The 72,089-nt window shown below is 37.0% G+C and overlaps 1 protein-coding gene across 1 annotated transcript; it reads right to left on the bottom strand.

Moving 5' to 3' along the window:
• Window positions 1-24,393: 24,393 nt before the first annotated feature.
• TMEM65 (transmembrane protein 65) lies at window positions 24,394-69,435 on the bottom strand. Its single transcript, XM_029223126.1, has 7 exons — window positions 68,601-69,435; window positions 37,377-37,421; window positions 34,294-34,361; window positions 29,927-29,981; window positions 29,021-29,063; window positions 27,051-27,156; window positions 24,394-24,995 (listed from the first exon to the last, which is right to left on the bottom strand). The coding sequence occupies exons 1-7, from the start codon at window positions 68,884-68,886 to the stop codon at window positions 24,894-24,896; spliced, it is 705 nt and encodes a 234-aa protein (XP_029078959.1). The 5' UTR covers window positions 68,887-69,435; the 3' UTR covers window positions 24,394-24,893.
• Between the last annotated feature and the right edge of the window lie 2,654 nt (window positions 69,436-72,089).

Below are 72,089 nucleotides of genomic sequence, written 5' to 3'. Positions count from 1 at the left end.
GGTTCTTGGATTTACCTCTTTTTCCCCTTGGCCTGTTTAACTATAGGTTAAAAATCTCTTATCTACAATTCCAAAATGCAAAAACATCTGAAAAACAATATTTTTTTTTTAATTCATTTGGCTGCAATACGTTTTGTTTGTTTGGTTTGGTTTTTTCTGGTCACCCCTTGTGGCATGTGGGATCTTGTGCAGCACGTGGGATCTTAGTTCCCTGACCGGGGATCGAGTCCCTGCTCCCTGCATTGGGAGCACCGAGTCTTAACCACTGGACCACCAGGGAAGTCCCCTTGGCTGCAATACTTGAAATGAATTGATGTGAGTCTATTTGTAGACTTTGTCTCACTTACAGTGAATATTCATATGTTTTACTGCAGAAATAATAATGTGTTTGATTTCAGAGTACTGTTCCAGTTACCTCTGGGGGTGTCAAGTAACATAAGAGATACTCTGAATTCTGGAACACATCTGGCTCCAAGAGTTTGGCTTAAGGAATTATGGAATTATATTCTAGGAGTAGATCTTAAATTGTAGACATTTGTATGCCATTTTCATGCTTTTTGTCATATCCTTATTGTTTGCTTTATATATTTTAAATGACTCAATTTTAACTTATTTTTTTCAAATGAATCCTTAAAAATATATACAGTAAATTAAATATCTAATTATACATTTAAAGTGTTTGTCTATCCTGCAAATCATCCTGCATATCATAGTGAATGAACACACCCCGCACTTTAGGCAACAGAGATCTTGAAACAGCACAACCTGTCAGCTCTTAAATCGCCAGAAGACAAGGGATAAGGGTGACATCTGTACAGTTCAAACTCATCTTTGAAGTTCTCAATTATCATAAATATTCAGCAGTTCTATTCCACCAAGTGCTGGCTGGATCCCTGCTGTGAGCAGTAATTTTGATCACATCAGCTGTGAAGTTATGTTGAAAAACCACAAAACGACCAGCAAAGATGGCAGATGACACTTAACTTCCTAACAGCTTACACGTGGTAAGTTCTTTGTTTAGTTGATTACATTTTTTAATTAAAAATTTTTTTAATTTGTTCTATTAAGGTAATATTGATTTATAGCATTATATAAGTTTCATGTGTACATATTTCTATTTCTGTATACCCTACAGTGTGCTCACCACCAAAAATTTAGTTTCCATCTGTCACCAAACAGTTGATCCCCTTTACCCATTTTGCTCCCCCATCCCTCCCCCTCTTAGAAAAACCTAAGTGTCCATCAACAGATAAGTGGATAAAGAAGATGTGGTGTATATATACAAGATTACTCGGCCATAACAAAAGATGAAATTTTGCCATTTGTGACAACATGGATGAACCTTGAGGGTATCATGCTAAGTGAAATAAGTCAGAGGAAGAAAGACAAATACTGTATGATTTCACTCACATGTGGAATTTAAAAAACTAATAATCCAACAATAAATAAGTGAACAAGCCAAACCAAACCAAACCAAACCAAAACAAACACATACAGAGAAAAGAGTCGTGGTAAATTCTTTGACTGACATTCTTGTCCGATTCTCACCTCCACCAACAGCTTAGGTAATATTAGTGTAATTTAAAACAAAAAACCCAGATCCACACAGGTTGAGAGCTTTGCCTAAGTCTCACCAGTCACGGGCAGAGCTGAGAGTAAACGCAGGAGCCCCTGCTGATCTGGGGTCTCCTCTGCCACGTTGTAGGGTCTTGGTCACATCAAGCCACAGTCTTAGCTGCTCATGGCACTGCCTGTGCTGCTTTCTGCTTCTGGTTTATACATTAATATTCACAAAAGCTGCTGGGTTTTCATGAAACCAGCCTGCTCTCAGTCTAAAACACACCTGCCATGGTTTAGCTATTACCCTGTGCCAGTTATCTGTGAAAAGGCTCTGCAGTGGTTGAACGGGTTTAACAAGGCCTTCGGAGGTTTTGAGAATCTTCAGAATGGACCGAGAAGATCATGTGATGGTTTCAGCATTTCTACAAAGTTAGGGGAATAGCAGTTCGTGGAAACAGGGAAGGGCCCAGATCATCCGTTCCAAGTCCATATATAACAGTGTAATTTAGACTTTGGTAAGTATTTTTGTAAAACCACGATTTCCGGAGGAATCAAGACTTTCCCAAATTATCTAAGCAAGTAAAGGAAAATCAGTTTCTTTTCCTCTCTCTCTCTTTTTTTCTTAACCAGAATTAATTACTAATGGTCCTAGTTTTCCTATTTTTTTTTTCCCCCTCATATGTAAGGTCATGAAAAGGAAATTATGCTAGGGGTCAGGAGGCCTGGGTCCTAAATTCTACCCTGATATTAAATGGCCATGTGCCCCGGCATCAGTCTCCCATCTGTAACCTACGAAGGCACGCTCTAAGTAGCTGGCCTGCAGTGTAGTACAGAAATCTAGGTCCTGGGGTCAAGCAGACTATGTTTTAATCCTAGCTCTACCCCTTGAACCAGTTATTTAAATTTCTCTGGGCCCCACTTTCCTCATCTGTAAAACCTGTCTCAGAGGCATTAATGAGAATTAACAAAATGGATGTAAAACACTGAGCACACCCCTGGTACAAAGCAACAGGTAAATAAATGGTAGTTGTTGTAGTTACTGTCAGTTTAGATAATCTGGGCCTTTGAACTGGACAGTATGAACATATCTAATGAATAGCCCTTGCCTTCAATAATCATGGATTTATTGCCCAGACAGAATGATTCAGGAAACATCATGCAGCTGATAGATAAGCTCATCACAATTCAATTTTCAAATGCATGAATTTTTCTAGCTTTGAGGAGCTATTCACACAGTGCCTTAAAAAAAAAGAAAAAAAGTCAACCAGAACAGCTTTAAATAGGCCAGTTCTTGACTGTTAGTGGAAAAGGAAGTCAGGGCAAATGGGAATAAATAACATCAACAACTAATTATTATTTTAGTGTATGCCTTTGACTTTTAGGGTGGAACATTTTACCCAAATGTGTCCCCCTGATTTTTCACCAAATACCATCCCAGGCTCTTCCTTTGCTGCAGGGAAACTGCCCAGAGTTAAGTAGTAAGAGGCCAGAGGAGACGTGATGAACCCAGGCTGTAGTTTGTAAAATGGAGTCACCTGACCAATTACATCAGGGTCACCTGGGAGTTGTTAAAATGCAGATCCTCCAGCCCCAAATGAATGAGACTATCTTGGATTGGGGATTGAAAATAAGCATTTCTAACAAGCAACTTTTTAAAAAAATTAATTAATTAATTTTTGGCTGTGTTGGGTCTTTGTTGCTGTGCGCAGGCTTTCTGTAGTTGCGGTGAGTGGGGGCTACTCTTCCTTGCGGTGCGCGGGCTTCTCATTGTGGTGGCTTCTCTTGTTGCAGAGCACGGGCTCTAGGTGCATGGGCTTCAGTAGTTGTGGCACACGTGCTCAGCAGTTGTGGCTTGCGGGCTCTAGAGCGCAGGCTCAGTAGTTGTGGCGCACGGGCTTTGTTGCTCCGCAGCATGTGGGATCTTCCCAGACCAGGGCTCGAACCCGTGTCCCCTGCATTGGCAGGTGGATTCTTAACCACTGCATCACCAGGGAAGCCCTAACAAGCAACTTCGATGCAACCAGAACTTTGAAAACCACTGATCTTGGGCCAAGTTGTAATAGTGCAGTTATTGCCACATATTATTCATGTGTCATCTCAGTAGGATTTCTCCCTGTTTCCAGTAAAAATGCATGGTCTAGAAGGAGCAAAAGATAAGCAAACAAACCATCCTAGGAATTGTGTAGCCAAGTAATAGAGATAAAGACAAAGTATATGGCTTCCCTAGTGGTACAGTGGTTAAGAATCCACCTGCCAATGCAGGGGACACGGGTTCGAGCCCTGGTCCAGGAAGATCCCACATGCCGCAGAGCAACAAAGCCCGTGCACCACAACTACTGAGCCTGTGCTCTAGAGCCCGCGAGCCACAACTACTGAAGCCTGCGCACCTAGAGCCCGTGCTCCGCAATAAGAGAAGCCACCGTAATGAGAAGCCCGCACACCACAACGAAGACCCAACACAGCCAAAAATAAAATAAATACACTAAAAAACCAAACAAACAAAAAAAACAGAGTATGGTGGTGTCCCAAAGCGGGGAGTGGGGTGGAGGGCTGGGGGAGGGGCGGGTCAGCCTGCTTGGGGACACAGAAGGAGAGTTGTCAGGAAGTTCTTCCCTGAGTGGAAGCTTCACCTGCACATTTTCTAGGGGACTAAGTGGGTGGAATGTACCACCAGTAAAGAGATCATGACTTGCTGAAGGCTCAGATGATGGTTAGCATTTTAGCAATAAAGTATTTTTAATTAAGGTTTAAAAAAAAGTAAAAAAGAAACGCTGTGATAGATGGATCTGTGGCAGGACAAGAGGGAAATTTAGACTGAGAATTCAGGAAAGGCCTCTCTGAGGATCTGGGACTGAGGTCTGAATATTGAGAAGGGGCCACTCCTGCAAGCAACTTGAAGAGGCGTTTTCCACAGAGGAAACAGCATGACAAAGACCTTGAGGCAGAAAAGTCTGGTGAGTGTGAGACACAGAAAGAAGGCCAACGTGGCTGCAGCATCAAGAGAAAGGGGGAGAGTGGCACAAGATCATGTTGAAGAGGCAGCGAGGGGCAGGTCATGAAGCAGATGGTTTCTGAGTGTCTGGAAGAAAAAAACCAGAATCACAAGGAGTCAGCACATAGCATGAAGAACAAATTGTCAAGGACTCTACACCATCAAATCCTCTTCACTTAAAAGAAAGATGAAGATTCCATTTAAATGTAAGCCTTTATTTCTCTCTTCATTACCTACTTGCTTGTGTATGTGATAAATACCAAATTTATACTTTTAAAAAGTGGGTGGAGTGTGGAGGTTAATGGATGGATGGGGACAGGGTACAGAAGCAGGAGGAATAACACGAACAAAGAAGAGAGATGCGAGAGCCCCTGGCACGTGTGAGGGATTGCAACCATTCTTCACGCGGCTGGAAGGTGAGGAGTGAGGTTTGGAGGGAAGTGGAAACATGTTTTCTCAGCTGTGCAGAATTTCAAAGTATACCTTCCTCAGAGGAGGAAAGCCATCTCAAGTTTCTCGCATTAAAAAGCGTAAACAAATCTCTAGGCTCTACTAGGAGTTGATTTTCCCCCCTTTTCCTGATTTTAAAATGCACGCACCTCCTACACCAAATTCCCAGAAGACGCTGGATACAGTCAGCATTTTGAGCCTGCTTCATGTACTCTGCAGCGCCAGTCTTTTCAATTGTGATTTATGCTCAGACTGTGATTGAGTGAACTTAGTCAATTAACTTCACTCAAACCAAAGATTTATTTTCCATAAATATCTCCATTCTTATTTTTAGGAGGTAGTGTTATAACTATTTTAGTTCAAGTTGGTCCTATTTCATATATCTATTGCCATGTGACAAACGCTCCCCAAACTGAGTGGCTTAAAACAACAACCTTTGTATTCCACTATTCTGGAATCCAGACTGGGCTTAGCTGGACAAGCCCTCTGCTGATTTTGATGGTGGTCACTCATTGGCTGAATTCAGCTGTGGGCTGGCTGGGGGCTGGGCTCAGTTGATATGCTGGGATAGCAGGATTTCTCTCAGGCCACTTCACATACCCTCTGGCAGGGTTGTCACACTTCTTACATGGCAGTGCAGGCTGCCAAGAGCACCAAAGCAAAGCACGCTGCCACTTGTGCTACATTCCACTAGTTGAAGCTAGTCATAAGCCCAGCCCAGATTCATGGCAAAGGGCCTACACAAGGCTGTGAATGCCAAGATGCATTGTTTCCTGGGGCCACCAATAAAACAGACTGCAATAGTTTGCTCTCTGGTCCCAGATGGCTCACAATCGTCCCACATTCCAAGACCTCTAAGAGTCTCATCTTATTACAGCATCAGTCTCAGGCTCAGGGTCCAAGGTCTTTTCATCTAATTCAGTTTGAAGTGTAGGTGAGACTCCTCAGGTATATTTTCCTCTAGATCTGAAAACCCGTGAACTTGAGGCAAACTTTTTCCCCACATACTGGTGAGAAAGAGACAGGATAATCACAGTAGATACTCCCATTCACCATGGAAAGGAATGGAAGGCACACAGCAGTTGCTGGTCCGTAGCAATTCTGAAATCCAGCTGGGCCTATATTACCATTTCCCCCTGCTCCAGGGACAGTTCTGATTCCTGAGAGTTATATTTTTCATTGCTCATTTGTTTTCTACATGGATGTATCTCTAGACAGTTCTGGGTGGAAAATGTATTTGTTAGAGAGCTTCTTTTTTTCTTAACTCTAAAGTCTATACCCTAATTAATAATTGAACACATGCCAGGACAAAAAAAAAAATGGTGCAGTGTTATAATCACAAAAGTCTCTTGCGGAATGGTATTATATTCCAGCAACCATTAACGCATGTTGCTTGGCTGCTTAGGAAAAACTAATAGCCAAATAAGCAGACATCAGTGTGTACAAAGCATCGGACCCTCCAGGTGTCCTTCTCCTCTTTTCTGCCTCCCTGCCAGTCTAAGCTCCTTGCAGGCAGGTCAGTACTGTAGTCAAGAGTGTTCACTCTGCAGTCAGACTGAGTCCAAACACCAGCACTGCTACTTAGTAGATGTCTAAAGTTGGACTAATTTTTGAGCTCTTTAAGCTTCCTCTCAGATAAAATAGAATGGTGATAGTACCTACAGGGCTATTGTAAGGATTAAGTGGGGGTAATGCATATAGAGTGATTAGAACAGTGCCCAGTGGGCACTCCATGATCATTTGCTTTTGATACTTTCTCTCCTTTTGAGTATTCCTTGAGCACACCATACTATAAGTCAGGTACTGTAATGGGTACTAAAAATGCCCGGGGGAAGCACCTGACTCTACCCTTTCCCACAGAGTCAGGAAAGGTTTTGCTGACTCCTGAAATGAGACTTAAAAAGAATGAGCAGGAGTTTGTCAGGTGGGCAAGGAAAGGAAGGCTGCTCTATGCAGTGAGAATCTCAATCTCAATGAGGGGGTGTAGGGGCCAAGTGATGGCACCTTGGGACAACTGCAAGAGGACTCATAAAACTTGAGCACAAACAGCACAAGACTGAAGGAGTCAGGGGACAAGGGAGGCTTGTAGCCTGGAGGACATGACACAGGGGACCAGATCACAAAAGACCTAAGCATCATACCCTGGAGTTTGAACATTGTCTTGTAAGACCTACCTTCTTAAATTGGCATATGGTCATGTCCTAGTGAGTTTAAGAAGCTATAGCTTAAACACAGAGCGCTTTTTTTTCGAGTGTACATTTTACTCCAAGATTCTTGGAAAAGAAACATTTTAAATTAAGACATACCAGTTCTAACATTCTCTGATCCCAGTTTCCTGAAAAGAACATCAAGAGGAGGACAGAGTATGTTACCAACGCTACTTTCTCCTCCACGTGCTCCCTCCGTGTAACCAACGTGGCAGAAAGCCTGCGCGCCTAGAGCCCATGCTCCCCAATAAGAGAAGCCACCGCAATGAGAAGCCCACACACTACAACGAAGACCTAACACAGCCAAAAATAAAATAAATACACTAAAAAAACAAAACAAAAAAAAACAGAGTATGGTGGTGTCCCGAAGCGGGGAGTGGGGTGGAGGGCTGGGGGAGGGGCGGGTCAGCCTGCTTGAGGACACAGAAGGAGAGTTATCAGGAAGTTCTTCCCTGAGTGGAAGCTTCACCACCCTGAGAAGTGTATTAGGATCTTGTGAAGCACACTGGAATTCTGCCAACTCTCCATCCTTGTCCCCTAATATTAGTTGTCTCCCCCCGGAACAAAGGTTAGAAGCAAAGGGTAAAAACCGTGGTGTGGCCTCATGTGCCACATTTGGTTATAAGTTCATTAAGATATCAAGTCTTACCCCCTGTACAGTCCTCACTACAACACCCCTCCATCTTCACTGTCCTTTGAGGTTCTAAGTTTGTTTCCTAATTTAGCCTCAATCCATTGAATCACTCTCCTTGTTTGACCCCACTTCCATAGATCAGGCATTATCACGGTCACAATCCCTTCTGGTCCTGTCAGTGCTGAAAGTGGCCTGACTGCCCTGCATGCCAAGAACTTTCCCTGGGACCAAGCAATGGGTGTAACAACGTTATTTACCAACGTGCAGAGCCACAATTTTTGAAGTTGTGTGTATTCTTCTCTTTTTTCTAACACCTCCTTTTTCCTGATGTTTCCACCTTTCCTTTGCTATCATCTAGTCTACCCTTTGGTCTCCGAATACGTGCATCCCAACCTGGTATTCTTTTGTCTTTCACCTGCAGTACCAATTCTGCAGCATCTGGATGCTAGAGATTTCAATATCTATTCTTTTTTCTTCAGCTTCTGTGTAATTTTGAAAATTTTACTGAAAAATAAACTCTAGATAGCAGAGAGATGGGCTATTTTTATTTGAAGCAAAATCCGTTACTGGAACTGCTACCTGGAATAAAAAAAAAGACTTTTGGAAAGCAAGGCATTGAACTATTCCCATAGCAACAAGGGAATGAGGCTTTTCTACATGACCCAATAGATGTTTATAGAACCAACTCCTAGAGAGGGTTACAAAGCAAAGAGCACAGGATTCAGAGGCCAAAGACCTGGGTACCAGAGAACCACCTCTGTCATTCATTTTATGTGACCTTGAAGTTCTTAGAATTCAAGTTCCTTGCATATAAAATGGGGTACAGGATACCCGTGTCTTCAAGGTTATTGTGATGGTCAAATGAAATAATCTGTAAGAAATTTTTTGTCTAGAGAGATCTAGACAAATTATAATCCCTCTTTTTGAGCAGATAATGCTGAAGTTTAGAGGGGACAGCAACCAAAGATGAACAAGCAAGGCGCCCGCCCACACACACACACACACACACACACCAGTCTTCTGGAACATGTAAAGGGTGGGGCTTAATTCAGAGACAAAAGCCATAATAGGTGTGTAAACCCTTGTTTCCCAATGTATTCAAAGAGCACACAAGGATCTAGCAAGGCCGAACTTCAGTCTCTGGAAGAGAAAGCTCAGTCTTTGGGCTGTGGGGCTTTTAAGGTGCATGACTGAGAGAGTACAGGTCCTTCACATGATATGACCAAGGGCTAAGGTCCAAAACTTGTGATCTCAGCAACATGATGGGGCAGAACCTTGGCTCCATCCTTACGTCATAACCCCAGCGCTCATCAGTTGTGTCAAAATCAAGAGGTTGGAGTCAGATCTGGGGCGGGGTGGGGGGGGGGGGCGGTCACAGCTGCATAACATGGCAGAACTTCAGTATGAAGCCCAGGTCTGCTACCGTGGTATCTTGGTTGTGAGAGCACCAGTTCAACTAAACTGCCCCTCAAATTTCTGCCATACATTGGTTTGATTGTCTTAAGCTCTCAGCTGGAGCTAGTTTCTATGGCGTTTTTCAGAGGCTACCCTATGAGGAGTCAGTCTTGGATAAGTTAGCCCTTACTTTTCAGTGGAGTAATAAAGAATACTTCCTTTTCCGATTTAGTTCTTAACATTTTGAGAAACAAATAAGCCAGGCAGTTGAAGATAAAAATAGCAGCCTTGGGCTTCCCTGGTGGCGCAGTGGTTGAGAGTCCGCCTGCCGATGCAGGGGACACGGGCTCGTGCCCCGGTCCGGGAAGATCCCACATGCCGCGGAGCGGCTGGGCCCGCGAGCCTCGGCCGCTGAGCCAGCGCGTCCGGAGCCTGTGCTCCGCAACGGGAGCGACCACAACAGAGAGGCCCGCGTACCGAAAAAAAAAAAAAAAAAAAAAAAAGCAGCCTTATTGCTGATAAAGCCTAGGGTGGAAATATGGGTTAGGGATACAGAAACAATGGGTTCCATAATTCTGCACTCCAGAACTAGGCAGACCAGCTACCAAGTCATATGCATCTTTCGTAAACCATGGGCCTTTCTTGGCAGGAGCAAAATGTTTTCTAATAAAATTATCAAGTGGCCAATTTCTCTGCAGAGAGGCAGATCCAAAAGGGGACCCAGTAAGTGACAAGTTTCCCCCAGTCCAACCATCATAAGCAAAATATGGTAGATACATACAACCTAGGGGAGAGGAGGAGCCAGGTTAGTGATTGAGAAAGGCTAAAACTGTTAAAATAGACAGCCCATTAAGAATTTAGTGCTATGAGGGACTTCCTTGGCAGTCCAGTGGTTAAGACTCCGAGTTTCCACTGCAGGGGATGGGGGTTCGATCTTGGTCGGGGAACTAATAAGATCCCGCAGGTCGTGTGGCACCGCCAAAAAATAGAAGGGAAAAAAAAAAAGAATTTAGTGCTATGAGATTAAGTATCTACTTAGGAATCCAGTGTATTGTAGTGAGTCCTATTTCACATGAGAAAGGAGGTGTCTCTGAAGTATTCCATTAAATGGAGTCCCCATTTCACCCCCATGGATGTTTAGTATTAATACAACTTAAGAAAACAGTCATCCCAATGACAAAGCCATTCCCCATGTAATGTCTCATTCAGTCTTAAACCTGTGAGATAATAATAAGAGTGACTAGGACTGTTCTGCAGATGAGCTGAATGACTTGCTTAGGATCAAACAGCTAGTAAACAAAAGACCTGGAGACTTAGTTTTAAATATTATTTCAGTGAAACTATAGGAGTTTCATAGGACCTTACCAGCTTTCCACAACACACAAGAAAAATATTGGAAGGCTCCAAATCATTGCACTTCAGTGCAGTTATTTTAGGGGTAGCAGTGGCAAAATAACTTCAAAACATGTGCTTGATCTGGGTTATCTTTTGGTTGCTTAACTTTCACCAAGGATGTGTCTGATGGACAGAGATTTCAATACTTAAAGTCGCACTATAACTGCCCAAAGAGAAAGTGGAATTTTTCACTTTCCCATTATTTCTCAGCTCAAAAATATTCAACAGGTTCCATTTTTTTCCCAAATATTTGACCACCAAATTGAGACAGGAAGAGTCCTAAAAACTGCTATCTTTACTACAACCATTTACCAAGCACTTTCTATATGCCAAGCAGTTCACCAGGCATGATAAATATGTAATCACAATCCTGTAAGGAGGTATTACTGTCTCTATTTTATGAATGGGGACACTTTGAGAGTTCAGAGAGATTAGTCCTTGTGTGTAAGTTCCCACAGCTATGAACTGATTAGCTTAGAACTGTTGATTCCAAATGATCAATGCTATTAACATGACTTTAGAAAAGCAAAGGACTTCAGCTGTGAAAGATCTTGCTCGGGACTTCCCCAGTGGTAAAGAATCCACTTTCCAATGTAGGGGCTGCGGGTTCAATCCCTGGTTGGGGAACTAAGATCCCACACACCGCGGAGCAACTAAGCCTGCGTGCCACAATTACTGAGCTTGTGCACCTCAACTAGAGCCCGTGTGCCACAAACTACAGAGTCCACGAGCCCTGGAGCCTGCACGCCACAACTATAGAGAAGCCCACGCGCCACAATGAAGACCTGACGCAGCCAAAAATAAAGAAACAAAGAAAGAAAGAAAGATCTTCCTCTATAACCAGCTGCCAGCTCTATCAGCAGCAACCACTCCCCTCAGAGGCTCAGAGGCTGAAGGCTGAAAAAGAGCATTACAAATGGGTTTCAATCTATTCATGCATTTTTAATGAATTTGCAAGTCTCTTATCAAGACTTCAGAAGTTCAAAACTGATACTTAGGCTAATAAAAAAATATAGAAAGAAGGAAAACCTACAGTATGCTATCGTGATAAATACTAAGGACAGGAGAGTGAATTAGTTATAGCCTTGGCCTCAGTGTTGAGGCATCACACAACGGATGTGATTAATGGTATCCACAGGGAGCCATGGGATCATGGAGAATTTAACTAAATTGATGTCTTGCCCTCTAAGATTGCTATATTTCATTTATACTTTTCCTGAATTGGAATAATTCAATGTTTTTATTTAAATGGTTACATTAAGTCTTACTGCAGAGTAAAGATTAATATGAATAGTGTCAAAATGACTTTATTGCCCAATGTTTTGAATTATATAAAAACAAAAAAACTATAACATAATTCATTACAAGAACTTAACAGCAACACTGTGCACCATGTGGGTCACTCACTTAGAATCACAGAATTCTGGAGCTTGCAGACACCCAAAGACTGTTCATCTCTCTGATACCAGAGGATCCTCAAGGAAAGGGATTGGATCTCATGATTCTGTTGACCCACCTCCCTCATAACCTGGTTCCTTACTGGACACCAAACATATAATAATAGGAGTGAGTGCAGAAAATAGTTTTTTCTGAATTGCATTTTCAATTTCTAAATTTTACAGAGACAAGGAGAAAGGCTGAATCTTAAATTAGTTAAACTATTTATTAGCTGTCTGTGTGGGAAGAATATTGCAGGAAGATATAATTATAAAACCTAAATGTAGCCGGGATCCAGACTAGAGTCGTCAGCCTATTTACAAAACATGCCAAATATCAGATGGCATGCAAAGGGTAAATGTGTTAATAGCAGATACGCAAAACACTGGCTGCAATTTCTAGGGAAGACTAAAGAATTTGGACTCAGCTTTTGGCAGAGCTGCTCTGCAACATACTTCATCTCTTGTTTCTAATCTAAGTGCTTAGAAACAGAAAGGACTTGAAATAAATGAACAACGTTTATTTTAAGCACCTTAAGCATTGTTCTAAAATCTTTCATTTTCTACACAGAAAAATATAAATATGAAAAGCATGGTACTAACCACCAGAATGTTTTTTTCTGTAAATTTAAAATCCCAAAGTAATCCACCACTTTCTCCAATTGCCTAACATAATACAATACTATAAAATCTGAAGAAGAAAAAAAGCCTAGAATTTTGAATCAGAAGAGTTGTATTTAAATAAGGTCTAGCTATTAAAACAGTTTTGCAAGTCTTCTCATCTATAAAATTGAGGATCGTATCGCCCTAACCTATTTTGCTATAAAAATGCTGTGATTATTAAGATATTCTGATGGCTTATCAATAGCTGCTGTTGCTTTTGCTTTTTGCTATGGAAATTATTTTAAACACTTTGGGACCTTTTCCACCCTACTACGACAATGATACATTTTCAATTTTAGTTTTTTCTCACTTTCCTTTTACTTCTCATCATCCAGGAAACGAGGTCTGTGATAGTTGCAAAGGGAAATAAAAGATGAATAAGATACTACTTTCAAGGAACTTACAATAGAAGGGATATGGGTACCAAAAAAATGTCCATGATAAAGCATAATCTCAAAGGATAGATTATAATAATGGCTTCCAACAAGCAATGCCTCCCTGTGTCCATGCACCTTTGCAATAGGACACTGCTGCTCCTCACATCAAAAAGGGGAGTCAATTTCTCCATCCCCTTGAATTTGGGCTGGTTTTGTAACTTCTCTTGACCAAGGGAAGATGGCAGAAGTCACATTGTGTAAGGTCCAGAGTGTAGGCATTATGAGACCTCATGATTCCTACCTTTACTCTCTTGGGACCCAACTGCCACGCCAAGATTTGGCTAGACTACGAAATGGCACTACGCAGTGGTGAGAGAGATCCCAGCCTTCCATCTATCTATGCCAAAACCATCTTAAACCCTCCAGCTTCTGCCAACTCACCAGCTGGACTACAGTCACATGACTGAACCTAGGCAAAACTAGCAGAGTAATTGCATAGCCAACCCACAGAAATGTGACAGTAAATAATTGGTTTCATCCACTAAATTTTGGAATGATAAACAACTGAGACATCTGTTAAGTACTATAATGGAAGTAAAAAGTGATTTGGGAATAAAGAAGAGTTAGAAATTATTTCCTGCTCAGTGGATAGGGGCTGATGGTGGTAAAGAAAACTTTACAGTAGTAATGGCTTTTAATGCTTTTCCTGTTATTCTTTTTCTTTTGGGGGGGCTGTATTTTATACAGCTTCATTGCAAATATTTAAAGTGTAAAATGTGATGAGTCTTGGCATATGTATACACCTGTAAAGCATCATCACAATCAAGGCAATGTATGTGTTTCATCACCCCAAAAAGTTTTCTTGTGACCCCCTTTATAATCCTGCTTGCTGCTCTCTCGCTCCATCCTCAGACAACCAGATGTTTGCCATGACTATAGTTTGCATTTTCTAGGATTTTATATAAGTGGAATCATACAATGTGTACTCTTTTTGTCTTCTTTCTGTCAGCTTGATTATTTTGAGACCCACCCAAGTTGTTGCATGTATCAATAGTTCCTTTTCATTGCTAACGTGTATTACATTGTATGGATAGACCACAATTGGTTTATCCATTTTTTCTGTTGACGGACATTTGGGTTGCTTCTATTTTGGAGCTATTACAAATAAAGTTGCTATGTACTTTAGTACATATGTGTGGTCATATACATTTATTTCTCTTGCATAAATACCTCAGGATGGAATGGCTACGTAGTATGATAGGTATATGTTTAACTTTTTAAGAACCTGCTAAGTTGACTTCTACAGTGCTTGTACCATGTTAAAATCCTACCAGTAGGATTATGTTCCAGTTGTTCCACATCCTTGTCAATCCTTGGTATGGTGAGGTTTTTCAGTTTTAGCCATTCTCATGAGTGTGGTGTTAATTTGTATTTTCATGACTAGTGACGCTGAGCGTCTTTTCATGTGCTAATATGCCACCTATATATTTTCTTTGGTAAAGTGATTGTTCATATCTTTGGCATATCAACTGTACTCCAATAAAAATTTTTAAAAATCTTTGGTGTATTTTTATTTTTTACATTATTATTATTAGATATGAGATATAAGAGATTTTATGTATCCTAGATAGAAGTCCTTTCTTGGATATATGTTTTTTGAATATTTTCCCCCATTTTATAGTTTGCCTTTTCACTTGATAACAATATCTTTGGAAAAGTAAAAGTTTTTTAAATTTTATTTTGATGAAGTCCATTTTATTGATTTTTCTTTTTTAGTTCTTGCTTTTTGTATCCCAGCTAAGAAACAACTGACAAACCAATGTTGCTAAGATTTTCTCCTATGTTTTCTTCAAGATGTTTTATACATTTACCTCTTACATTTAGGTCTATAATTCATTTTGAATTTCCTTGTATATTAGTTTAAGGTAAGGGTTGATGTTCATTTGGATTCTTTGTTGTTTTGCTTTGGGGTTTTTTTGTGTGTGTGTGTGTGTGTGTGTATGGATATTGATTTGTTCCAGCATCATTTATTGTAAAAAACTACCATTTCCCCCACTGAATTGGCTTGGCACTTTTGCTGAAATCAATTGATTATATATACATGGGTCTATTTCTGGACAAATTCCATTGATCCATGTCTATCTTTCTTTTTCATGTGTCTATCTTTATATTGTCTTGATTACTGTAGCTTCATAGCAATATTAAAATCATTGCCTACAGGGAGAAAATATTTGCAAATGATATGATTGATAAGAGATTAATATCCAAAATATATAAACACCTCATACAACTTAATATTGAAAAAACCCAATTAAAAACTGGGCACAAGACCTGAATAGATATTTTTCCAAAGAAGACATACAGATGGCCATACAGGGACATGGAAAGATGCTCAACATTGCTAATCATCAGAGAAATGCAAATCAAAACCACAATGAGATACGATCTCACACTTGTCAGAATGGCCATCATCAAAAAGACCACAAATAACAAATGCTGGAGAGGATGTGGAGAAAAGGGAACCCTCTTGCACTGTTGGTGGGAACGCAAACTGGTGCAGCCACTATGGAGAACAGTATGGAGGTTCCTTAAAAAACTAAAAATAGAACTACCATATGACCCAGCAATTCCACCCCTGGGTATATATCCAAAGGAAACGAAAACACTAATTCAACAACTTTTTGCAACAACATGGATGGACCTGAAGAATATTATGCTTAGTGAAATAAGTCAGACAGACAAATACTGTATGTTATCACTTCTATGGGGAATCTAAAAATAAAACAAACTAGTGAGTATAACAAAAAAGAAACAGACTCACAGATACAGATAAGAAACTAGTGATTACCAGTTGGGAGAGGGGATTAAGAAGTATAAACTACTATGCAGAAAATAAGCTACAAGAATATATTGTATGGTACAGGGAATATAGCCAATATTTTATAACTATAAATAGAATATAATCTTTAAAAATTGTGAATCACTATCTTGTATACCTAAAACATACAATATTGTAAATCAACTATACCTCAATAAAATAAATAAAAGACAGGAAAATACCCAATACAATTGATTGTTGTATGTTGACCTTGTATCCTGCCACCTTAAGAAATTCATTTATTACTACTAGTAGCTTTTTGGTAGATTAATTAGGATTTCCGAATTGCAGATGATTGTCCTCTACAAATTAAGATGGTTTTATTTCTTTCTTTCTAATTTGAATGCCATTCATTCATTTAGCTTTGCTGCATGGGCTAGAACATCCAGTACAATTTGAATAGAAGTGGTAAGAATATATCCTTGCCTTGTTCCTGATCTTAGAGGAAAAGCATTTCAGTCTTTCACTTTAAGTATGATGTTAGCTGTGAGTTTTTCATAGATGCTCTTTATTAGGTTGAGGAAGTTCCCTTCTATTTGTAGTTTGCTGAGAATTTTTATCAAGTATGGATGTTTGTTCCATTGGATTTTTTCTTTCTTTTTTTGCATCTTTTGAGATGGTCATGTAGAGGAATTAAGTCCTTAAATACCAGTGATTGTTATCCTTACACCCACTCCCAGCCACCTTTAGAGTTCTGTCCTTGGACCTCCTCTCTTATGTTCTACAAAATGAAAAGACCTGTACATTATAATAGCTTTAACTAAATTCTGCGTGTAAATAACTTCCAAGCATATATGTTTCATCACAAATTCTCAACTGAAATTGAGACCAATATTTTCACCTTCTAAATGTACTTTATCTACCAGGTTATCCTCCACATACATCTATGAAGATAAATGAAGATAAATATGTGTAAGATAAAAATTCCATGTCTATTCTCTTCAGTTAACTGACATTGAATTAAATAGGATCCTTAATATGAATTTATACCTTTGTATACCAACAAATATCTTTTAAATGTAGGGAATTCTCTGGCAGTCCAGTGGTTAGGACTCCGCGCTTTCCCTGCCGAAGGCAGGGGTTCAATCCCTGGTCGGGGATCTAAGATCCCGCAAGCCGCTGGTGCGGCCAAAAAATAATTAATTAAAAAAAAAAGTCTTCATTAAAAAATATCTTTCAAATGTAAAATCAGAAAAAGTTAAGTCTGAAAAAATTTTTTAAAATACTAAAGCCAAAACATTATAACACAGGGTTTCTTAATCTTGGTACTATTGACATTTTGTGCTAGATGATTTCTTATTATGGGGGCTGCCCTGTGCATTGTAGATATTTATCAGCATCCTTGGCATCAAACCCCCTAAATGCCAGTAGCACCCGCTATCCACCCCTCAGTTATGATAGCCAGAAATGTCTCCAGATGTTACCAAATATCCCCTGGGGAGGCGGCAAAATCATTCCCAGTTTGAGAACTACTGATGGTAGTTACTTGCAACAGATCAATGCTTACATAGAGATCAACTAGAAGAACCATTTTTAAAATCTGCTTGAAGGCATTGGGGGGCCTCTAAGAAACTAGGATATGATGGGTCTCCACGGCCTTCAAATAAATAAGCTGGGTGATGTGGTGGTGGATTTAATAATTTATAGCAACCAGTGATAGCCGTGTTGCTCATTCTTTCCCTTTCTGAAAAGAAATTGTTATTGCATACTGGATGTATAAGGGCAGATACTTTTTTCACTTACAGGTTATCCGATACCAGAGTCAGTTTAAGACATTATAGAAAAAATGGCACATTCCCAGAGTTGAGTGCAGTCATTGCATGTAAACTTGAGCCCAATCCCTTGTGGTTGGGTGTCTTCCAAGATGCCCTCCCTTCTTCCAATTTTTGGCTATACACTTGGCCATATAGAATGGAGAGATTTACAAGTATCTCTTTCAGCTTAGTGTGTTCATGTAATAGAGGTCTGATAGATAAGTAGATGAGTCATGTGGTAACTTAAAGGTTGGTTAAGCCCTTCACCTTTCTTTTTAGTTCCTTCCTCCTGGGTAGAGTATGGATATGATAGCTGGGGCTGAAGCGGCCACTTCAGATCATGAAGTGACTTTGTGCATAAAAGCTACACATGATGAAGCAGGAGGATGTGAATCTAGGTCTCTAATTTGTGGAGCATAACCTTTATACTCACCCTGGGAAACATGCCACAATAACTTTATATAAGAGAAATAAATTTCCATCTCATTTCGGCTGCTGTTATTTTGGGGGTCTGTTACTTATAGCTAAACCTAATCTAAACTAACTAGAAAAGTTCAGGGCAGTGGTTCTCAAAGTATAGAAGTGTGGTCTGAAGGCTCCTGATTTTTTTAGGGAGTTCATGGGTAGAAGACAAACCACAAACCAATCAACTTGAAGCAAAATGTGTGAAGTTCAGAAGTGATACAGAATGTGACATAGGAAGTGATAGAGTTTTTATACAGTCCTGATACAGAATGGGTTGGGAGTCAAGCCAGAATTCAAATATCTAGAGGGAAGAGCACAGTGATGTGGGTAGTGATTCACTCTTTAAACAAATCTCTATTGTACATGTACCGTGTGTCAGGCACTGTACGGAGCATTAAGTATAGAGATGTAAGCAAGACAGATGAGATCCCATCCTCTGGGGCACTGACATTTAAAGCACAACTAGTCAGATCTTTTTCCTCTTATGAAATGTGGGCTCTTTACCTCAGTCGGTATGGAAGAAAGAACAGTTAAAGCTGTTAACAATTAAAGAATGAACTAAATTGAGATTTGTTCTTGTTCTCCCAAGTAGGGGTGGGGAAGAAAATGTTTGATTTATATGCTTTTAAAGTAACAGTGTGGGACATAAAATACATTCTAAAAACTGCACTTTCCGTTTCCATCAGTCTGAGGTTGAGGAAAAGAAGAGAAAATAGGGAAGAGAAAAAATACATTTGAGACATAAAGGAGACTGATAATGACACACTGCAGAATCGATACTGCAGAGCAAGAATGGTGGGGGAGGGGAGGTTGATATGCAAAAGGAAAAATCTTAATTTTAATTAAGGTGCCTAACAGCGTTCTTTGACTCAACTACCTCTGTTAAACTCCACTTATATCTTGCATCTGCATAAATATTTTATAAGTGGTAAAGCACTATATAAATGTATAGCCTTCATATTATTAGCAGATACCAAATCTTTACTGAATTTCACAGTTCTCACAGAAAATTCCTTTATAGTACAGTTTTTGAGGGTTCCCCCCATCTCCCCCTGAAAGTAGTTCCTTTGAGTTTAACTCTTCAGTCACCATTCTCACATTTTACTCATTTAAACAAAGGTTTGACTTGTAGTTGTGGAGAAATTATATAATCTACCATATGCTTACTCCATCTTTTTAATCTTTAAAAGTCAATAAAAAATTGCTGAAATTTCTTTCATTCATAAACTTATCAATAGCATTAACCTATGTATGACATTATAAAATTTCATATAAGTACCAATACAAAACACCATGTGCTTCATACGGCTGTCAGTATAAGATCAATAGATCCTGAAAGTTTGGAAGCTTCAAAATTAAAATGTTACAAGTTCCTGCTTTAATTACTACATCATTTCTAAATGTTAAAGGAGAGAAACTAATTTCAGTGTTACAACCCATATGTGAATAACATTCATTCCTTTGGTAAAAACAAGTGATCTGTTAGTAAGGTTTCATTATGAGCACACAACAAAACCCTAAATTATTTGCTGATAGGTTGGTTATCCACTGACTTTATGAATTCTAGGATAGCTTCCCCATGCTTCTGAGTCCTTTCTGTTTACTACTGTAATATGCAGGGGTATTAATCTTAATATTTAAATATTAATATTTAGGCTTAATTCAGAAAACATGAATAATCAAAACAAACAAGAAAACTTCTTACATGCAATCCCACTCCTGGGCATATATCCGGAGAGAACCATAATTCAAAAAGATACATGCACCCCAATATTCATTGCAGCACTATTTACAATAGCCAGGACATGGAAACAACCAATTGTCTATCAACAGACAAATGAATAAAGAAGATGTGGTATATTTCTACAATGGAATACTACTCAGCCATAAAAAAGAATGAAATAATGCCATTTGCAGCAATATGGATGCACCTAGAGATTATCATACTAAGTGAAGTAAGCCAGACAAATATCATATGATATGGCTTATATGTGGAATCTAAAAAAGGATACAGATGAACTTATATACAAAACAAACAGACCCACAGACGTAGAAAACAAACTTATGGTTACCAAAGTGGAAAGGAGGCAGGGAGTTTGGGATTAACATAAACACACTACTATATATAAAATAGATAACCAACAAGGACCTACTGAGAACTACACTCAATATTTTATAATAAACTATAAGGGAAAAGAATCTGAAAAAAAAAATAAAACTGAATCACTGTGCTGTACACCTGAAACTAACACAATGTTGTAAATCAACTATACTTCAGTAAAAAAAAAAAAAAAATCTTACAATGCATTCCAAACTGAAATATATTTCATATGGTGGGGATTTTCTTAACACCAACTTCCTAGAATGTAGCGTGATACCTTCTCTTCCCAGATATCTGTGTTGTGTATGTTTTCACTTCTTTCAGGTCTTCCCTGACCACCCTGTATAAAAATAAGCCCCCACATATGACCACCGGTACTTTCCACCCGCCTTGTTTCATTTATCTCTGCAGAACTTATCACCACTATTTAAGTGTACACTTGCTTTCCTATATTCTCCTCCCCAACTCATGCCCCCCACAGAATAACCTTCATGAGAATACAGATGTTCTGGCTGTTCATTCAGAGCCTTGAACAGTTCCTAGTACATAATATGCAACCAAAAACACAGGAGTTGTTAAATGGACTTGGAGATTTTGAGTACAATTCCCTTAAGTTGTAAGTGAGAAAATAACTCCATAAATATAGAGGCAGAAAGGAACCTGAACAGAGAACAGACATTACGGAGTCCATGCAACTGATGTCCCAACTGCATAGTAAGTAGTTCAGAACACAAACTTCACACTTGGACAAAACCAGACTCTAGTCCGCTTATGAATAGTGACACCCTGGGCAAACTACCCTTTCCATGTCTCAATTCACCCGATACGAAATAGGGATGATAACAGCACCAACTTAACATTGTTATTACAGTGATTAAATGTGATTATGTATGTAAAATACTACAGTACATAGCAACAAATAAGTACTTAATAAAAGGGAGCTAACATTATATTTACCATCATCATCACCATTGACAACATCATCATCTCACTCAGGCTCCACAGATTGTTTTCTAATATTTCCCAAATAATTTATGGCAAGACTGACTATCTAGCTTCTAAGAAGCAGAAAATTAAAGAAGCAGAAAATTAAAGAGAGAGAGAGAGCAATTGCCAGAAGTGACAGCAGGAAAAAAATGGGAGGAAAATGAAAAACTATAAAAACCAGATTCCCAAGGTACTGCATTACAGCACAATAACAATGTTCATAAAGATGACACTTAGCCACTAAGAAAAAGATTACATTATATTACATTTAATACACTCGTAAGATGGCAAGAAAATATAATTCTAAAATTAGGAAGACTTACTTCAAAATGGTTTACCTGAATTTTTGGTGTAAAAGATAAACTTTCATTACCTTCAAAATTCATCTTCTGGAAAAACAGAATAAAGTAAATGAGGTGTTATTATATAGAAGGCTTGGATATCTCTGCTGTAAATAAATACCCATCAGTGTAATTTTCGCCAATCTCTCTATCTAAAGCTTTTTTGACATCCTATTAAAGATCAAATTATCTCAATATGGGAATCATCCTTCTCTCATAATGTGTAATGTTGTATCTCAAGTGTGGACTTCAGGGAAATGGTAAATAGTTCCATTTTACTGTCTCAGTGTCATTGCTACAACCCTGTAACAAATCTGCATTTATTAATCCTGTTTCTTTTAAGCTACAGAATAACCAGGGTTTTCTGAGATTAAGAAGAAAATCAAATTTCAAAATCAAAACCACATTCCAAAATTTCTTAAAAGGTATTTTTCTTTGTTCAGTTCCTTTGTAAAAACATTGGTCACCATTTAACATACAGTGCCAACAAAATGCACTTAATTTACATGCATAAACAAGTCAATAAATCATAATACACAGACAATATGAATTTCAAACGAAGAGTACTGACACAGCTCATGTTGCATTTAACCATAGTTATAGTTGCTCCCAAAAAAGAAATAGCTAATATGAGAAATAAGAATTCCAGTTTCAATCTGAAATAAAATTCCTCGTGACAAGTAATATGAAACAATGATTATATGAAGTCATTACCTTAAAGGGAACCATTTTTCAGAAGTCACTTTGTGCAAAGCACCATACTAGTATATAGAATAAGATCTTGAAAAAAATGTGTACCTTAGGTTAAGGACAAAAGGGCTCCATTTTTTTTTAAACTAATTACCTGAATGATGCAAATTTTTATTGTATCCATAGATTAAAATACTTTTCAATATGAAGGTTATATATTCCATATTTTGACATTTTAAATAATTCTACAGACGCTCAGCTAAAAAGATTCTGTAGGACTGGGTTATTTTCACGAGCAAAAAAAATAAAAGCACTAATCAAAAGCCCTTTCTAAACTCACAGGCAAAGTTTCTGGATATGGGATTTAATTAATAAAAAGAAAATTTAAGCACCACAATAAAATATGTTTTTAGAGAACAGAAAGGACTGGCATTACAGTTAGGGACAAAAACACTTAAACATTTACCCAAAAAAAAAAAAAATTTTTTTTTTTAAATAATCACTCTAATCCTATCATCTGAAATAATAAAAAAAAATTTTGGTGTGTCTGTGGTATTATGTGGAAGATACAAACCACAGTTCTATTTAAAACGTTAAGTTTTATAATTCTAATTTGATCAAATGAGACTGTCATAGTATTTGTACATAATAAGAATGTTATATATTTATTTTTATTTTCTATGATTTATTTTTTCCCTCAAAAATCTATGATTAAAGGATACCATTAAAATCATTTTGAAGTACACAGAAGAGAATTTATGATAAATTGCCTTGTGAGAAAAAACAGCTCCTCTGAAAATAAAACCTCAAAGTAAATATGTGCAAATAAAACTTTAAAAATAAGATAGCTGTAAATAGAGCCATCTTTAAGTTTCCCTTCTTTTGCATCTATTTAGCAAAATAAATAATTTCAGTGGCCCAAATAGTAACTTTAATTTCTGTTTTTCTCCTCCATGATGTGTTCAACAACTCTCACAATTAAGAGTAATTTTTTAGCCTGTGTAACAGACCACATGCTAACAAACTTTAAGGTTCATAAAATTAAAATTTATGATTCACAAGTATAGATATGAATCCTATCTATGCCTAAATCAGATACACAAGACTGGACATAAGTAACTTCAATCTAAAATATGATTTAAACACCACAAAAAAAGAAAAGGGACCAAAAAAGGGAGCAAGAATTTCTCCTCATATGTCTTTTGACCACTAGGCTATATATAACAAAAAGCAAAATATAAAATATTTATTTTTCACCTCAAAAGAAGTTATCCAGAAATAAAATCTGCTAAAGAAGATATAACAATGTCAAAATTATGAGTACTCAAACTCATTCAATTCAGATGAGAAGACATTTGTGGGGGGAAAAGCCTTCCCAAACAGTATTATTTGTATTTTATTAACCTTACAAATATCACCTCAACTTCACCACTCATACCATAAACCTTCTTGACAGTTTCCATTTTATACTAATGTGAAAAAAAATTTTTTTAGCCTCTTAATTTTCCAAGTGTCATGTCAAACCCCTTAGTTCACACATTAATTCCACAATCCCCATTAAAAATACTCTAAAATGGGCTTCCCTGGTGGCGCAGTGGTTGGGAGTCCGCCTGCCGATGAGGGGGACACGGGTTCTTGCCCGGGTCCGGGAAGATCCCACATGCTGCGGAGCGGCTGGGCCCGTGAGCCATGGCCGCTGAGTCTGTGCGTCCGGAGCCCGTGCTCCGCAACGGGAGAGGCCACAACAGTGAGAGGCCCATGTACTGCAAAAACAACAAAAAAACCCAAAATACTCTAAAATAATGACTTTTCCTTAGGAGTCAGAAATCACTATGTAATTATTCAAAACTGAGAAATAAAATTGGTAAAAAAAACAATTCAAAATAATACACTTGTTAACATATATGGTTTTATGCAGTAGGGAGACCACATAATTGTTCATCCTGATTAATCTCCGGCTCTTGAGACAATAAGGTCTGAAAATTAAAATGAGTGATAGGTACTTAAAATACTTAAAGTCTCTGTCCATTTTGAATAGATGTGAGAGTTTTTTTTAAATGACTGAAATTATGATTGTAAATGTTTACTGTGAAACAGTACAAAATTGATGTTGCCAAAAAGAGTAAAAAAAATCTTTAGCTGATGTTAAACATCTTAAGTAATTTGGAAAAAATCTTAAGGTTGAATTGTAACTATAAGGGAACAACAACAGAAAATGCGTTCATGCATGTACACGTGGTAAGTAACAAATAGGCAAACCCCAAGTCAGCACAGCACGTCAATGACTGATACTTAAATGATATTTTGGTATATAAAGAAAGAAAAAGAAAAGGTAAAATGTTGACTGCCATTGATGAAAAAGCATTTCAACAATTTACACAAAATTTTTTTAAAAAAGATGTCCCAAGAAAACCAAGCCACAATAAGTTAGTGTTTTCCATAATACATGCTGAATTAGTTGATCCCATATCTATGCACTGTTACTGTCTTAATTCCTAAATGTTGTGACAGCATATTTAATAATTGAGGTACATTAGTTTACATCTTTTTATAGGTATCCTAAGAGAGTTAATTTTTCTTTTCCAGTTTTTCATCATCTTCACCTCCTCCAAAGAAAATCAAAGGAAACATTCCTAGAATGCAGCCAATAGTCACCCCAACAGCTTTGCCCTATGGAAACAAAAGAAAAGATTTTTTGACAGTTAACTTACCCCTGTAAGAGGAATCCTTGCTTAAGTATCTGATAAAAATTACTATGTACTAAAAAATTCAACTGTGACTGTATTTCTTCTGATCATAGTAACTTAAATATAATAATAATGTACAAAAGGTTCTAGAACAAATAATATGTAAAGCTCAAAGCAACAAGGAAAAAAAATTTTTTTTCAAATTGCCATAGAAATAACACTAGAGGGGCTTCCCTGGTGGTGCAGTGGTTAAGAATCCACCTGCCAATGCAGGGGACACGGGTTCAAGCTCTGGTCCGAGAAGATCCGACATGCTGCGGAGCAACTAAGCCCATGCGCCAACTACTGAGCCCGCATGCCACAACTACTGAAGCCCGCACACCTAGAGCCCGTGCTCCGCAACAAGAGAAGCCACTGCAATGAGAAGGCTGCGCACTGCAACAAAGAGTAGTCCCCGCTCACTGCAACTAGAGAAAACCCACGCACAGCAATGAAGACCCAATGCAGCCAAAAATAAATAAATAAATTTATTTTTAAAAATAAATTTATTTTAAAAAATAAATTAATAAATTTATTTTAAAAAATAAATTAACATTAAAGAAGTATTCAAGTAGAAAAACACTTTTTAAAAATGTCAGAGATAGGAAGAAAGGAAATATCTCACCAAGTACTCTCAATATATTTGGATTTGCTGCCCTTTGTATATATTCCTTTTCAATATTTATCCCCATGTACACCTAATTATATGTAGGTCTAATCATTATGTAAACACAGCTTTGTTTTCTGCCTTATTCCTTCCCCCCCACAGTCACACATGTTATAATAAACTCCTTTCCAAACTGTTTCATAAACTTAATAAAAAAACTTCTAAATTCCACTGAATTGATGGCCCTATAATCTACGTAAAGCTCTTTTTTTTTTTTCTCCCGGCCACAAGGCGTGGCTTGTGGGACCCTTGTTCCCTGAGCAGAGATTAAACCCGGGCCCCATGCAATGGAAGCACTGAGTCCTAACCGCTGGACCACCAGGGAATTCAAGCTATCCTTACCATTAAAAATCATTGCTACTTTTTCACGATTGCAAATGACAGAACAATAAACACATCTGTGTATAGTTCTTCCTCAATGATTTATTTAAAAATCAAATAATATGAATATTTGTGCATAACCATAGGATACTGCCATGCTATCTATTCTAGACAAAACTGCAAATATCTGTATACCCACTGCAATATATTTATATGTATACGTACACACAATTTTTCTGCGATCTCACCTACATTAAAATTTTTTTTTTAATTTTTATAAATGATTTTTAAATGATGCATTCCTATGATGACTATTAAGGTTATACACTTTTGAATTAAGTTTTATGTCTTCATACAGACATTTACTGAGAATCTACAAAATACCAAACTCTATGCTAGGTACCAGGGAGACAGACAGGGTCCAAGCAGATGCAGTCTGTCTCTCTCCGCTAGGAACTTCCAGTTAGTCATCATGCTTTTCTACTTGTTAGTCAATATACTTGGAATTCTCTCATTCACCTAGCAAATGTCTCATCAATAATTTCAAAATAAGCTTAGATCTAATACTCACCAAGAAATCTCCACACCAAAAGAAATTTCTCTCCACAAAGAGTTAATTCTTTTCCTGGTGCTTCTGCTATATCAGGTGCATAATTCTATTACTGAATATGTCACACTAAATTATAATTTATTTAATATGTCTGGTTCCTTACCTACACAATCCTTAAAAAGAACTATAGTCTATTACTCATTTTATGTCCTTCAGTCTCAGCACATAACTGATACTCCTCAACAGTAACTGAATCATATAAAGAATTTTTCAAAAATCAAGTATACCTACAAAAATAGTCAATAAAAAATTACTGCTTTTCTGAACCTGCCAAGGCTTGGACAGTTTCTGTTAAAAATTCCACTCAAATCAATTTTAGTCTCAAATTTCTCAAGGGACTGAACACAGTGCCTTGCTCTGGCTACCCAAATTCACCGTCATAAGCCATATAAAGTACTCACCAAATGTGTACTAACACGTGTTTGCCACATGTCAACTTGCTTTGGCGTGAGATCAGGAATTGATAGGCCTAACCTGGAAGCCAAAGCTTCAACGTAGCCTGCAAGTCTTTAAAAATACAAGAGGACAGAATATAAGTTTTTAAAGAGAAACACGATGTCCTCACATAGGAAAAACTAATTACTACAAAGATAAGATAATTCTATACCTGTAATTGGCACTCTAGAAATGGTATAAACATTCTTTTACAACTTTCATCTTCATTGTGTATAAATATATTTGGTTTAAAATTTTTCAGACTAACATATTTAATATACAGGTAAATTAATTAACTTAGAGTAATTATTCTCTACCATTACCTTAAAAAGAACAATTCAAGGTATATAAAAATTTGTACAACACTTATAATTTATACATTTATTCCAAATTCAAAGCAAAGCACTTTAACATATAAGTTAATAACTATCAGAAAACAAAAAGTTCCAAAATTTGTCAGATTGATATACTAAGAAAAACAGCCTACGATTTTCAGGGCAATTTCAAGTATTTATCAATTCTAAGTTGCCATTGCTTATTGGATACAATCTTACTTTAAGAACTGTAAGAAAGAAAAAAAATTGCCAATTAAGCTATGCATACGATCAATTATAAGATAGATCCCAATGTCAGATATGTTAAGTTCTAAAAACCTGTGCAACTAAGATTGATAAAACGTGGTATTTGTTACCTAATGCTATTTTTAAAAGGCAGTGAAGTAGTTCTTAAATATAAGACTCCCAACAAATCTTTATGTCTAATAAAAAAATAATTGTTTAATGATACAATCTAAAACCAAATGGTCTTAGAGATCTATTAGATCATTTCATTCTATTAAATATAGAAAGCTATCACAGTAGCTATATAATATTATCATTATTAACCTTAATGTTGGCAACTGGGAAATAGAATGTTTAAGGGGTAATATCATTATAGGTTTATGTCAGGAATTCCAGGAATATAAAATTTTTGCTTCGGCCCAGAACAAAGAAACTGTTTTTAACATTAGCTTTGGCCCCAAACTCCAGTGCAGAAGTCTAATATATAGAGTTAGGTCATATATAAAGCTGCTTTTCTCCAGATTATAGGGCTAAGTAGACCTCTACTAGACCCAGATCCAAATCTCAAAACTTACCATTCTAATGAACCAAAAAAGGAAGAAACAGAACCAAAGACTGAGCAAGAGAAAATATGTTTATCACAAAAATTAATGCCAACTTAGTCTAATTTATACTTCCCAGGCTTCCCCAAGCTCAGGAAGCAGCCCAGGCCATCTGCCGCTTAGAAGAGAGAATGTAAAAACAGAAATAGAGAAAGCTGGCCTTTTCCAAGTAGGCATCCTCAGTTTGTTTCATCATTCCTACCACATGGAATAAAAAGAGCAAAAACTAGCCGAGTCCCTGTATGTTTTGGCCATTATTCTCTGAAAATTCCTCTCTCTAGAAAACATGCCCAGTCAGTATCCTCACATTTGAGCCATATTTCTTATCTTTGGGTTTAGTGGGAGGAGGGTGGGGGTGAAATAACGATAGGGGTTCTTACTTTTAGTCCTATCTCACCCTTGGAAATGTTTATAAAATACATATAAACACTTCAGTAAATGAAAATTCAACTTACCTTATGGTAGTTTTAGAAAAAATTTTGCACATATCACAATTGCTTGAGAAGATTATTAAACACAAATGTCAGGGTCCCATCCCCAGAGACACTAATTCTGCATGACTGGGATGTGAGCGAGACATCTATATTTGATGCACACCAAAGATTTAAAGATTTAGTGCTATTGATTTAGAAACACTAAAGTTAAAAATTTAGTTATAAAACACACATGCAAAAATAAATGTCCCTTTTAAAAATCTTTCTCAATTAAAGGAGAATGGAGAAGAGAAAGAGAGCAAGTACACACATGCACAAATGAATAAATGAATGAACTTACCCAAGACCAGCTAAATCCGACACAAGGTTTCCCAAAGCAGCAGCTAAAAAAATGAAAAATGGACAAGTGAATTATTACATAGAAGTCAGAAAAATCAATAAAGCACGGGTCTGGAAGAGTTATCACATTTCTAAACTACAATGACAATATCCAAAGTAGTTCATTTGACAGCTCTGAATCTTGAGATCTCCAAAATAGAACACAATATTTCTGAGATTATAGTATTCTACCTCCATCAAGTAGTAGGTTTTTTCTAATGTGGCAGCCAGTTTCCATTTTGGTTTCAGTATTAAAACACCTGTACAATATTTTGTAGTTTAACTTTCAGATAATATTTAACGGAATTTGAATACTTGAAAGTTAAAGAGTGAAGCTATATGTGCAGCTATGACATTCAAGAAAATCAAGGAGAGGAAATGTCTCTTTCATTAATTCATCTACTTCACGTGTTCCATAGAATAAAACAACACAGAATCATTCCCAAATGTCACCATCATGAAGAGTACAGTGGTATTTGGGGGGAAAGAAGGAGACAGAACCAAATTAGATTTTCAATCTTGTATTTCCTTCCTTGACTTTTCTTCCCAACTTGAAAATAAATAATTTGATAGAGAAAAAGAGTAGGAAGGTTTTAGGGTAACACTGAATTAAGAGAAAAAAATTTTTAATATAGTCAATCTAGTAGATTATTGTTACCCATTAACTAACTTAAAGTACCTAAACTTTCTCAGAAAAATATCTGCTACATATACGAAATTAAAAATTAGAGGAATAGGATTACGTAGATAAACTAAGAGACATCTCAGTGAATAAACTCATTCAAATAAAGTATCCTCTTCTAAACGTAACCTACTAAAATGTTTCATAAATATACAATGGAATAATAACATTACTATTATTAAATACCTGCCATAGTTGAAATTCCCAAAATAATTCCAATAGATAACTCAATATGGGTTCCCTGAAAAATGATTACAAAGAAATTAATCTTAAAAATTAAAACTGAAGTGACTATCAAAGAATAGCAAAACATTAATAAAAAGAGGTAAAACAATCAATATGTCATCACAGCAAAATTATATATATAAAATATGCATAAATATACACATATACTACAGCAATTCACTTAATTATTAAATATTGGGTTGACCAAAAAGTTCATTCGGATTTTTCCGTAAGAGGTTATCGAAAAACCCAAACGAACTTTTTGGCCAACCCAATATATGCAGTCATGCAGAAATAACATCAATATTTTATTTATTAAAATTAGGCTTTCATAAAAATAAAAAATAGCAACACACATAGCAATATAATTCATCATTAATAATCTAGAATTTATATTTTCTTACCACAGAAAGTTGTTTTAATGCCTTTGAACACAAAGACAACCAACTCACCTACATTTTAAATTCTGAATGATACAGCTAAACTATTGATATTTACCCTATAAAAGATTTAAAAGACAGACAAAACCAGTTTCTAGGGACCCAAAAAATCAGACTTCAAAAATTATCCTTAAAACACTTAGTTCTTTAACCATTAAGTAATGAGACTGTATGATTCATTTATAAGCAACAATAGCATTTAATACAATAGAGCTACAGCAAAAATGAGGTTCCACTGTATTTCCACTGAATTTATTGAGTTTAAGATTTTCTATGTCTATCTCATTTCTCTAAAGAAAAGAGGGGCTCGTATTTTTCCTTCTACTTTAAAGAGAAGGAACTGAAGTGAAGAAGATTAAACCATTCTAATGGATTATTACATAGAATAAAGAAGAAACCCTACCATCTACTGTGCTAATTCAGTTCTAATCCTTACACAATTCTGCCATAAGTGGACTTAACTTTCAAAAGCTCTCTTGAATACTGATGCTTGAAAATTTCTAAAACTTAAAAAATAAATCTCAACAGTACTTATGCAGAAAAAAAAAGAATGCCCTACAAATCTCAACGATATTTGTGGAGAAAAAAAAAAAGAATGCCCTACCTGGTAATATAGAAATATTGTATTACTCAATTATTTTCAAAATTGAAGTGAAGCTAAGTTTAATTTCCTCAATTTTCTTTCCCCTAGGCCTGTTGATTCCACTCCTTTAAAATATAATTCTTGTAGAGTATGGACCAAACAGCGTGATGTACAAAAGTCTCCCAGGCACTTAAAGTTACAAGGTTGTAAAGATACCCAAAGAAACAGATTTCTGAAGAAGAAAACAGGCATGAAGAAGTATCTTTATATATGGAAGCCAAAAACTCAGGAGCATAACTATAGAAGAGAAGCATTTGACAGCTATAGTGTATAAAAAAATAAATACAGGATCTTTAACAGCAATGAATCATTAGAAATGACCCCCCAAAAATCTGTTTGCCAATACATGTATTTATAAAGCATTTATGTGCTTAATCATTTGGTTGAATTTAAGAAATGTGAAGATCCTTCAAACAGCATGAAAAGCCTCACATAAAGTCAAGGTCGGTTTGAAGGCAATGGACTATCCACTCCCTTCCTTTTTCCCACAGTTACATCAAATTTCATGTTAACAGGTGAGGTAGAAATTATAAATAAACCTAATACTAGTTGTCTTAAAGTTATACTTGGTTCATCACCTTAATATGATTAATCTATGCTAGAATTTTAATCAATTCTATCCTAATTAAATTGTAAGAAAAATAATCCCCCCAAAACCCACTAAAATATAAGTTATAAAAAGCAATCCCAATAATATAAAAATATAATAAAAAACTATGAAATCAAAAGCTTAGTATGAACAGCAGCCAAGAATAAAGGTCAAACCTACTATGAGAAGTCATATAGGAATTTGTTTACATGACTACAACTAGGTAGCAGTTAAGAGAGTATACCTAACAGGAAAAACATCAAATGGCATGATAGAAAAGAAGAATAAAATATCTTCTTGACTTACTATCTTCATTCATAGCTATCCTACAATGTTTGGAGGCAATCAGTGTTTTGTTTTGTTTTTTTTTTAAAAAAAAGGTGAAAAACATTCTTAAGATAATAATGTTCACTTATTTCCCTTTTCATAGATCCTACAGTAATATTATTTATGGATTTTAGTCTTAGCAGTCTATTAAAAAGCCTCTTTGGAAAATTTAACTGTTCTTGAATTATTTTGCAATTATCACAGGATAATATTTTTGCCATACCTATTACTCTTAATCAGTTTTAAGCCAGTAGTTTAATTATTTATTTCCGTACTATATAAATAAAAAACGGGTGATACGTTCCTGAAACTGGATTTCAATGTAAACCTGAAAAACAAATATTACTGAATTAGAGTCAACCATCTCAGGCCTGGAAAACTAGTCCACTCTCAGTTACACTAATAATGAGACACAGGCCTGAGTAATACAAAATAGGAACATTACAATAATTTGACTTTAGAATGTGGTCGTTCTGTTTGTTTTGTCTTGTTGGTATCTGTATTTAAACACAGATATCTGTTACTTTAGATATTTATTTCAAAGAAATAATAAGACCATACTGTGAAGGTCTTATTCAAGATCTAAGAAACTACCCAGTTTCCCTATTCTGATATCTCTTCAAAATCTCCCTGCACCCCTCTTTATGCAAAATATATCATCTCAACACTTCCCTGTAGCAAGGACAGTCTTTCATCATTTGAATATCTAAGGTCTGCCCAACTGAGATGAAAAAAAAAAAGATTATTAAGATGGTAGAATGAGAGGTACCAGCTGTCAATAAAGAGAATCTAAAATATTGAGTGTAAAACTGAAACAGAGAAGCTTTCATTCAGACAATCTATTCAAGAACACATCAGATCTTAAACTATAGCTTCTAAATTCATCATAGTGGGGTTTTCATTACAATTAGATTTTATTTACATTAACTATTTAAATAATCTAACCAACTCAAGGTTTTAGTAATTTCAGAAAAGGCAGTGTGGTATGGTTGAATAAGTTTCTCATATTCACAGATATATAAAATAGCCAACTTGATTCTTATATACATAATAGGAAAATGTCATAATCAGTCAAAAAAACTAGCATTTTGAAATTGTATTTTAGAGTCTCTTACCAGACTACTTTATTAAAGAATTATGTATCCAATGGGTGCTTATCACCTTCAAATTATGTGCATGCTACAGTATCTTCTGTGACTGCTTAAGGAGCAAGATACCTTCCTGATGTGTGAACCCTGTGTTTCCTCAACCAGGTGAATGTCTAGACTTTCTGGATATCTGATCCCACCTTATCAATCTGGACATAAGGTGAGACTACATACCAAAGAAAACCATTCTTGAATGAACCAATTTTAGATATTCTTTAAGCAAATTTTATAATCCATACAATGTAAATTATACTTTTATCCCTATTTTGACACCAAATATTCTATTTATATCCATCTATAGTACATGTGACCTCCAAAACACCGAAACAAAAAACAAAAACAAACAACAACAACAAAAAAACCCCTGGCATCTCTCAAATATATTTCCCTCACATTCAATAATCCTAAAATCATTCCATCTCTTTTTTGAGCGGTCTCCTACAAAACACCTAGAATTTATAGAACTTTTTAAAAGTTTGAGTCAGTGAAGAGAAGTGGATAGAGCACTGGGCAGTTTCAGAAGACCTGCATTTTCATCATGACTTTATAATCTGGATCCAATATTGGTATCTAGTGACAAAAAGTGTCACAGAAGAGTAAGAAAGATAAATTCAGCCATCCCTGAGACTAAACAATACTTGTAAGAAACAACCTTAAATTAAAATGACTTCAGCAAAGGAGAACTTTTTAACACTACGATGGAACAAAGACTGAAGGGTTTATTATTCACAGTATTCTGAATTGAAACTTAAATCATCTTTGGGTTAAATGGATAGACTGTATATCCAAACACCCTTTAAAACATTTTTGTATGAGAAAACTGGACAAGGAACTAATTAATAACATACACATGATGAGAACTGCTGATATAATTAAAGGACATTAGAAAATTTTACATACTTTATTCTTTAGTAAGAATGTTGAAACTAGAACAGAATAATACAGACCCAATAAATATGTGCTTATTATTGTCAATGCTTTACCAAAAGTCTTGATGATTAATAGATATGATGCCTTAAAAATTGAGCTACAGTCTAATTAACCTGAAATATAGTTAAAAATAGCCTTGTTCATTATGATATTAATTAAAACTTTATAGCTACAATATGTAAATTATTAGGAAAATTTAGACCACATTAATTTCTTTATTAACTCAAAATAGAAGGGTTGAAAGAACTTACTGCAACAATCATAATTGCATTATCCAAAAAGCCAAACCCTATGAAAGGTATCGCATTGTGGATGAATACTGAAAAACATCAAAAACAGAAAAATATGTTTTAAGATTTCTATAATTTTAAAATGACAAAAACAGACTATATGATTAAACTCTCATAAATAGATTTGATTTAAGTTTTGGAATTTGCTTTCCATTCCCCATAGACAAAAGATTCTGCTTCTCCTCTGTTTATATACTTGGTGGAAGATATACTGGGGAAAAAACAAAATAAAACACACATAACATGTAAAATTAATTGTGTTAGGCTTTTGTGTTTCCTTATTGGCAACGCACACACGTACAAATTACATACAGTTAATGACAGAACAAATAAATACACGAGTACCATGTTTTACCTGTTAAATTACTATTGACATCAATCTTTTTCTCTCTTAGACCTAACGACTGATACCATAAAATTGATCTCCATATTAGAAATAATAAAAAGTGTTCTGAATCAAATATCAGGGAAGCTATCTGGTCACTTATACTCACTAAACAATTTTTTAAACAAATGTTAGGAAAATGTGATGATCTCATCTGTCTTAGACATCTGTGTTCACAGTCCTCTTTCCCCCCTCAACACATCAGTATCCCTGATAGCTTTCACCAACTAAAACAAACAATATTTGATTTAAATGAAAATGTAACTTGATCTCTTCCTACCAAAGGCACATCTCACCCTATTTATCTAGTACATAATCTGAATGACCTGAGAAAACAGAAGTGTAACTAGGAAGAACTAATACCTATTTTAAAAATATATTTAGCTTCATTTTTTTTCCTATTTACATCTTCAGCACATTGCAGAATGCCTAGTGCACAGTAGATGCTCAATAAACATTAGTTAAATAAGTTGAGGACAACTAACTTGGAAAGGAAGAGAATTCCAGATTAAGAGAATTGAAGGAAGACTGTGAAACAGATTACAAGCTGGGGATAGTTAAGACTTTATTCTAGTTATTCTATAAATTTGCCAAGGTATAGTCAACATCCATTCAACTGAGGACTTTTTAAAAATAAACATCAAGGCTCTGAGTTTTATACCACATCCAAAAAATAGTCCCTTAAACCAATTCGTTATATATGTGTTCAGTGCCTTTAGACCTTTTTCCTTTTCATGCAGTTAAGTCCACAAAAAGTATAATTAAAATATAATCCAGAAGTTATGAAAATTTGATACCACTCTACACCAATCAGAGGAGGCTAATAAGCAGTATAAAACAAGAAACATTTCTACCCACAAGCACTCTCGAAGACTAAGATCAAGGGGGAAAATAGTATATATCCTAGGTCATTTCAGAGTTCTTCTCGTTATCATATAAGAATGTCCCAGGTAAAAATCAGCATCTTTTAAATTATAAAGCATATTGTTTTGGTTTTTTTTAAGCATATTGTTTTAAAAGCTATGAAAGATGATAAAAATCAAGTGGCACCTTAATGAAATGGGATTTTTTAATTAAAGAGTCTAGACTTAGTTCTTTGACTTTTTGCCTAGATCCAGCTGCTTAATGACCAGACATTCAAAATTTTATAATAATCAGCTTCTAAAACACATACAGAATTTCAAAAACATATTACAAATCTGACATGTCAAAAGAATATAATGAAATTTTAAAAATTCACCATATGAAACATTTACAGTGAAAAGAGAGCTACTTAAATGTATATCTGGAGAGAAGACTCTCCAGACATCTCAATCATCTTTGAAATGTAAATACGGCAAAGTAACTATGAAACCTCGGGATTACTAAACATTTTAGGGTTAATATGATGGCATCTCTAAAACTGGCTAGTTATAAATATCTTAAAATTAGGTGTCAAGGTTATTAAACTAAGTTTAAGATTAGACTAATTTCTATCTTAGTAAAAACCTGGTCATAAAACCAAGGCATGTTGCTACACTGCTATAATAATTACCTGGAACTATAAAATATATTACGCTTTGATGTTTAGACCTAAGTAAATGTGTCCTGTAAATAAAAATTTATTTTCATTCCAAAGGAAAATTATAAGTTTCAGAAAGTCAAATAAACATGTACTGGACACTCCACAGGGCACTTGAGATACAAAGATACTTGGTTACCAGCCCTCAAGAAGTTTGGGTATGATAACACAGCCATATAAGCAGGTAATTTCAATATGACCCCCAAAATGGTAATAGCATTATACAGTGCTATGGATATTGATTGTATGAATCCAGGCTAGAAGAATAAAAAAAGATTACCTGGGAAAGAAACGTCTTAAAGAATTCTTGAACTGTTTTGATATCTCGGAAAAGTTACTTATTTCTAATACAAATTATATTCTACCACTGAGAGTAAAAAGAACTATTAAAAAGAATTGGCTACTAAATTTTAATTATATAAGTTTGCTCTCCAGCATGTAATGATATCCTACCAATTTCTTCAGTTTCCTTTGGGAAATATTATTCTCTAACTCAGTAGTTGTTAGCAAATCACATCTAATATTTAGCTTTAACTTACAACCTATTCAAATTCACTGCACCGCTAAATAATTCTCTTCTTCCACTGTCTTTATAGTAAGATCCCAAACTATTTTACATTACTTTGGTGTTAGCCCTTGAATATTTATTCCAATCGTAATAAAGAAAGCACACCAGCAGCATTGTAAAGCTCTTCTTCCTCGTGGTTTAAAATGAACTTTACTTTCCTCCTTATTACAAACAACAAATCAGAGTATTTTCTCCACCAAAGAAAATAGCCTAAAAATTCTAGTTCTGAAATTACCCAACTTAAATCCAAACTAAACATATCCTTCTTCTTGGGAATTAAGAAAATCTCTACTATAATTCTATCTCTAGATGGTAACAATATTTAAACAATAATAGATGTGGTTAACAATCTTAGAAATTCCATAATACTGTAATATGTCTTAAACCAATTTTACAAACTTTTTGCTTCAGCATAATAAATAGGATAATCCACTCTATCTGGAATGATTTCTGTACTATTAATGAGTAACACAGTTATTTCAAGTCCAAAAGACAGATGCACAAATATTTAACAATTATAGAACCATTACCATATCTCAGCTGTCCTGGGGTGGGTGGTAGAGCTTCCAATTTTTCTGAAGGGGAAAGAAAGGGTGTGGTCAAGAATTAGTTACTATAGCATGATTTCTTTTTTATTATAATGAAGAAAATACCAGCAGAATTACAAAGTGAGAGAATAGCAGAGTTTTTCATAAATTTTATCTTTAGGTTAATGGACCAAAGTTATCCATACAGGAAATATTACTTGGTATAGATTAAATTATAAAGCTAGAAAACAAAACTAAGCTTTAGTTACAGGCCTACCATGGACCCTATAGCCCTGAGTAAATCATTTGCTTTTTGGTTTTTTGTAAGTCCTTGTATCTATATGAGGCTGTTCACGCAAATTACAGTGAAAAAAAAAAAACTTCAGAAATATAGCTACCCTTCTTTAAAATGGCAACCCTAAATGACTTAAGAAATATATACCCAAACAAACACTGATAATACTCAAGTAGACCTAGATGTCCTTTAAAAATAGGAAAATAATATTTTAAAGCAATGTATTACACCAGTAACTTCACCAGATTGTGTTATGTTCCTTAATTAATATCCCTAGATAATATACTGAATATTTTGAGTTTTGAAACCTATACTACTGGATAATTAGAACATTCTACACAATAAAATGACCCAAAAGAGTAGAGAGAGTATCATTCAACAAATAGCAATATTACTTATAATATATGTCATAATAAACACAGAAAGTTTTCCCAAGTATATATATCAAAGTAAGTAACTTCAAGTGCCATCATTAAATCTAAAAATTAACAACTGTTACAAAGAATCTACCGACCTAATCTCATAACAATAAACAACTCACCATTTATAAGTAAGAGTAAGCTATGGTAAAATGGCAGAGAATTCCACCTTCTTTATCCTCACTCAATCCAACAGAAGTAACTGATAACCTACACAGAAGAACCCAAACCATGGATCGCTCTGCTCTAAAGATTTAGTACAAACAACCGAAGTGTCCAAGGAAATTCAGTACAAACTGGATATATATTTTCTAAAATATTTATTTATAATCTATGACAACATAAGAACTGAAGAATTTAGTTTTTAAAAAGGAAAAAGCAAATAAATCTCCATTAATAAGCTATATAAAAAGGAGTATGATTCATATTTGTAAATGTTATTTTACTAAAAAAGCATATAGTATCATAAAGGCTTTACAATAAGAAATACGCTAAAACCTAGAGTTTAGGCAATTACTGAATTATTCAGAAAGTTCTAAGAATGCAAGTTTAAGTTTTGTTTTTCCTTTTTTAGAACAGTTAAGAAATGAAGATATCCTAAAACTTCGTAGAATTTTACATCTGCTTAGAATATACTTTCCATTCTTTGACTAGCACTGTTACTTCAAAATCTACTTTGAAAGCATGCAAATAGTTTTCCAAATTTTTAACAAGAAATATAAGATACCACTGTACTTCCACAGAGTTTTCTGGGGAAGTAAACATGCAAAAGTGGTTACATACCAGAACTATTTCCTAGTTGCATTACTCTCATCATCACTCAGTTCTGACACTGTGAGGAGAAGTCCTTGTCAGTTGACTGGAACATCCTGAAATACCTAAAAATTCAACAAGCAGGACCTTCCCAATATAATGAGAATATACAGAGTCCTTGCTTTTACTTCTTCAAATTCCTTACATATTGAGCAAAATATTTAAAATATTTTACAACTCCTAAGACAAAAGGACAAGGGCTAGGCAAATGTATAACATGTAGCGGTAAAGAGGAAAAAAAAAATCAAATAATGTAACCAATATTCCTAATCTGTCTTTCCAAGTACACATAAGGATTAAAAAATTAAAGGTAATGAAAAATAATTTTTTTTAAAGATAGAGAAAAAGAAAGAAATATAATGTAAAGGAGAAAAAGCAGGGAAGAAAACCACTGGCACAGAGATTAAAGTAAAATCAAAGCACAGATTTTTGCCTCCTGCATCATAGAGAACCCAAGGAGTAATAAGAGTAAATATGAAAGGAACATTTCCTAGAAAGTGAAAATTTTATTGGAAAGTATCTATAAAAAATTGTGAATCATAAATTGAACAGTTTGAGGATTCTGACACTATAAATTATCTTCTTTACTACATTAACTGAAAGAAAATAAAATACATATCAGAAGTTAAAGGGCTTCCCTGGTGGCGAAGTGGTTAAGAATCCACCAGCCAATGCAGGAGACACGGGTATGAGCCCTGGTCCGGGAAGATCCCACAGGCCATGGAGCAACAAGCCCGTGCGCCACAACTACTGAGCCTGCACTCTAGAGCCCGCGAGCCACAACTACTGAGCCCGTGTGCCACAACTACTGAAGCCCGCAAGCCTAGAGCCCGTGCTCTGCAACGAGAGAAGCCACGCAATGAGAAGCCCGCGCACAGCAACGAAGAGTAGCCCCCTCTCACTGCAACTAGAGACGGCTCACGAGCAGCAACAAAGACCCAATGCAGCCAAAAATAAAACCAATAAAATAAATAAAATTTAAAAATAATTAAATAAAAAGAAGTTAAAAACATTAGATGTATAACACACAGCAAAACTCAATCGTGGAAAGAGCCCAAGGTTTCAGCAATCTATACAAGTTTTAAAATGTCATGGCTGCCAATTTAACCTCCCTGAAAACAGTCATAATAAACCCCAAAGTTTTATTTCCATACATATATATCTTAACCATAAAATTTTTCTTCTGACATATGGTAAACTATGTACACTTACATGGAAATGTATTCTAATCTACTGTTTTATTAAGCAGAATCTGGAGTTAGAAAAACCAGTTCTTTCAGTTACTCTATGTGTGTATGTATGTGTTACATGCATCATAATTTCTCTCTTCTTTTCTAAATATTTTAAAATAAGATGACTATTAAGATTGTACATCACCACACCATATTCTCCAACCATTTTTAGCTTAAGAAATCCTGGTTCTACTTCCAATACTGGCTGAATAATCTTCTATCAGACCAATCCTCCTGCACAGAATAACTATAACTATAAATAAATATTTGAAAGCACTGGAAAATGACCAAAAGTAGGTTGATTCTGGAGAGGAATCAACACTTAGAAGAAAGAATGGAACTAAATGAGTTATCCATTTAACACAGCTTCTGGCCTAATCCACAACATGTAGACCAAGTAAAACTCTTAATAAAAAAACTTCAGTCTTTCTGGCCTAAAGAAGTAGTGGGCAGATAAAAAGAAACGAAATTGAGTTACTTGTAGTGAGGTGGATGGACCTAGAGACTGTTACACAGAGTGAAGTAAGTCAGAGAAAAAAAAATATCGTATGCTAACACATACATATGGAATCTCAAAAAAAAAAAAAAAAAAGGTTCTGAAGAACCTAGGGGCAGGAAAGGAATAAAGACACAAACATAGAGAATGAACTTGAGGACACGGGTAGGGGGACAGGTAAGCTGGGACGAAGTGAGAGAGTGGCATGGACTTATATATACTACCAAATGTAAAATAGATAGCTAGAGGGAAGCAGCCGCATAGCACAGGGAGATCAGCTCGGTGCTTTGTGACCACCTGGAGGGGTGGGATAGGGAGGGTGGGAGGGAGGGAGACGCAAGAGGGAGGAGATATAGGGATATACGTATATGTATAGCTAATTCACTTTGTTATAAAGCAGAAACTAACACACCATTGTAAAGCAATTGTACTCCAATAAAGATGTTAAAAAAAAAAAAAAAGAAGTAGTGGGCAGGGTGCAAGGTAACCAAAGCCGTTGGAAACTGAGAGGGGAATCCTGGAAAGAATAAAGTCAGAAAGGAGGAGCCCTAAGTTCTGTATACACATTTGGTTCAAATATATGGCTGACCTGTAAACCACGCTTGTGCAGGGAAAACTCCAAAAATCTCAGTTAAAGGTAAAATAACTGAAGATTTGAGCTGCAGCCCAAGAGACAGAGTTTGCAATTTGAGCCTAACAATTAACTGCATGCTAAAACAAATAAACAAAAGTCAATATTTTTCAGAAGAATGAAACACAATCCAGAGTCTCTGCAACATAATAATCATAGCAATGACTAGGATACAATCCAAAACTACTTCACAAACAGGAAAACCTGACCCATTTTCAGGATAAAAAACAATAGACAGAGACCAATTCAAAAGTGACTCAAATATGCATATGTATGTACAACTGTATCACATTGCTGTACACCAGAAACTAACACAACATTGTAAATCGACTATACTTCAATTTTTTTTTAAAGTGACTCAAATGTTAGAAATAGCAGACAAGGAATTTAAAGTAGTAATTAAAATTATATTCGAAGATGTAAAAATAAAAATGCTCAAACAGAAATGATAAAAAACAAACTGAAGTTCCATAACTGAAATTTTAAAATTAACTGGATGGGCTTAAAAACATAATGAAAGTGATAGAAGAAGCAATTAATGAACATAATGATAGATCAGTAAAATTACCCAATCTAAAAAAGAGAATAAAAGGACTGAAAAACAGTAAACCAGAGTCTCAGGGCCCTGTGGCTAAATATCAAAAGGTCAATATATGCATAACTGGAGTTCCAGAAGGTGAGGAGAAAGAAAAGGACCAAAAAATCTTTTAAAATAAATAATGGCTAAAACTTTCTCAAAGTTGGGGGGAAGAGAAAAATTTCAAAAGATTCAGGAAGTTCAGTGAACCCCTAGTAGGATAAATATAAAGAAAACCAATGACAAAGAAAAAAATATATTGAAAGCAGTCAGGAAAAAAAATGACACATTAAGTAAAGGAAAACAATGATTTGAATATACGGAAAGAAAAAGGAAGCTGTCAGTCCAGTATTGCATATCCAGAAAAATATCCTTATCCTTCACGAATGAAGGCAAATTGTACCTCAGTTAAACTAAAACTATGAAAAAATGTGTTGCCAGCCAATCTGCAAAACAGGAAATGCAGAAGAAACTTCTTCAGACAGAAGGAAATACCAGGTGGAAAGTAAAATCTTCAGGGAAGAATGAAGAGCATCAGAAATGGTAAATACTGAATAAATATAAAAAACTACTTTTTTCCTTTTTCCTAGTAATTTAAGTAAACCTGATTGTCCAAAGCAAAAATTACAACACTGCCTTGTGGAGTTTATAACATATGTAGATGTAATACATATGACATCAAAGCATGAAGGAGGTTACAAATGGACCAATTTGTAAATATGGTTGCAATATTTCTACAGTGTATATGAAGTGGTACAAGGCTCTAAGTGGTATTAGCTCTAAGCAGTCTGAAAACAGTTACGAATGCATATTTGCAATTCCTAGAGCAACCATACATATAGACAAAATGCATTAAGGACATAGTTAGAAAGCTAAGTAAATAATGTGAAGGGAATTCCAAAAAATATTAAGTCAAAAGAATGCAGGAAATGAGAACAGAAGAACAAAAAACAGAGGGACAAGCAGAAACCAAATAGTAAAATAGTAAACCTACATCCAACTATATCGGTAATTACTTTCAATGTTAATGGACTAAACAATCCAATTAAAAGGCATAGATTGTCAAAATGGATAAAAAAATTAAGACCCAACTATATGATATCTGCAAGAATTACACTTTAATAGGGTGAAAGTAAATGAATGGTACAAAATACATTATACAAACAGTAAGCTTATAAAGGCTGGAGTGGCTATATTAATAACAGATAAAGTAGACTTACAGATAGTATTACCAGAACCAGGGACATTTCAAAATGGTAAGAGTCAATTCATCAAAAGGCATAATAACAATTTGTTTATGCCTATGCATGATGCGGACTTCCCTGGTGGCGTAATGGTTAAGAATCCACCTGCCAATGCAGGGGACACAGGTTCAATCCCTGGTCTGGGAAGATCCCACATGCTGTGGAGCAACTAAGCCCATGAGCCACAACTACTGAGCCCGCGTGCTGCAACTACTGAAGCCCGCGAGCTCTAGGGCCCGCGTGCCACAACTACTGAGTCTGCATGCTGCAACTACTGAAGCCTGTGCCCCTAGAGCCCGTGCTCTGCAACAGGAGAAGCTGCTGCAATGAGAAGCCGGCGCACTGCAATGAAGAGTAGTCCCTGCTGGCAGCAACTAGAGAAAGCCTATGCGCAGCAACGAAGACCCAGTGCAACCAAAAGAAAAAGAAAAACGAACAAAAACCAAAATGCATGATGCAAAATATGACAGAATTAAAGGGAAAATAAACATTTTCACAATCACACTTGGAGATACAAAAGCTTCTCCCTCAGTAACTGATAGAACACTAGGGGAAAATAGCAGTAAAAAACACGTTATCTGAACACTACCAACCACCTTGATTCAACTGATATTTAAACATTTACACTCAACAACTACAGAATGCAGATTCTTTTCAATTGTAGATGGTACATTCATCAAGATAGACCATATGCTGATCCACAAAACAAGTGTTAATAAATTAATGATTAAAGTTGTAAAGAATATGTTCTCTGACCAAAATGGAACCCATAACAATAAGATATCTAGGAAAAAAATTTAGAAATTAAATAACATCTTCTAAATACATGGGCCAAAGAAGAAATCAAAAAGGAAATCAGAAAATAGTTTTCAAACTGAATCACAATGAAAATACAGCATATCAAAATTTGTCAAAACAGGTAAATGAATGCTTAGAGGGAAACTTCTAGTTTTAAGTACTAATATTAAAAACAAAGGGCTAAAATGAATAACCTATGGCACTATCTTGAGAAGCTATGAAAAGGAGAACAAGGGAAACCAAAAGTAAGTAGCAGAAAGAAGGAAATAATAACAAAAAGAGCTGAAATCAATGAAATAAAAAACAAACAATAAAGAAAATAGACAAAGCCTAAAGTTGGTTCTTTGAAAAGATCAACAAAATTTAAAAACCCTTAGGTACACCAATCAAGAAAGAGAGAACACATATTACTAATATCAGGAATGAAACAGGGGACGTCACTACATATCCTACAGACATTAAAATGAGAATATTACAAATAACTTTATGCCAACATATTCAACAACTTAGATGAAATGAACAAATTCCTTGAAGAATACAACTTACTAAAACTGATATAAGATGAAACAAAAATCTGAACAGTTCTATTTAGTAGCAAAATCAAATTTGTTACCAAGCACCTTTCCATAACATTCACACTAAAAAACCTTCTAGGCCCAGATGGTTTCACTAATGAGTTTTTTTGTTTTTTTTTTTTTTGGTATGCGAGCCTCTCACTGTTGTGGCCTCTCCCATTGCAGAGCACAGGCTCCGGACACGCAGGCTCAGCGGCCATGACTCACTGGGCCCAGCCACTCCGCAGCATGTGGGATCCTCCCGGACCGGGGCACGAACCCGTGTCCCCTGCATCGGCAGGCTGACTCTCAACCACTGCACCACCAGGGAAGCCCCACTAATGAGTTTTATCAAATATTAATGAAGAGCAAACACCAACCCTAGACAAACTTATAATCTCTTTCAGAAAAACAGAAAATGAGGAAATACTTCCCAACTCATTTTATGAGGCCAGAATAGCCCTAAATATAAAATCTAACCAAGAGGGCTTCCCTGGTGGCGCAGTGGTTGAGAGTCCACCTGCCGATGCAGGGGACACGGGTTCGTGCCCCAGTCCGGGAAGATCCCACATGCCGTGGATAGGCTGGGCCCATGAGCCATGGCCGCTAAGCCTGCGCGTCCGGAGCCTGTGCTCCACAACGAGAGAGGCCACAACAGTGAGAGGCCCACGTACCGCAAAAAAAAAAAAAAAAAAAAAAAAAAAAATTCTAACCAAGAAATTACAAAAAAGAGAAAACTACAGACCAATATCCCTCATGAACACAATCAGAAAAAATTTTAATGTAATGATAACTGTTCTGCTTTCCCAAAGTGTGTTTATTCACAATAGTGGCAAAAAATAACTAACATCCAGACTTCCTTACATTTTTCCCTTTCTGATATTTCTCATTGTTTGAAGGAGAAGTTGTGCTTAACAGAGTTCCATGTTTAGAAACATATAGATTAGGAAAATTATCTGTATGTGTCTATGAGATAGTATTTACAAATAAATTTTTTTTCTTTTGATTTCACAGTTAAAAGTCTTTGCTGGAGGAACAGTAAATAAGACAGTTCTTGCAAACTGCTAATTTATACCATACCAAATCAAATAAAAATTATTTTAAGTGGGACTATCTCTCCTTCTGATCTGTCCTTGAGAACATAAGTATATTCAATTATTGTATAGACAAATCTTTTCCGAATTAAAAAGCACTTAAGATATTCATTACAAATCCTGAAAACATAAGAAAGTACTTTCCATGTTTAAATATAAAAATTTTCAACGCTTTCAACATTTTGTTTTGCTTCAGTAACCCAGTAAGATTAGAGAAAACAGTTTAAAACATTTAAAGCAATTTCACTTTTATTAAATGAAATTCTAATTTTTTAGAATGTACAAAGAATGAGGTATTCCAGTTAGTTTTCTAGTTAACTAAAGCAACCAGGGAACTGATGTAGCTTATAAAATACTGTTACTACCTAAGTAATATTGAATTCTTTAAAAAGAAATACTTCTTTGATGAATTGGAATATTATAGTGCATCAGAATCATCATTTTAATGCTCAATTATTATCTATTTAGGAGATATAAAACTGAGGGTCACTGTCACATAAAAATCAGAAGAGAGAACAAAACACAAATTAAGGCTTTTTTCTCCTATTTCAGGAATAAAAATATATTTAATACAGCAGCTTTTTATATTTTATTATATAAATATAAGTATATAATATTTGTTTTATACTATATTCACTTAAAAAGGGGGGAAGTTGGATTAGGAAGAGAAAGACAAAGGGAGAAATGAGAAACAGAGCAAGGTAAGAAAAACAGATGAGGAGCAAATGTAGAGATTTTTTTAAAAATGGAGGGAGAGAGAGAGTTTTTGAAGGGAGCCTCAGAGAAGGCCACACAAGAAAGAGACTTCCTAGATCTGGGCAAATGAGTTGGTGGGACATGGTTTTTTTCAGTCCCACTACTGTATTTCTTTGTTGATTAGTCATCAGGTAGTCTAAACTTGACACCTTTGGATCAGACTCCACTGTGCACACAGGTACCTCCTAATATATACACACTGCTAAGCACTATGGGAAAACCAGATGAACAGTTATTATCTCCAGCTATGCCAGGGGTTCCCAGGCTTTGCTGTAGGACACAGATCTAAAGGTTTCCAAATCCCCAGGCCATGTTCTAAAAGCTTATTTTAAAATAAATTCCTGACCATTGTTTATCATTGTCTTTTTTTTTTTTTAAACCTAAAATGGCATCTGGTGAGAAAGGAAATTAGCTAACTGTAGGCTCTAATTTAAGCTGAATTCCAATCAGATTTTTTTTTCCTGTGGTGAAAAATAAACAATAATAATTTTTTGATTGGTAAGACTAAGAAGCAGTTTTTCCCAAGACATACATTTGCGACAGAATTCCTACAATCAAGCCTATACTGCACTATTTCAATGACCTCTAATCATAGAAGAACAAATATCACCATTTTAAACCTCACATTTGTTTTATTTATTATTTTTTAAAATTTTTATTTATTTATTTTTTGGCTGCACTGGGTCTTCTTTGCTGCGCGTGGGCCTTCTCTAGTTGCGGCAAGCGGGGGATACTCTCCGTTGCGTGTGTGGACTTCTCATTGCGGTGGCTTCTCTTTTTGCGGAGCACGGTCTCTAGGTGCGCGGGCTTCAGTAGCTGTGGCACGCAGGCTCTAGAGCGCAGGCTCAGTAGTTGTGGCGCACGGGCTCAGCTGCTCCTCGGCATGTGGGATCTTCCCGGACCAGGGCTTGAACCTGTGTCCCCTGCATTGGCAGGCAGATTCTTAACCACTGTGCCACCAGGGAAGCCCCTCACATTTGTTTTAATCCTGGAAAATTCCTACTAGGTTTTACCAAAATGTCTTAGAATCCTTCATAACTAAAATGTAACATATATTCAAATACTTTTATCAGTGCTATAAACATACTAAAATTTACCTTTTATATTAATGCTTAGAATAAAGTAGGAAAATTCTTTTAAATTGTGCTTTTCAGGAATATACAACATGCAAGTTTTAGAATAGAACCACTGGGAATAGAACAACTACCTGTAACCTGGCCATAAAATGCCTTGTGCCTTTGTGCTTTTCAGTCAAAATTGATTGTTATATCAATTTGGATATAACAAAGATTGGGATTGACATATATACACTAATACGTATAAAATAGATAACTTACAAAAACCTGCTGTATAGCACAGGGAACTCCACTTTGCTGTACAGCAGAAACTAACACAACATTGTAAAACAGCTATACCCCAATAAAAAATAAAATTAAAAAAAAATGAAATGAAGACACCAAAAGAACCCCCAAATACTGTACAGCCTCCATTAATAAAAAAAAAAACATAGGAATTTACTGCAAACATCTTACATTAAGTAAGCCATATTTACATACACACGTATATAATTCACACATAAATATTTATTTATTCATATTATGTATATGAAAAGGATGATGATGTTGAGTTTTTTAACTTAAGAGTGATTTTTAAGTAAAAATTAGAAAATAACATTTAAAATACTAAATTCTTTTGGTTTATCTAAATGAATAAGTTACACTTTTCAACTAAGAAGGTTATATACCTTTATTGTAGAAAGTTAATGAGACTCAGAAAAACAAACCGAAAAAAAACTTCAAACTACCTATAATTTATCAGAAATAAACATTTTGATGTATTATCCTTCAATCTTTTTTCTATAGAGAGGTATACAGAAAATTGTGTTCTGCCATTTTCACAAAGCACTATGTGGTGAATATTTCCCCCTTAAATTTTTTAAGGCAATAATTGTATTGGTGGTATTTTATTTCATCATATGATACACAGTAGTTTAATCCCCTATGACTAGATATTTATTCTTTATTCTTTTTCACATTTATAAATAACACTCATACAAACATATACTTAAATCTTTTTATGTTCCCCTGAAAGTTCTTTATGGTAGATTCTTAAGTGGCATTACTGAGTCCAAATAAAAGGGCATACATTTAAGGATTTTTAAAATTTTGCAAAATTTCTCTCAGAAAAAGTATGCTAAATTACTCCCATCTTGCTACATTTTTATTTTTTTATTGTTATACTGTACTAAAAATATTCTCATGTTTTCGGAATATAGGTAAAATGTCATTAAAACAAAATCCTTGAAAGAAATTTCCAGGTCCCAATCAATTGCCAAGTTATTTTAAGTGGCAAAAGATTCCAATACAACAAATAGGTAGGACAGGTCAAAGGAGTTTAATACTATATTTCCCCTTAAAAATAATTTTTAAAAAATCTTCAGTCCAATATAGACAAGTGGTTTTAAAATATCTTTTAGGATAAACTAAGCCTAGTGTATTTCTTTTCTAAATAAGTTACTGTACTAAGAAATATATCTTAAATTGAAAATCAAGGGCTTCCCTGGTGGCACAGTGGTTGAGAATCTGCCTGCTAATGCAGGGGACACGGGTTCGAGCCCTGGTCTGGGAAGATCCCACATGCCGCGAAGCAACTAGGCCCGTGAGCCACAACTACTGAGCCTGCGCGTCTGGAGCCTGTGCTCCACAACAAGAGAGGCCACGACAGTGAGAGGCCCGCGCACCGCGATGAAGAGTGGCCCCCGCTTGCCACAACTAAAGAAAGTCCTCACACAGAAACGAAAGACCCAACACAGACATAAATAAATAAATAAATTAATTAATTAAAGTACCCTTAATTTTAAAAAAAAATCAAAATACTTCAGTAGAAGAAAGTAAGTGGAACACCTACACTTCATTTTAGCCTCTGCTGTAAAACAAAACGCGTTTACAAAGGTGGTGCTGGAAAACAAAACTACCCCCCTTGACATAGTGAGTTCTATAACATTATGTAATAAAAATTATAATTTCTTGGGAACTATACTCAGTATTTTAACCTATAAGGGAAAAGAATCTGAAAAAGAATAGATGTATACATATGTATAAATGAATCACTTTGCTGTACACCTCAAACTAACACAACATTGTAAATCAACTATACTTCAATTTTTAAAATAAATAAATAATTTTTTAAAAACTATTATCTGTCATTTTCATTGTTAAACCTTCCATTAAATTTAACCATACTTTACAAGTATAAATACAAACTTGAAATGAAAGAAAATCTAAAGAACAAAAAGAAAGGTCTTGGTTTCCAATATGCTTTCACAGCAACGATAATTCTAAATGTGGTAACTTATTTCAGTCTATTATCATGGACATAAACATCAATATAAGATCACAAATCAAGGGAAAAATTCAGAATCATTTATAATAGACAGCAAGAAAAGTATGGAAGCCAACATCACCCTGAGATGACATAAAAGGAACAGTTTAATGCACGCACTATTCCTTTAATTACAAATAACTCAATACCCTTGAAGTGTCCCGTGATGCAGTTTCTGATCATTTGACCACCTAGTATTTGCTGTAAGCCCCACCCCAGAATCTTCCCTGAGAAAGGAGAGGAAGTAGCTTTGGCAACACAAATCACAATTTGACCTAAAAAGAGATTTATGAAAAGAACAGAGATGGAACTGCTGCATTTAAACAACAGTTTGGGGGATTACAGGTTTCAATTACCCATATTTCTAAATAGATAACTGCTTAGACTTTTAACAGAACCAAGAGTTCGAACGGGTAAAGTTAAATTTACAATAAATATATAACACATTAAAGAAAACAAACTTAAAATGCAAACCATGCTGTATGAAAAATAATTTAAGCAAAGTAAATCATATTAAATGCCAAAAAACTCAAACATGTACCAAGAAGGGTTTATAAAGCTACAAGGCAATATTTTTTAAAAGAAACAAATTAATATGACTAAGCAATATACTTATAAACACTGTCATTCCAATTGAAAAATGAAACACTTTAGAAATTGAAAACTTTTTAATTTAGTAAATTTCAATTAACAGGTCTTGTCTTTTAAAATGACTATTAATTATAAAAGGACTTTTAAATTATTTTTTAAATACATGCCTTAGCTAAGACCAAAAAAAAAAGTATTTGAGTATGATTTTGTAATTTTATTTAGCATTTAAAAGTTTACTGCAACTTGTACATTATTTAGTAAAGAAATTTTTACTTAGATCATGCAATACTGTCACCTCACTAACCTTCAGGGGAAGGTAACATGCAGCCTGGGGCTTCAATGCAACCTAGACTGGGATCCAGTTTACTTAAGGGCAGCTAACCAATTCCTGGTCTGAGGCAGTCCAGTGGTATAACAGTTGAGGACAGGAGTTGGCCAGTAGTAATGAGGAAGGTGATAGTACCCAATTAATCATCACCTTTATTAACCTCATTAATGTAGTAACCTGTTAATTATTTAACTCTGGCTTAAAAAATAGTAAATACTAGATGTACAGTAATTTATTTCTCTATGTCTGTCATCTCATGGAGTTTTTTTTTTTTTTAGGATAATCAAACATACTATTGATTTGTGGTTGCTTTTACACATCTTACCTGTGTATTTGGAGTAATTATATACACTGCTTAACAAAGAGACTATATTCCTTCCCTTCCTTCATGCCAAAGGAAAAGAGACAAGGCAAATAATTACTATATATAATGATTTTCCTTTTTTTTTTTAAAGGCTAAGATATTAAAACAACAATACAACTTTAAAAAAAAAAGTCAGATCTGGGGCGTTCCCTCATGGTCTAGTGGTTAGGATTCGGCGCTTTCACTACCGTGGCCTGGGTTCAATCCCTGGACGGGGAACCGAGACCCCACAAGCTGCGCGGTGTGGCCAAAATAAGAAAAAAAAAGAGTCAGATCTTGTTACTTTTACTTATTAGGTATAGAGAGAAACAGTACTATATAACATTAAATTTAAAAATCATATAACTAAGTATACATAACATGGATACATTATATTATAGATGGAAAGCTTAAAGTGAGTTATAAAAAAATTATCCATCTTGGAACATCATAAGTGGTTGGTATATCTGTGGGTATGGTGACATAAATCCCCAGAAAACATTCATTTTAAAATAAAATTGCTTAATATTAGGAAGGAGCAGAGATTTTTCAGTCAGTGCATTGCTTTTTTCCCTTTCAATCATTCCCCAAATAAAAATTCTTTCACAGAATGTTAGAGCTGAAAGGATCCTTAGAAACAATCTGCCAGGGGTTCTCAATATGCTACCTCACCCTGGAAAATGCCTGGAAATGCAGGGTTGTTTGTGGATGTGATAATGACTGAGAAATGCTACTAGCATCAGGGATTCTAAACATCCTACAATGCACAGGAGAGCCCTTCATAATGAAGAATTATCCAGCCCAAATGCCAGTAGTTTGCCCACTTGGTAGTATACTGACTTAATTCTCCATTTTAAAGATTCAGCCACTTTGGTCCAGGGATGTTAGGTGAGTTACTCAAGGCCACACAACTTGGTCTAGAACCCAGATTCTCATTCTCTTGCTCTACTTCTCTTTCAGTGAGTAAATTCTCAATGGGAAAACATAAAAGAACCAAGAATCAATTGTATATGAATAAATAAAACACTGTCAAAACATTGGTCATGCATTAGTATTTGAAATTGAAGTAAAAACGCCATTAACTAAAATACTAATACCTTTTAAAATTCCTTTTTTCTCCCCTAAAATATCATTCCCTTTCATATACATCATTTTAAAATATCCATCAAAGTTGAAAGAAGAGGAAATCAACTGATTTATTATGGTTAACAAATAAAATATTTGCTGAATGGGAAAATTACATGGTTTCTACTGGTTTCAGAACAACAGGATACCCTATAGTATAGCGCTAATCTCCCCTGCTAACCCTGAAGAAATTTATTACAGTGAAGAGCACTGAACTAAAAATCCAAAAGCCTTGACACTAATCCCTGCCCTGCTATACATGTGTAATATATAACTAGTCACCAAATCTTGACTATATCATAAATCCTCTAGATCTCAGTTTCATGTTACATAAAATGAGGAGTTTAGGGTCTCTGCATCCCTTCTAGCTCTAAGATTCTGATTCTATAGTTATTGTTTATTACATAGCTAGTAGGATTTAAAAAAAAAATAAGAGGCATACCACCTAAACATTCATGAAGAAGCACTCTACAGTGAGTAGGGTTATAACTGAAGACTGAGTCTCAAAGGCTGATCGCTGACAGGTTAAATCCTACGATTAGTTACTGCTCAGCAGCACCTTACCTCCTAGTGATATCATTTGCCATTATCTATAGAATAAGTATCATTCCTTTTTCCCTACATTGTCCTAAAAATGAGGACTAACTAAACAATCTACAGAATAACCCAAAATTAAAACTTTTTTCTTCAAAAGACATTTTCATTAAATGCTTAACTTCTGCATACACACTTAGATTAAACTTTTTAACTTCAGAGTTACATTAGAACTGGCAAAGTAGAGCAAACTGGGGGATTTTTGCACTGCATTAGAACTGGCAAAGTAGAGCAAACTGGGGGATTTTTTTTAACATATACACGTGTGTATGTGTGTACACACACACTATATGCCTCTCCATTTCTTGGAGGTTCTTACAGTTTAGTTTCTGCTCTTGATACTATATATACAGCCTAAGAAAACTGAGTTATATTTATCCTTCATCCTTACAAAATTTCAATTGGCCCATAAAATATTTCTTATTCCTTTCCAAACATTGTGTTATACTTCTTAGGCAACACATATATATTAAATAGTAATCAAAAATAAAATATGGACAGAGAAGTATTTATTGCAATATTTTTATTTCTCCCTCTCCTCCCCCCATACACACACAAACACACACACACACACACACTCAGTTAACACAATTCCTCCTCTACCACCACCATCACAACGTGCAACAGAAGTTAGATATCAAGCTGCATGGAGACGGAATCTGAAAAAAGTTCATGAATGGCATTAAAGTGAACTTACATAAGACTTCCAAACTATTCAAGAATATACTCTTAAAATATACTTTCCTAAAGTTCAGTTACTTAAACACAGTTTCTCTTTACAATATTCTGAAGGTTTCCCTGTCCTTATATCCTACTCATTCATCCTAAAGATATTCATAATTTTTGTTGCTTCTTATGTCTCACTTGCTCTCGTTATTTCAACAACTTTGAAAATATGTTATTTAAATATAATTAAATATAAGTGATTTTGTCTTTTGTTAAGATCATAAATGTAATCTTTCAGTTAATTAAACATGCAATTATTAGTTGATCATATCCACAAGGTCTAGGGTTAGATAATAAAAATAAATATTCTGTAGACAGTCTAAAACACTGATGCAAACAAACAACAAAAAAAGACTATCACTATAACCAAAGCATTCTACTTCAAACAAGCAAGAAGTTCTGTCAAATAGATGCTTTTCCAGTTGCATTAAACATCTGACAAACCATCAATACTGCAAGATTGTACTACACCAAAACTATCAGGGGTCTCTGCTGATGATACCTCCTTCACTCGCTTCACAATGGCAATCTCGGGTTTAGGATACCTGCATGCTAAAAATATTTTTAAATCAATGTATTCAAGCAATAATATAAATAAAATATGTATAAGTTTTCAAATGTATATGAAATTTTGAAGTGAAACATGCCAGAATATGGGCAGTCCTCATTTTGCACAATAGTGTGGGGACATAAAAATGACAATGCAAGCTGCAAAGCAAAGAATAACTGATGGAAAAAATCACAACTGTTCTGTGACCTTAAAAAAATTTTTTTTTCTAAAATATTATGAATTCTCTTACTGGCAGTTATAAATATATAGGGAAAGTTTTCAAATAGTAAAACTGATGTTTATTTACTATACTGTAATTTAAAATATTAGAAACACTGAGAACTAAAGTGTTTTATGCTTTGTAAAAAAAAATTAAATGATCAAAAGTCGCTTCAATCGTGCTAGCACTCTCTTTCTCATCATATAACTTACAATATGGAACAAGCATCTTTTCTATGCCTTGGTGAATTGTCACACTCCTTTCTAAGTCTGAAATAGCTTGCATTTTATCTTTCATATTTTTATATCATGAAATATCTGAGAGTTCCTTTAATGTGAAATTTTTACCAGAGTCACTTCTCTGGAACATCATCCTTTTCATCACAACCTTCTCACTTTCCTCATTCATGTCCATAAGTTTGCGGTCTCTTAGCTCCTCTGGCTGCATATCTGGAGTCTCTCAAATGGCAGCCGTTCAACAGCAGTGAACATTCCCACAGTCAGCTATTTCTTCTATAACCTCATTTACATTTGATTAAAATTTCACTTCAGTATTATCACTTTGCTGCATTTTCATCTTTTTTGGTCCATCCTCTTTTCATTATCTTTTTTTTTTTTTTAAACGTCTTACACGTATATCGCTGGGAGACAAGGAGGCAACACAACTACACATTTTGCTGTCTGCGTGTGAACTGAATAACAGATAAGTAGTGACCAATCACTGACAGACCGTGAAAGAGTGATATGATTGGTCACAATCATGAGGCACCCTCCTGTTTTTACACAGTGATTTGTGGACTGAGGAGCTAGCAGCAAAGTTAATACTTTATGCAATTACTCAGAGTTAATATACCATGGTAAATAAAATTTGAACCTTGTTGTTGGGGACTGGTGTTATTTAACTAAAACATGGTTACTAAAATTCATGCTTATGGGAACTGTTTAAAGCAGGGACTGACTGCAATAACAAAAAAAATGAATTATTTAATGAAATGAGCATAAATTCAATGGTGGTGATGGGATATTGGTGACATGTAGGAGGAATGATCAAAAGAATAAATATATTAAGGATAATGGGAGTCAGGTATTTTTCCATCAGAGAATAAAGTTAGAAATACAGAAAGACAGAAACAAGAATGTACCCTGTGATGTTGGATCAGGATTGGAAAAATTGTTATGATGAACTCTTATGTTATAATAGATATGGATAGAGAAATATAAATAATATTTATTATGTATATAAATACATACATTCATATATTCACTAACTCTGTCCACTGCGGGGGCCTGAGAACAGCAGCATCCTAATAGCTATGAGCACACCTAATGTGCACGTCTTGGTTTCTAAATACCATCCTACACCGAGAAAAAACAGGGCTCCTTATAGAAATGGCTGATTCCAGGGCTAGGGTAGGAAATGTGCTAAGATTAGCCTAGAATATCGCATGGTGCCAAAAAGGAAACGTTCAAAGAGTAATGGAGGTGTCAGAAAGACAAGAAGCCAACTTGAAGGAGTTACCACTGGTGAAATATGGGACTGTCTGAGGGTCAAAAATGAAAGTAATGAATTGTAACCTATTAAATAGAGTAAGAATTCATGAATATATATTGATATGAATTCATAACTTGAATAGTTGATGAGGAATGGGATAATTCATAGACTCAAGGTACCTCCCCACAAAATATTGATTACAAAAAGGAAAATAGTAACTCTCTAGTGGATAAGTCAGACAGATATTACTTCATCAAATGTTCAAAGGAAATGGTTAACCAAGAAATAGTTAACATCATCAGAAACAAAGAAAAATCATGAGCAACTGATAGGATGAAAACAACATAAAATTACTTCTGTGATATTCCTTCTTAAGATGCATAACTGGAATCTATTCATGAGGAAAGAGACAAAACCAAATTGAAGTATATGCTACAAAATAACTGGTCTGTAATCCTCAAAACTATCAAGGTAATGAAGGCCAAAGGAAAGACTGAGAAACTGTTTCAAATAAAGGAAATTCTAAATGCAATATGTGATTCGGACTGGATCTTTTTGGTGTAAAGGAGCATTATTGGGACAACTGGTGAAACCTGAGTGACAGAGAATAAGATGGTAGTAATCTTTCCATGTTATATTGTGGCTTACATGGGACAATATTCTTCTTTGTAGGAAGTATAGGCCAAAGTATTCCAGTTGTAGTGGGCATCGTGATGCACAGTTGATCCTTGGCTGCCCGAAGTCCTTCCGAGAGACAGCCCTCAGTGACAGTCCTCTTAGGGCACTGCTTCAGCTGAAGAATGCTGCCTCACCCAAGGCTCTGCCCCCTGCCCAGCGCAGTTCCGCATGTAATTTCACAGAGGAAGAGGCCTGGACCTGTCACCCAACTCAGGACAGCATTGAAGGGTCGTTCTATCTCTAGACCTCTCCTCAGGTTCAGCTAAGGCTTCGGTTGAGACTGTATCACTTTACTTCTACCTCTGCCCCAAACTCCTTCCTTCCCTTCCCTTTCTAAGGTGAGGTTTCCAAACAGCACTCCCAGTAAACTTCCTGCATGCTAAATTTTGTCTCAAAGACTGCTTCCCAAAGAACCTACCCTGTGCCAGGGATGACAGAGCATCATGTCAGCAACTTATTCTCAAATGATTCAGGGGAAGGAAAAAAATCTTACTATACTACACTTGAAACTTTTTCAGAAATTTGAGATTGTTTCTAAATTTTAAAAGTAATACAAAATTGAGTGGGGAAAACATAGGAAGAATAGGATGAAGAAAAGCAGAAGAAGAAAAGTATGACATAGGACATGGTTCACTGAAGAAATGAGACTAACCAATGAACAGTATATTCAAGGTAATAATGGGAAAGAAAAAGAAATTAGAACAAAGGAATAAATCTATTACACAGCATTTATTACTCAAAAGTGATCGTTGCATAACTATAAAATCAGTGTTAACAATTCACACTTTTTGTAATGTTCTTAACAGGTCCCTTTGAGTAGAAAAAAATGCTATAATAATGTTTTTTTAAACCATAAGATCTTTCTAACACACAAACAAAATTTGCTAGCTCACAAAATATGCCACATCTTACATTATCACTCTCACATGTTTGCCTGTTTCCTTTCAAAATGCAAGGATGCCTTAGTTTATCTACATGACCTCAACTTTCTCACCTTAAAAACAAAAACACTTGCTATAACCTTGCTATTCAAAATATTGCCCCCCTGAACCTGTAGCACTGAATCATTGGGAAATTGTTAGAAATGCAGAACTCAAGCTCAACCCCAAATCTACTGAAACAGCATCTGTATTTCAGTAAGATTCCCAGATCATTTTATATGTACATTAAACTTTGTGAAGCAGGTTCTAGTTTTCACTGTGGGATATAGAGAGCTACAAAGAGTATTGCTCCCACCCTTACAGTGAAAAGAAGTCAAACTAAATTCAAATTTATGACTTATTTCAAACCCATAAGAGAACTCAAGTCACAAAGCAAACAACTGGCCCTACATCAAAAGAGAAGCAGGCACCTTCAAGGACAGAGGAGACGTTAGCACATGCTTACTTGAGACAGATGCAACTGGACACCATACGAATACGGCTAGAATAGTAAGGGAACAGGTGAAGGCAGAGTGATAGCCAGTGCAACAGTGTGAAGGCATTAGGGTACGAATAAATTGTGGGAGTCTGCACCTTCTTGCAGGTTCTTTCACCAGAAATCTCACCAGACACAAAAGGTAATAGAAGGAGCCCTAAGAAAGCGTCCATTGTGGTACAGACCTAGAGGAAGGGAAAAAGCAGTAGTGCAGAAGGGACATGAAACTCTACCTGGATCCCTTTCTCAACCTCTCCTATGAGTCAAAAGCCTTAATCTGTGAGAACGGCAAAAATACTGTCACCCGTGGGCAGGTAGGGTGACTAACCATCCAGTTTGCCTGGGACTCTTTCAGTTTTAGCACTTAAAGTACCACATCCCAGGAAAAAAATGTTCTCCCTAGCCTTTAGGTATTTTAATTTGAAAGTGGAGTTTCAAATCATCTTCTTGATTTCTCTAAGCTTCTTACCAAAGAAAATGAAAAGACATTACTTGCTAAATGGCCTGTATATTTTCTACACAATACTGCTAAAAAGAGGTATAATTTGCTTACCTGTGATATTACATTTTTCCCTGATAAACTAGAATTCTACACAGAACTCTGTAAAAAATGAGTAAACTAGTAACATATATTTAAAATAAGTTCAGACTTCTGACCGATGAGGAAAGAGGGAATCTTAGTAGTACTCAAGCTACGGCCCAACACCTCCTGCCCTCCATATCCAAAGTTCCCTTTAAAGAGTTGAATCCTTCCTTATTGATACTGCCTCCTCAGCCAACTAAAATCTGGCTTCTCCTCACTTAATTCTTGACAAAGACATCACTCTCTTTTGTGTTGTTATATCCAATAGACCTTCTTTACTCCACCCTCCCAACCGCCAGTCTTCCTCTTATTTGAACCATCTAAAGCATCAGATCATTCCCTCTTTCTTGAAATGCTGTCTTCTTCACTTAGCTTCTGGAATACACTATTCTTGTTATTTTTCCTGACTTTGTAGACACTCCTCAGTCTCCCTCTAGTTCTGATCCTTCTTCATTTTCCCTTCCAATAAACACTGGTGCTTTTCAGAGTTCTGTCCTGGATCTTCCTCTCCATCTATATACAGCTGTTGACACCCACACTTAACATCTTCAGCCTAAACTTCTATGAGCTCCAGATTTAAGTGTATAAATAAACACACATGCATAAACACACACACCTACTTATTTGACATCTCCATTTATATTCACAAAGGTATCTACAATTTGACATGTCCAAAATTAACACTTTAAGTTCCACACCCCCAAATCTATTCTTTCCCCAGTCTTCTCCCTCACAGTTAATAATAACGCTTTTTACTCAGTCAGTATAGTCAGAAACCTAAGTCATCACTTACTATTTCCTTTCCCTTAATTATCTGACCCTTTCTAACCCATCAGCAAGTCCCATCAGTTCACTCTCACAAGTATGTCTTGACTCCATCTCCTCCTCTTCATCTCTGTGGCCACCTAGTCTCAGCCACCATCATTGCTAGCCTAGACTACTGTAACAGCTTCCTAAGTGGTCTCCCAGCTTACACATCTGCACCCTCCAATCTGTTCTCCAATAGCAGCCAGAGGGCTCTTCAAATACCATTATTTCACTAATGCTTAAATGCTCGAATGGCCTTCATATGGTTTACCCAGAAAGGTCCTGGCCTATCTGGCTTCTGCCTACCTACATCTCACCCCATTCCACTCTACCCTTTGTTCATTAAGTTCCACTCATATTTGCCTTCTTTCAATTCCTACACTATGTGAAGTCCCTTCCTATCTCAGGCTCTTGGTATTTGCTTTTCCTTCTGAGAATGCGCTTCCTCCATCTGTGTGAATGAATGGCTTCTTCTCAATCCTTTATTTTCAGCTTAAATATTACCTAAACAGAGGCCTTCCCAGATCACTTTAAGTAAAGTAAATGTCCTTCTATTTATTCTTCTAATAGCACACACTATCTATAATTATTTTATTATTTACTTTATTGCCTTTATCTTTCCTCTCTCAAAAATGTAGGTTTCATGAGAGTATTTCCCTGAATTAGTTCTCTGACACACCTCCAATATGCAGTACCGAGTCTACTATGGTAGGGAGAGTAACAAATATTTGTTACACAAATAAATTTTCTAAGTTTAGAAAGGTTTTCTATTTATAGCATGTTAGATTTTTTTAAACTCATTTAAAAATCTAAAGGAAAACTAGAATAATGGTTAGAAAGTTAAAGATTTATAACAGTTGGAAGGCCCAAATACTAGTTTTCTGACTTTTTCAAAATCCCCCCACAATTTATAAACTTTTTTGCACACTGATTTTACTTTGATTTCCCTTATTTTAAAAGTAACAATGCTATATTTGCTTTTGTATTGAATGTGTATATTATGCAAACATATAAAAGATAGACTAAGATATACTACCAGCACATGTGACTTTTATTGAGCATTTGAGTTGTTACCTTTTTTCCCAGCACATGTTAAAAAAATTCCAGGTATGAATATCTACAGAAAGGTGCAATAATAAGAACAGGGATTTTAAAGTCAAACAAAGCTAAGCTAAAAACTCTGCCACAGAGGTTTTAGGATCTTGGGCAAGCTCCTCAGCATCTTAATCCATAGAATAGAGATAATTCCTTCTCTCTCCAAGAGAAGTAAACAGAATAATTACATGAAAACTCACTTAATTAGCCCAGTATGTCTATAGCAAACATTCAATAACTGCTAAGTAATGGTAATGAAAATGGTGTTGGCAGCAGCAATAGTGGTAGCAGTGGGATGTCTTCTATAAAATATAAGAACCATTATACAACAGAAATTCAGAAGTTATATTACAAAATATCATGCTATTTTTAAAATTACAAATGTTTTAATAACCCAGTGCCCTAAATAGTCTACCCTAAAACTCAGAAAGAAGACAGAAAATCTAAAGTAAACCAAGTAAAGAACACCATTCTAACCTAAACTTCTCTGAACCTAAGTGCCTTTCAGGTATTTACAGCAACAATCCTTTGAACGGCCATAATCGTAACATTAGCAGAAATACAAGATCTTCAGTGTGAGATCTGAAGAGTCAGAGGTCCATAGCAATGTGATAGGTGCGACTGGCTAGCTGGAGAGACAGGAGAGTAGTGGTCTGTGACCCTGAAATGTCTATCAAGATTAAACCCTACTGAATAGCATAAGGGTGAAGAGAGAAAGAGATACTGAAAGAAATATAAGAAGAAAAAAAAAAAACCACCATGAAAGAGTGACAGAGAGCAGACATCAGAAACAACAAGAGATGCCCGAGAAGCAGACCTCCTTCCACAGCAGCAAAGTTTACCACAAGGGACGAATGAGGATAGAGCAGAGCAGTCCGAGGGCACTGTGGATGGAGTGGGGCAGGGGCAGAACAAATCCGACACACCTCACCAGCACTATGACACGGTCTGAAAGCATGCCAACAGAAACAGCACAGCGTTCTGGGGGCATCTGGTGTGATGACTAGTATCTCTACAAATAGAAGTTAAGTAGCCCCAAAGAAAATCATCGTATTAAAATACAGTATACAAGGACTCGGACATCTGGTGCAAGCAAAACTGTGCTCATTATACTTTTACTAAGGCAGAGAAAAAAGCAGTATGTTCAAATATGTTGCCATCAAACAGTCAAAGTAAACGTTTCAGAGGTTAAGAGGAATGATGTTTTGTACAGAGGAACCGGTTTGCAAGGCAGAAATAGAGACACAGAGATAGAGAACAAACGTATGGACACCAAGGGGGGAAAGCGGGGGTGGGGGTGGGGGTGGGATGAATTGGGAGGTTGGGATTGACATGTATACACTGATATGTATAAAATGGATAACTAATAAGAACCTGCTGTATAAAAAAAATGAAATAAAATTTAAAAAAAAAAGAGGAATGACGTTTTGTTACCTGCAAGGTCCTTTGTCTAGAAGAGTCTCTTATTTACCAGATGGTCTGAGGTAACTACGTTATTATATTTTAACAAATAACTACTTGCTTTCATGTCGTTGTTTTCATTCACTTAAAGCATAAACCTATGAGTCAAAGACAAGGCTAGAATCTTACATACTAATTAATTCAGCTGACGAGCAAGATGCTAATAAAATCTGCACTCAGGAATTTAGTCCCTATTTGTTCCAGTTAGCTTTATATTCTCTCATGCCAAAGAAAACCACATAAGAGTATAGTTATACAAATGCATCACTATTTTTAGAAAAACTAAAACAGTCGCCACTGATAGTGATTCAATATCACATCATTCCCAACATTCAAGATTACCCATTATCTTTATTTCTGCCTGACCCTTTGGATGACCCTATAAAGTTGCAGACTTTATATTATTTCAATTTTCCTATCTACAAACATCTTTATAAAAATTTGCTTGTCACAACTGCTATAAAAAGTAAGAAAATAGTGACTATTGAGAGGAACACCAGCAAATTACTGGTGAATTCAACTATGGCAGTGTTTGACTATCTGGAAGCCCTATTTTCTAAGGGTCGAATATTTAGAATTTAGTTAAGAACTTAGAAGTGAAAGGACATCACAATCAAGGAAAAGAGTTATCACAAAGCTCATTTATTTGATAATGAGGTGAAGAGTCTGATACAGCATTTCATATAAAGCGATGGCCCTCAAGCAGATTGGTTTTGCTAAATTCCTCCCTTGCCTCCCACCCAGTGTCTCCTCCAGGGAATATTTGGCAATGTCTAGAGACATTTTTGGTACACAGAACTTGGGGTGAGGAGGGTGGGAGGGTGCTACTGGCATCTAGTGGCTAGAAGACAGGGATGCTGCTAAATATCCTATGTGGAGGACAGCCCCACAACAAGAATCATACAGCCCAAACATCACTACCGCCAAGGCTAAGATATCCTGATATAGAGGAAAGAGTCCTATACATCTCTGTCTCCCTCTGTCTCTCTATATATCTATCAATCAAATGAATCACTATCACTATACTGGCACTCAGTACAAGAACGAATGGTCAAAAGTCTTAAGACAAACAAACAAAAACTAATATGTTACTGGTATGCATTAATAAAGAAAGATGTAATACAAGATTTCCAACAGAAATGATTAATTTTTAAATGTTATAAAGGATATAAAGGAACTGATATAAAGGAACAAACTACAATTATTAGTTATGGTTACCTACATAGAATATCTCCTCCTAATTTCCCTTCCCTTGAATCTAGACTGGTCTTAGTAACTTGTTTGACCAATAGCATGCAGCAGAAATGACATTCTGGGACTTGCAAGGCTAGGTCATAAACTGTGGTAGGTTGAATAATACCCCTCCCCATATGTCCCCATCCTAATCCTCCTACCTGTGAATACATCACCTCATATGGCAAAGGAGAGTTTGCAGATGTGATTAAGGATTTTGAGAAAGATTAATCCTGAACTGTCCAGGTGGGCCCTAAATGTAATCACGAGGGTCCTTATAAAAGAGAGGCAAAAAGGTCAATGATGTGACAACCGAAGCAGAGATTAATGTGAGCAAGAACCAAGGAATACCAAAAGCTGGAAGAAACAAGGACCAGATTCTCCCCTAGAACCTCCAGAAGGACAGGGCATTGCTAACACTTTTATTTTAGCCCCTTAAGTCTAATTTTGGACCTCAGACTTCCAGAACTCTAAGAGAATAAATTTGTGTTGTTTTAAGCCACTATATTTTTGGCAATTTGTTACAGCAACAATGGGAAACTGATAACAAAGTCTTACAGCTTCTACTCAGTTCTCTTGGAACATTTTCTCTGGAAGTCCTGACCATTTTAAGACTGTCATACTGGTGAGATAACATGCATCTACTCTGGTCAATAGTTCTCGTTGAACCCAGCCTTCCAGCCATGTCCAACAAAGTGCCAGACAAGTGAGTGAAGCCATCTTGGACTCTGTGACCAGGTCATCCGCCAGCCGTTTACCGAGTGACCCCCATAGATACCATGTGAAAGAGACGAATCACCCAGCTGAGTCCTGCCTATATTTCTGATCCACAGAATCATGAGAAATAATGGAACGGTCGTTGTTTTATGTCACAAATAACTCTGGACCTCAAGTTACATGTTAAATGATGATTAAAGAGTGTTAAATAGAATATATCCATTTTGTAATGGAAGAAAAAACTCCTATTTATATTATCTGTTTTCTAGGCAGTAATCCCTAGTTATAGGGCTACTCCAACATTCCCATTAATTCTAAAGAATTGTAATTAAGCTTGCTGGAATATACTGCTGTAACTAGATTCTTTCCATATTGGTAAAATAACTGATTGTAACAAAGCTTCATTTACTTATCCAGGGCCAGGATATAGAAGCTCTCAGCTTATTAGAGATCACTCACTCTTCCTGACTCAATCCATATTTCATATCCTCATTCTGTTCTTCTCCTCTTTCAGGTCTAGTTATTCCTTTATTCCTCTTTTACTGTTTCAACTAAGGCACCGAAATATCTTTATTCACAAATCTTAATTTGGAGTATGAAATGTTTTCTTGCCCTCTTTCTTATTCTCTTTGAGCAAAAGCCAAGATTATCTCCAGTTCATCTAGAGGTTAATAGCTTAACAGCACTGCCACTTTCTTATATAATCCTATACAAGGAGCTGAGAAAAATGGGGATACTCTTGTTAAGAGTCCAAGATCCCTAGTGGACTGGAACTCCACAAAAAATCATATTTGTTTCTATGTATTCTAAGTATGCTATATGGCAAGTTCTCAAAACAAAACTCCTCATGCTACCTTAAGTAAATAATCACAACGGTGGGGAACTACAAGATTAAATTTAGAATTATATGGTGTATCTATATGGATGTAGATAAATGGTAAAAAAATTTTGTAAAAAAATTTTTTTAAACATATACAATTATCACTTACACAGAGAAACAAAAAAGAAAAAGCAAGCTGATTAAGATCTAGCATTGAGGGCTTCCCTGGTGGCGCAGTGGTTGAGAGTCCGCCTGCCGATGCAGGGGACGCGGGTTCGTGCCCCGGACCGGGAAGATCCCACATGCCGCGGAGCAGCTGGGCCCGTGAGCCATGACCGCTGAGCCTGCGCGTCCGGAGCCTGTGCTCCGCAACGGGAGAGGCCACAACAGTGAGAGGCCCGCCTACCACAAAAAAAAAAAAAAAAAAAAAAGATCTAGCATTGATAGAAAAACTGCTCTGTTCCCCCAAAACATCCCTTATTTGCCTATATAAAAAGAATCTCATTTTTAAAAATACTTTAAGTACACATTTAACAAAAATATTCCCTAAGAAGGTCCTTTTTTCAAATCATATCTTTCATTGTGCCTCCCCAAAAGCCAGCTCTTACCTTTCTGTGTAATTCTCCAATGAGCATTAATTACAACATCTAAATAAGTGTGGAAGGCAGCCTCCAAGATGAGGCCCCCAATGATTTCCACCTCCTGGTATTCACACCCTGCCTGCATAGTATGCTCCTACAGTGTATGATGAGGGCAAAAAAGGATGGACTATCTCTTCTAAGACCAGGTTATAAAAGACTGTGGCTTCCAGCTTAGGTGTCTCTCTCATCACTCATTCTGGAGGAAGACAGCTGCCATGTCTTGAAACACTCAGGCAGCCCTGTGGAGAGACCCACACAGCAAGGAATTGAGACTTCTAGCCAACAGCCATGTGAGTGAGCGTTCTTGGAACTGGTTCCTCTAGCCCCAGTTAAGACTTCAATAATGCAGCCCTAGCTGAAAGCTTGATTACAACTTCATGAGAGACCCTGAGGCAGAAACATCCCCCTAAGCTGCCCCAAGACACCTGATCCTCAGAAGCCATGAGACAGACAATACATGTCTGTTTTAAGCCATTGTGCTTTGGGGTAATTTGTTGTACAGCAATGTAGAACTAACTATGCAATGAGCACTGCTCATCCTTCAAAAACCAAATAGGTATTTAAAATTTTTTTAATAATTATAAATAGAAATAGTAACTGCAAAACTTGAAAACAAATTTGGTTTAAAAAGCTCAGCTAAAATTAAAAGGCAACAGTAATAACATCAGCTTGCCAGTCCTACTTGTAAAAACAATGAACCAACAGTGCACTTTCAGAAGAATATGGACTCTTTCTGGAAGAATAGAGAGCAGGTTGAGCAGATAAATTGAGAACAGAACATCAACTTTTTTAAAACTAGGAAAGAAATCAGTTTGTAATTTAAAAATCACAATATCTTACTTAACTATTAACAAGACATCCCACAAAGTCTGACTTATCTATTACAAACTGGTTCTAAAGCTTTATCTTGTCACAGACTATATCAAATGCCTACTGATAAACACATAAGAAAGATAAGGGCAAATATAACAAATTTCAGCAGTAGACCCCACTTCCATTTCACAGCACAGATTTTCTTTTCCTGTAATATTTCCACACCAAATCCAAAGCACTTCATTAGATCATGCAAGCACTCTTTCCAAGAACACATAAGGTTTCCTATTGTAAGAAACAGCTCTTTTAACATAATTTATTTCATTAGAAAGTGCACTTAGTACACACATATTTAATACATGGGTTGAGCATTTAAAAACACTCAAAAAGCAACAATAAAAGAAAAACATGGCAATTTTTCATTTGTCTGAGGAAAAAATTGATTTCAGCAATAGAATGAGCTGTATGCATTCTCAACATAATAAATCCTCTCTACCTTAAATGGTTAATGAATAGGGTAATTTACTAGTGATGATCCCAGTTATCTCCATAGAAACTATATGTATTGATATCGAAAACAACGAGGAACACTAAGACTGTACTAAAAATTAAACCATCATCATCAATGTGTCATCTGAGTCAAAGAGCAATAATTTAGTCATCAACATTGGCAAAATTAGTTGACTTAAACTCTGAAGTTCTTTAGCTTTTACGTCAAATAAGCATTTGAATACCCCATTGTTTCCTATATCCTTTATCTTGAACAAAGACAACTTAAATTACCAACTTCTCTCTCATATAACTTATGTATTATTAAGTTTAATTGACGCTAACTGATCTCCATTGACTGAAGTTTATAGGTCCTTTCCAGAATATTTAAAACGATGTTAAATTTAAAAATACATTTTCCATTTTCACTGGAAAATGTAGCATTCCTACTGGCATGTGCTAAAATAATAAGGTATGAGGCAAAATTTATCCATTTGTATCACAGGACATGTTTTTCATGCACTGTCATAAAATCATATTAATAAGGCCCTCCAATCTTGTAACAATGTTAATGCAGAATTTCCAAGAAATTACTTAGAAAAGGCCAAATGTGTGTTCAAACAGTCTTACCCATGGAGAAAGATTCCTAAAACTAATGCTCTAGTGTGAATGTCTTTATAATTTTCCAAGGGTCACTTTTTCAGAAGTGAATATTTTAAAACCACACACTGAGTGCACACATAGCTCACAAATATGCTAGTATCTGATTATGACTTCATGTAATATCGTGGTTACATTTAGTAACCGAATTGATTGTGATGTTACATTGTTCCTATAGAAGCACTGTGGGTAGACAATGTCTGGAATCATCCAATACCAGTTATCCCTAAATTGGTCCACAATTCCCTGAACGGAGGTAAAAAAAGCAGTTAAAAGGCACAACTAATAAAAAGTTTCTAAAGAAGTAGTGTAGAAAAGTCCTGCTTATGAGGTAGACAATTCTCTCCTCCATTCCTGAATACAGACCAAAGAAGCGCTTTCAAGTGCCTGTGGCAGATCAAATGCCTTGCTCCAAATAAACGTGCTCTTAACTTACGGAACCTATGGAATGCTTATGTACCTACCAACCTTGAGGGAGGGGAGGAGTAAACTTAAACAACAATAAAGAAACAAAAAACACTTTCCAACACACCAGAATGTATAACATAAAACAGCAGCAATGTATTCTGTCTGTATCACGGTATTTAAATGGCTAAAGTATCTTAAGACTGAATGATTTGATCAATGGCCCCTTTCATCCTTCTGATTTTCTGACTTTTTAGCTTTTTCACTTGGACTCACATTCTGACATACCAGCATGCTGCACCGGTTTGAAAAATATCCTCCTTTAACAGGTTAGCTTAAAAATGGCTTGGCTTTCACCATTCCAAATTATTTTTGAGCAGAAGTCCGCTTTTTATTGCAGAGCCACAGATTTCCAGAAAAATACCTTTTAACTACTGCATTCTTTCATCCTCTGGGGGCACAACAAAAACGGGAGTCTAACTTGGGCAGCACCAAGCCTGTGATGGGCTTGCAAGTATGCATCTGCTGTTGCTGGTCTGATCCACGCTTTCAGTTTCCCAGGAAAGTGTTTCCTTCGACTGCTTAAATGAATCCAACTGGAGGTGTACGCAAACAAGCCGCTGAGAACACCTCTGCCTTAACGAAGCAACATCCCTTCTTTCGGACCCTGACACATCTTCGTTTGATAACCATTTAGCGAAGTTTCCCCCTGCCTCTCGGCTTTGTAGCGCTTTGGAAGGAGGCACCGCAGGCCACCGGCATGGCTGCACGTTCACAAGTAAGCAGCAAGGACTACAGGGGGACAGCAGGGCTGGGGGACGAGGCACAGCAAATCTAAACAAAATCAAATCAACGTCGGTTGGTAATTGGGGCTTTAGCTCCAACTGTGAGGCTGGGGAGGAACCAGCCAAGCGTTGGCCCTGGCTGCCTGGCACGATCCGCGCCTGTCCTACTGCCCCGGGGACACTCAGGAGGCGCAAAGTTCCCCCGCCCCCCCGGACGTCCCAGGAGCGAGGCCAAGCGAGCGAGGGGGCCGGCGGCAAGGGGACCAGGCCGAGGGGCGGCCGGGCGGCCGGGGCGCAGGCGGGGTAGTGGAGGGCTCTGGGCACCCGTCCCTCCGTCCCCGGCTCGCCCGCTCGCGCCCCCCTTACCTTGGGCGATGGCAATGGACTCGAAGCGGTGCAGCTCCTTGAGCAGGCAGCTCCTCTCGCTGGAGTGCAGGCTGTAGATGAAGTCGCGCGCGCCCTGCGCCGTGTTCAGCGCCTCCATGGGCTCCTTCTTGGGGTGGGTGCCCAGATCCCGGGGGCCGCCCGGGGCCGCGAGCGCCAGCAGCCCCCGCCCGCAGCAGCACCAGGACGGCGGGCGGGGCGCGGCGGCCGGGCCCGGCCTCAGGCTGTGCGCGGTCCGGCTCCTCAGCAGCGGCAGCAGCCGGGACATGGCGGGCTGAGGAGCGGGGACGCCCCGCGGCAGTCCGGGAGGGCGATTTCTGGCGAACCCGCGGGAAGAAGGAGCTGGGCTCAGCCCGACCCCGCCCCGATGTCCTCCTGACAGGCAGCCGAGGCGCCGGGAACCATGCACTCGCCGGGCGCGCGCGGCTGGAGCCTCCTCTTCAGTCCTCCTTCCCTTCCCAAAGGCTCGCGGCGCCTCCGGTCCCTCCAGACGACAAAAACTTTCTCTGAGGCGGCCGGGCCGGGAGAGCGCTCCCGGAGAAGGCGGGCGGGCAGTGCGGGCGGGCACCTCCCAACCAAAGAGGAGCGGCGCGGGCGGGCGGGTTCGGCAAGGGTTTGTGTCTGTCAGTCTGATCTTCCAGAGGGATGAGTCAGCCACGCGCCGCCCTTCCCCGGCACCGCCCTTCCCCGGCACCGCCCTCCTCTCTCGCCGGTTTTCCCACCCTCTTGCCAGCCCTAGTCCCCACACCGTGCGGCTTCCGCGCCCTCAAAGCAGCCACGCTCTCAGACCACAGCCGCCGCCGCTACCCCTAGCGGCAATATAAGGGGGTAACAGGGCGGAACGAAGAAAAGAGGCGGGGTGGGTGAGGCGGGGCCGCGCAGGCGCATTGTGCAGTCTTGCGGGCCGCGCTTTCTCCGGGCTAAGGAGCGTGCATGCGTGTCCCCACCCCCTCCAAAGCATGAAGGTGGAGAAAGAGAGGGACCTTGCCCCTTGCGCCGGCCTCCGGTTGGCTGAGTAGTACGGCTGCCACCCGGCCACCCTAGCGCCGTGCCTGAATCTGAGGCTGGTTCTGAACGATGCTCCAGCGTGTAGGCCCTCTCGCCCGTCACGGGCCCGGCCACAGCGCCCTGCTCAGGCTTTGGAACATTGAAGCGCGCAGGCCGCGCCCTTCGCCAAGTCCGCGCACACCCAGACTTCGGCCAGACAACCGAGTCTCCGAGACACCCGCTCTGGGAGCGCCAGAGGGAGGGCTAGGCCAGTTCTCCCGCTTCCCAAGAAGAGTCTGAGACAGAGACCTTGACACTGAGAACACCCTTCCCCGTTCTGATGCAAGCAGCTTAGAGATATTGGAGCCTGAGGCAAGAATGTCACAGACCTTTTCCAGGTGGTTGTCCAGGTTTGTTTGGTTTTTTTCTCTGTGCCAAGGTGGAAAGAATTCTGCGATCCTCCACCATTTCCACGTGTCCTAGGCATCTTTCAAGGCCCCAGTTCATAGGGTCTGCTATTCCAAGCTTTAATTTATCTCTTGCTAAGGGAGGAGATCTCTGCTTTATCTGAACCTGTCTAAAGGCACTTAGGCTTCCTGTCTTCTTAGAGAATAGATCCACTTAGAGAATAAATCTGCTCAAGTGTAATCAAGATCTAAATCCTATCCTTATCATACCCACTGCTGCACCCAGCCCGAGACACTGTATACAGTAGATGTGCTATAAGAATGTAAGTGCAATATATAAATGCGCGTCAAGGGAGGAACGGTATCACTAAATCCTCCTACTGCTGTAACCCAGTGGTTCTCCAAGTGTGGTCCCTGGACAGCAGAGCTTGTGAGACATGAAAATTTGTGTGCTCCACCAGAGACCTCCTGAATCTGAAACTGGGGGTTGGTCCCTGTCTGCGTTTTTTTTTGTTTTTTGTTTTCCTTTTTCCTTTGCGGTATGCGGGCTTCTCACTGTTGTGGCCTCTCCCGTTGCAGAGCACAGGCTCTGGACGCGCAGGCTCAGCGGCCATGGCTCACGGGCCTAGCCGCTCCGCGGCATGTGGGATCCTCTCGGACCGGGGCACGAACTCGTGTCCCCCGCATCGGCAGGCGGACTCTCAACCACTGCGCCACCAGGGAAGCCCCCTGTCTGCGTTTTAACAAGCCCTCCAGTTAATACTGATTCACACAAAATTTGAGAACCACTGCTCTAACTTAAACATGGAAAGCAGTTTTTTAAATTTTTAAATTTCAGGGCAGTGCCTCTAGTGTAATAATGACAAGAATTTTCTCTGTGGAAAATGGAAGCTCTTTGAGGGTAGAGATTTTCTTGTCTTTGAAACCCCCTACACCTCCCAGTGTGTGTTGGAATCTTCTACAGAGTTATTTAAATTCTTGGGATTTCTACCACCACTACCCAACCCCCCCCATATCCCTTTTACCCCCAAGAGATTCTGACTCATTGGGCTTGGGCTGGGACCTGGGAAGAGGGGTTTGAAAAAGCCCTTGAGTAGGAATTCACAGCAGCCTCCAGGACACCAGTTTTGTGTTTGGGTTCCAGAAACAGATTGCTGAAAATTTGATAACTGGATCAACCACTTCTTAGCTATGTGTTAGTGTTAGATTGTTTCAGTAGTGGTCCCAATAATCATGCCTCATGGTATCCACTCCCTTGTGTAGACCTGTTGCACATGACTGTGGGCTCGGCCACGTGACTTGCTTTAGCCAATAAGTGGGACATCACAGCCATGCTCTAAGTGCTTGTTCCTTGGGGCTTGCTGTAATGTGTTTGCTTTATGAATATTCAGTCCTGCTATAGAAAATAAGAGAAACAAAAATGTAGACACAATTTGCTTATGAGACATGTTACACGCAGAGTAAACGGATATGTGTTGAACATAGACAAAAAGGATGGAACAAATGAAAGTGCTACTTCAGATAGAAGGAGATAGACCAAGTAAACTTTAAATATTAGTAAGGCATGAATCATACAACCTCTCAACTGACAACTGTGTCATTCCTAAATTGACCACCAACTAGTGATATCCATTATAGCCCCACTGTGGCCTCATGTAGTCTCTGCACAAGAAAAGCAGATAAATCCCCAGCTGCTCAGGCAGCTAATGGCCAGCTACAGTTATGACCAGACACACTTGCTTCTGTATCACTCAGATGTATGTCAGATGTATGTCGATTCCAGACCTGTTCAGTCTGCCAAAACCTCTCGCTTACCCTCCACTCCGGTCCTTAACACCATGCCATCTGTGGTTTTAAGTGCTATGGTCCTTCCACCCTGCTTATACCCTATCCTAAGCTTGTTTATCTACTCCTTTTCTTTCTCCTTGCTTCTCATTCTGTTTTAAATTGGTTGATAAACTGTTGCTGCTCTTTAAGTGAACATGTTAAATCAAACTTAGTGGCTTAAATAACCAGTTTATTTTGCTCATGATTTTGTAGAAATAGAAATTCAGGAAATAGAAATTCAGGAAGGGCT

The sequence above is a fragment of the Monodon monoceros genome, unplaced genomic scaffold, assembly GCF_005190385.1.
Source record: "Monodon monoceros isolate NGI ecotype Baffin Bay Population unplaced genomic scaffold, NGI_Narwhal_1 Super_Scaffold_14, whole genome shotgun sequence".
NCBI lineage: Eukaryota > Metazoa > Chordata > Mammalia > Artiodactyla > Monodontidae > Monodon > Monodon monoceros.
This window is presented reverse-complemented; position numbering and strand designations above follow the sequence as displayed.

Bases quoted from the DNA above. Each gene is read 5' to 3' on its own strand.
- TMEM65 (XM_029223126.1), bottom strand. From the start codon at position 68,886: ATGTCCCGGCTGCTGCCGCTGCTGAGGAGCCGGACCGCGCACAGCCTG. The intron at 29,064-29,926 runs GTATTTAATAAT...TCATTTTTTTAG, and splicing joins GGGAATTTCAACTATGGCAG to CTGCTGCTTTGGGAAACCTT. The intron at 24,996-27,050 runs GTGAGTACTTTA...TTGTTTCCATAG, and splicing joins CACGTGTTAGTACACATTTG to GGCAAAGCTGTTGGGGTGAC.